General features: G+C 39.6%; 2 protein-coding genes across 2 annotated transcripts; both read right to left on the minus strand.

Annotated features, from left to right (window-relative positions):
• Positions 1-11,059: 11,059 nt before the first annotated feature.
• Positions 11,060-40,177, minus strand: PAPOLG (poly(A) polymerase gamma). Its single transcript, XM_068987595.1, has 22 exons — positions 40,093-40,177; positions 37,986-38,147; positions 36,474-36,540; positions 30,185-30,266; positions 29,848-29,957; positions 27,676-27,729; positions 25,724-25,835; positions 23,477-23,566; positions 22,724-22,862; positions 22,113-22,185; positions 21,284-21,404; positions 20,861-20,945; positions 20,414-20,467; positions 18,534-18,653; positions 17,846-17,955; positions 16,032-16,153; positions 15,615-15,790; positions 15,117-15,205; positions 14,818-15,035; positions 14,189-14,254; positions 13,959-14,015; positions 11,060-12,328 (listed from the first exon to the last, which is right to left on the minus strand). The coding sequence occupies exons 1-22, from the start codon at positions 40,107-40,109 to the stop codon at positions 12,230-12,232; spliced, it is 2,223 nt and encodes a 740-aa protein (XP_068843696.1). The 5' UTR covers positions 40,110-40,177; the 3' UTR covers positions 11,060-12,229.
• Positions 33,279-33,434, minus strand: LOC138090654 (large ribosomal subunit protein eL39-like). The gene has a single exon (XM_068986348.1). The coding sequence runs from the start codon at positions 33,432-33,434 to the stop codon at positions 33,279-33,281; it is 156 nt and encodes a 51-aa protein (XP_068842449.1).
• Positions 40,178-72,089: the final 31,912 nt, after the last annotated feature.

Consider the following 72,089-nt stretch of genomic DNA (forward strand, 5'->3'; position numbering starts at 1 on the left):
AGCATATCTTGCCTTGCTGATTGCACTTTTTCAGCTCCCTCTTTTGTTGTGGGTGCTCAGTCATGATTCTTCGCGACCCCCTGGACTGTAGCCCTCCAGGCTCCTCTGTCCATGTGATTTTCCAGACAGGAATACTGGAACGGGTTGCCATTTCATTCTCCAGGGGGTCTTCCCGACCCAGGGATTGAACCCACATCTCTTGTCTCTCCTCCCTTGGCAAGCGGATTCTTTACCACCATGCCACCTGGGAAGCCCTTCTTTCTTCCCTTACTCCAACCTCTGAGATTGTCCAGGCTTTTGCCCACACTCCTTGGTTTTACTCCCTCTGAATCCCGTGTTCAGTACTCCCAGCACCTCTGTGTTCTGATAACTGTGGTCAGACCTGTGAATCTTAGTCTTCCAACTCTGAGGTGAAGTAATTAACACACTTCTTGACTTTGTTTAAATCAACTTCAGTCTCACAGAGAGTCCCCATTCTACTGTGTTGGCAGGAAATTAAGTCTCCGTAAATGTCCCCCCTTCCATCCAGGAGTATGTCAGTGTTGGCTCCTCCTGGAGGGGCCCCTCTAGGCAAAGCCATTCATTGGTCTTTGGTTCTGGCTGATAATTGTTGAGATGTTCCCTGGTCTGGGCCTGTGGTTCCTCAAAGCCAGTGACCTGGCTGCTTGGAGCAAGGGAGTGCTGCTGGGCCTGGGGTCCAGCCTTTTCAACTACACTGATTAACTGCCTTCACTGAGGACTTGTCACCTCTCTGGCAAGTTGACTCAGAGCAGCATCCAGACCCCAGTCCTGCGGACCTGCTGACGTTTCCCTCTCTTCCCAGTCAGTCAGTTCAGTTGCTCAGTCATGTCTGACTCTTTGTGACCCCGTGGACTGCAGCACGCCAGGCTTCCCTGTCCATCGCCAACTCCAAGAGCTTGCTCAAACTCATGTGCATCAAGTCAATGATGCCAGTCCAGTGTCCAATCTCCTCTCTTCCCTTATAGCTCTTCAAGTCCAGGCTGCAGTCTGAGGGGTCCTTCTGTGCATTGGTATGCACAGGTTACCAATGATTGCTCTCTCACCCTGCAAAAACATCTCAGGAAAGGAAACCCTAACAGGTCTGACCACCTGCTTGAAATGCAGAGGAGAGAAAAGTACAACAAACAGAACATGCACTAGTCCTGTTGAAAGTTTGGAAGTGGTTTCAAAAAATAATACCCTTTCCCTCATGAGTTTGTAGGAGAGAGATGGAGATCAAAGACATTCACTTATTACTGATAACGCTGATGGAGACCATTGCTCTGGGTCTGCCCCAAGTGGCCTGCTCTACAAACCACCCCACTGCAGTCCCCAGAGAACCAATCAGTACGCATGGGGTAGATCTAGAGTGTGGAGCCCCCAGGGCTGCACTGGCTTTGTTCCTTTCCCAACTGACCAATCAGAGAAGTTGTCCTCTCCCCGTGTCCCTACTAGAATCCCTGAGGCTAGTTCCCCACTAACAAAATGTCTGTAGAGTTAACCCTACCAGCTGTGCTGTCTGAACCTGCAGGCAAGGCCTCTCTCCTGGGCTCCAGACCAGGATGGGAACACCTGGGAGATTTGGGGGTGTCTGTTCCAGACCACTGCAATAAAGTAAGTCCAAACAAGTTTTTTTTTTTTTTTTTTAAATTTCCCCATGCATATAAAAGGCATGTTTATACTCTAGCCTGTTAAATGTGCAATAGTATTATGTCTTAAAAAAAGGACATACTTCAATTAAAAAATACTTTACTGCTAAAAACTGCTGACCATCATCTGCACCTTCAATGAGTTGTAATTTTTATGCCGGTGGAGGGTTTGAAATATTGTGAAAATGACCAAACTATAACAGAGACAGGATGTGAGCAAATGCTGTTGGAAAAATGGTGCTGATGAACTTGCTCAAAGCAGCGTTGCCACAAACCTTCAATTTGTTTTGTTCATTTTTTTAAAATAGTATCTGCAAAGTATGATAAAATGAGCTATGTCTGTATTTCCCACTGTCTACTGCACATCTCCATGGGGACGGGCTTGAGGCAGTGTGGATTCGACACTGCCAGGTCTGAATTCATGACCCTCTCACCATTCTCAGAACTGATTAATGACAGAACAATATCTTCCAACCCAAGGGGAAGTAGAAACTATCCTCTACTCTGTCCCTGATCTGGTTTGTCAGCAGAGCCCATCCATTCTACCCCAAAACCCTCTTGAAACCTGCCCCCTCTCTGTGGCTGTGGGTTCCTGCTCTCCCCATTTCTTAGCTAGACCAACAGCAAGAACCTCGCCATCTGCCTGCCCACCCCGCCACCCCACTCTCATCTACAGGTAGTAGGACTGCCAACCTTTCTGACCTCTTCTCACACCTTTCCCCAAATTCCTCTAGCACTCCTCCCCCACAGCCCTACTCCATCATCTAATGTCCAGAGCCTCCATCCTTCACACATGTGGTTTCTTCCTCTGCCTTGCTTTTCACCCTCCCAACTCCCCCAGCTGTTTGTCTGCCTGAAAAGCTTCAACTTGTCCTACAACTTTAACCCTAAGGTTATTCTTCCTAGCACCATCCCTGACCAAGGCAGAAGGAAGGGGTCCCTCTGTTGTGTTCCCACACGGCAGTGGAACCAAGATATCAGACAACCTCCTGCCAGTCTGAGGGGTCCTTCTGTGCAGACACGTTTCATCTTTGTTTGTGACCCGGGTGCCTAAGTTAGTGCTGGGGGGAATGTTGGGGGCTCCATAAACTTTCGTGGAATGAATGTCTTGTGGCTCTTGTCTCCCACTGAGACCATCAACTTAGCCTGACAAGCTGACCCCATCCTTTCTTCCCTCCTTCCCCACCCCTTCACCTGGTGACCTTGGTGCAGCTAATGGGCTCCAGCACACAGGGAATTTAATGGTGCTTTCCCTCTGGGGTTCTCAGCTGGAGGCAGGAAAAGCAGGCGTGCCTGCAGGCGGTGAGTGGGCCCTGCTAGAGGAGTGGCTGCTTTGTACATCCTCAGGGCCTCCTGCGGATCAGGCTCAATCGCCTTCACTTCCTGTGCTCAGGGAGATTAGATACTGCCTAATCAACGCCGATGTTTTCTTTTCTTAATATTTGAAACTACAGAACACCAGTTGCCATCCTAGTGGGTGGCTTTCAGAAATCCCCTCCTTTCTGGTGTTTGACTTCTTGTGAGTTTCAAGAAACCAATCTATTTGGAAAGAACCTGCACTTAGCACTTCTTTGAATTGCCCTGAAGCCTAGGCAGGAAGTGACTTGGGATCTGGGTTAGAAAGTCTTGTCTCAGTCCTGGGAGAGGCAGGTGTAAAGCGGTATGTCTGGGGGTGGCTGTGGCCTTGGATCGTTCCCGTGGCCACCTCTCCATGCGTGGCAGGTTTCTCAGCTGTAGTCTTACCTGAAATCAGAGGATGCTTGTTTAAGCTGGAGCATGTCTACTGCACATTGGTGGTGTAGCTGCCCTGCTAGGTGCTCCATGAGTCCTGGAGGGCAGAGACCTCTGTTTCCCCAGCAAGACCGAAGGAGTAGGTTGCTACCTCCCCTGCAGTGATGGAGAGATAAGTGGTCTCCTTGCCCTGCCACCAAGCCCCTCGAAACATACTTTCTGGGAGAGTTATTTGGAGAAGGTAACTGGGGCTTCCCTGGTGGCTCAGACAGTATAAAGAATCTGCCTGCAACGTGAAAGACCCAGGTTGGATCCCTGGGTCAGGAGGATCCCAATAGGGATCAATAGACATTCTCCTCTTAGCCTAACCTTTTGCAACCTTTAAGCAGACCGAAGAACAAGCCAGTGAAATGCTTTAAGAATTAGTCTTATATGAAAGTGTTAGTCACTCAGTTGTGTCCAACTCTGCAGCCCCATGAACTCTAGCCTGTCAGGCTCCTCCGTTCATGGGGATTCTTCAGGCAAGAATACTGGAGTGGGCTGCCATTCCCTTCTCCAGGGGATCCTCCCGACCCAGGGATCCAACCTGGGTCTTTCATGTTGCAGGCAGATTCTTTATACTGTCTGAGCCACCAAGGAAACCCCAAACAGTTACTTTCTCCAAATAACTCTCCCAGAAAGTATGTTTCGAGGGGCTTGGTGGCAGGGCAAGGACCACTTATCTTTCCATCACTGCAGGGGAGGTAGCAGCCTACTCCTTCAGTCTTGCTGGGGAGACAGAGGTGGCTTCTTCCCTGATTCTTCGGATGTGGTTTAGGAGAAGCCGATGCCCATTCAGGGGGAAGCACCATGCACAGTGCATGATGCGCTCTCGTGTGTAACCTTTTCACGCCTCTGTTACTTCTTGAACCTTGCTATGTCCCAGGAGCTTCTGGATCTTTTAATCCTCTGAGCAGCTCCTTGAGGTAGGTACTGTTATCATAACCATCATTTTCAGAAGAGAAAACTGAGGCACAGGGAAATAATTTCCACAACTTCTGCTGGTTAAGTGGAGCTGCAGTCTGAGTCTAGGTAGTCCAACTGCAGAGTCCCTAAACCAGTGGTCCCAACCCCTGGGTCTGCTGCCTGTTAGGACCTGGGCCGCACAGCAAGAGGTGAGTGGCGGGTGAGTGAAGCTTCACCTGAGGATCCCCATCGTTCCCCATCACTCGCATTACCACCTGGACCACCACCCCTCGCCTGTGCTGTGGAAAAATGGTCTTCCACGAAACTGGTCCCTGATGCATAAGAGGTTGGGGATTGCTGCTCTAAGTCATTTTTTGATGCTGCTCTGGTGACACAGGTATTGACAGTCTCACTTTACACATTAGGACCTGGAACCCAAGGTCCCACAGGTAGTAGAGGTGGAACACACAGCTCTCTGTCCCAAAGTCTAGCACATTTTCTGACTGCGTACTCTCCAGGTAGTGGATACACTAGTTTAAAAGGCAACACATTCTACAAGTCTTAAAAAACAACAAAACATCACTTCCTTTCCTATTCTTCAGGCTTGATTTCTGCTCCCTAGAGCCATTTGTCTTTTAAGACTTTTCTCCTATTATTTATTCCTAGTTACTATTTATGTTTCTGTTATTTCTAAGTAACATGCTTACCCTATTCTGGACTTTATGGTTTTAGGTATTTTCTACTTACTACCACTGAAGATTTCATTCTCTTACACCCTTATCCTCCCCCCTCCCTCCTCCACCCCTTCTCATATAGTTACAACTTGTGGCTTGTTCAATGTTCTCTACTTATTACGACTGTCAATATTTATAGCTCATCCATGTGACAGATTGTAGATACATTTCCTGTTTGATTGCTCTGAAATTATGTCATTAAAAAAATTATTTGTTCTCAAACCCTGAGAGAAGTGTTAATATCCTCTACGATAAAATGTATCAAGCAAAACTTCATTTTCACTTTTCTTTGCTAAATTCCTCCTGGATCCGTTTTCTTCCTGCTCTTAGACTGATGGCTAAGGAATCCTAGAACTCTTATTCTGGGAGATTAATGGTCTGTGTGTCCATCCTATTTGTTGAACCTGCCAATCTTTGGGAATAGTTTCATATCACAGTTTCCCAATGAGGTTTGAAAGGCAAGTGTTTCAAGTGGGAGAAAACAAAGCACAAGGGGGTCGAGTGTCTGTGGAAGGTACACAGATATAAATGGCTGAGCCTGGGCAGAGATGGGTTTTCCTGAGTCTTAGCCCCAGGCTCCCCGGAGGAGGCCACAGTGTCCCCTGCAGCCTGGCACAAATCACTGCTGTTGACCAGGCATCCCTCAAAAGTTCCAGACTCCACAGGAGAATGCTGTGTGGCAGGAATTTGATCCATACCTTCATCTAAGTTCTCTCATAAATGGAAGATACAATTGAGTGCTAGTCTGCCGGGTAACAGTTACGCAATTAGGAGCTGATCACATAAACCCTCTAAGCCTCAATTTCCTCATTTCTAAAATAAGGACAACAGAGCTGCCTCATTAAGATCACTGTAAAGATTAAGCGCCATAATGTTTTACAAGGCACATCCCAAGTGCTTAGGAAACGTTAAACATCTAAAATTATGTTCTAGAATTTCACAGATGGGAATGTTGACACTTTCACTGTTGGAAGCCAACTATGTTGGGATGTTGTATGAAAGCTCTGTGTGTACAACAGAATTTTCTCAATGAGTAATTGATACATCTCACCAGAGTGACTTTTGGTTAGCAAGATATACCTGTCATTCCTTAGTTTATCCCCTAGTCCACCATCCAGGGGTTGATGACACCCCTTGGCCAGCTAAAGTCAACTGACCAATACTAAAATAAAGATCATTTGAATGTTCCAATTTTTGCCCTTTGCTGATTTTTCGGCTTTCATATTTTCCCCCCTTTAGCTATCAGTTGATGCAAATATGTTTTTGGTTAACCTTTTTCCTTAGGAGAAAGGCATAGCTATATTTCACCTACTTCTCTTTCACAGTTTATACTATTGGTCTTTCTGGTACTATTTCCTTTAATAGTCTGCATTCTAGAACAGACTGTATGAAGATGATCCAAATTTGACATGAACTTTGGGGAAGAAAACTTCCAATGTAGTGTATTCCAAATTGTATTAACAGGTCACAACTCAGGAGAGGTAGTGAAAGCACCTTAGTCAAATCATAGCTAGTGCTTAAAATAGCCACCTGCATCTTGTCACAGTAAGGAAAGCATTTTGTGAAACTTGCTTCAATTACGTATGTGTATATACATATATAAATTATACATATTCATATATGTATACATGTGCTGGCTTACAATATAAAATGTTTAAAACCAAGCATTACAGTTGAAAGAGCTTGAAAAATGTATCTTAACGATCTTCACAGTAAAAAAAAAGTTGAGAAACATACTTTAATGATTTTCACAAAGTTTTGTTTCTTAGTTTCTTCATCAGGCCTCTCTATTCTAGATAAGCCTCTTCAATTTAAGAAGAAAATTATCAAAAACCAACCAACTGAACAGGACTAACTCAGTTTCTTCTTCAGGAATTTTCTGGGCACTCACTACACAAAGATTCTTGGATAGAGGCCCCTACTCCCAACTTGCAACCTCTCAGGGGAAAGCAAGTAGGTAAACAGAAAAATTATGTAAGTTAAATAACTGAAATGTTGAAAAGTAACACGATACAGAGGTAGGATGATAGACTGTGGTCAGGTTATCATGGAAGGTTTTATGTGGCCATTAGGCTCAAACTGTTAGTAATCAGAGATTGGAAAGGAAGGGTTTTTAAGGACTAATAAGTAGTAGTTTGGCTGGCTCATATGGTTTGAAAGATAGTTTTTAGGACATGTGCTTTTAAAAGCATCAGATTCTATCTTGCCCATAATAGCTTAATGCATGCAGTCAGATCCACAAAGAACCTGTTATAATGTTAATGTAACACATGAAGCATAGTATGATAACTGTGTTAGATCCTAGGAGCAATGAGCTGCCCTCATCAGAAACTCCCACTCTGGGTATGGTCAGGTGGCACTCCAATCAGTGTACTTTACAAGCGACTATTAGAAGTCCTTCTGTTATCCATGGCTCAATCCATACAAAAGGCTTTGCTAGTTAGCTTAATAAATGTCAAGTGTGTTTCCACTGGTGCCGTGGCTTGCTAATATCTTGATGCAGACACAGATTCTTATTTGTTCAGTACTAGATTCAAGATAGGTGTGCTGACTACAAACAAGTCACAGTTCATTAACAAGAAGGTGACAAGATCTGTAGCTTGTACTTCTGTGGACAGTACCCAAGATCTGACTGCTAAATGCACTGCTGTTCAGCTATTAGCAGAGAAGTCTGCTTGCCTGATGCTGACCAAAAGGGTGATAGAATTTTGCCCCCAACGTTTGAGGCAGACGCTACTGCTTGCTAATGTTTAATCAGATATTCCGTGTAAGGCAAACTGAGTATGAGCTTTGTTTTTGTATTAAGCAAGTAGTGGATCCCATTATCTGCAAAGAGTCTGAAAGGTAAATGACCAACTAACTGGCTGTCAGTCTGAAATATAAGTAAAGATGTCTGGTACTTTTAACTTACTTCCAAATAATATCAGTCAATCACCAATACCTATTTATCAAAGCAAGTTTATTATATTACTTATTCCAGACAGATAATGAGGCTTGTGTGTACAACTAAGAAATTAAGACAATCCAAATAAAAGGCAGGAAAATTAATATGAATTACACGACAGCTAACTAGAAAGGAGCAGCAGCTGCATTCATTTTACATTAATACTGTGAAGTGATGTAGCACCATTTACCTCAAATATATCCTAAGTACTTTTTAAGGTAATTACTTGGGTCCTTGCTAAAAAATGCAGCAATACATTAAAAAATTAGAGCAAGCCTGATGATAATCTTATGTTCAACTAACTTCAAATATAAAACTCCAGAAAAAAATAGGAAATCTGGGAAGGCTCTGACCTTGTACAATTCTTTTAAAAAAAATCCTAAGGAAATAGTTACCATTTTTGAGACTGGCTTTTTTCTATTGCTTGCACTATATTCATCACTATTATCATGACTTAAATTCCAAACTTTGGAAGGTTTAATAGGTACTTATTTATGCATTCATATAATTTATTAAAAAATTTTTTTACACTAAAGTTCTATTTCTTGGTCTGTTCAGTCTGAACCAATGGAGGAATAAGAAATTTAAGGCTACCAAATCAAAGGATTAGCATCTTTAATTATTATTTTAGGATCTTTAATTATTAATTCTGCTTTTTACCATTTCTAATGATTATTCTAAGCTATTCTACTCTGATCATTCCTACATTGAAATCTGTTGGTTTGACCCTGTTAATGAATTGAAGTTAACGTGAAGACATTTATAAATCCAATCATAAGGCTTTTTCTAAATACTGATAAAGTTTCATCTGAGATATATAAAGAAAACTTGAAAAGAGAAATTCAGTATTTCAGAGTCTTTCATTAGCCCACTTTACTAGTTAAGAGCCACAGTACATTTTCAGAAATATACCACAGAAAAATCTTAAGAAAATTCCAAAGTTTGGGATTATTCAATCCTGTAAAGCTGTGGTCCCTAACTTTTTTTTTCTTGTGTCATGAACCATTTTGAGAACTGATGAAAGTATGAACTTCCCCTCAAAAATATGCATAGGCACAAAAACTTCTTCTATTTATTTGCAAGGGATTCCCTACAGTCCATGATCTTGCCAGTTGGGAGTTCCTATTTTGAAGTGGTGGACACCGTGGAAAATAAGTTTAGCCCATTTTGACACTGTTCGTCTTCACTTCTCTGTGCCTATATAGGACAGTAAGCATTTTAATGTTACCAAATTGCTGTCTTAAGACAAAAACTCTTATTGTAAACACAGTCTTGTAAAATCCTCTTCCCCTAATTTTACAAGGTTTTAAGCCATGTATCCTGTCTCTCAAATTAGTTAAATCCCTAAGGTTTAAACTAGCAGATAATCGTTTCTTTGATATATATTATTCTTTAGAGCCAGTCACTGAAAAGTAAGATTAAAATTTAATACCGTCATGAAAATGAATGTGTTGTCCACATACAGAACAGGTTATTTGACTTTATAAAATATATTTCTAGTTATACTTGAAATAAAACACATCTTAGAATCAAACACATTCACTTAGTGCCTCTGAACACAGCACATAATCACAGACCATTCCTTCCCCACCTCTTAACTTACTTGGAACCCCATCTCCTACCATGATAACAAAATGTACAGTTGACCCTTGCACAATGCAGGAGGTACGGGTGCTGAACCCCTCATCCCAGTTGAAAACACCTGTACTGCTAACTCCGTCTCAAAAACATAGGAACTGATACATGACTCACCCAAGGGCAGGAAGATGAAAGAGTTTGGATAGAATCAGGACTCAAACCCTAGTTCATTTGATTCTACATATTGTGATCTCCACCTACTTAAAGATCTGTAAGATAAAAATACAAGTACTATATTTATTGAAAAAAATATGTATAGGTAACATATAGGACCTGTGTAGTTCATACATATAGGACCTGTGTAGTTCAAATCTGTGTTGTTCAAGGGTCAACTGTACTGATTGTTCTACACACTGTTTGGGATAGAAAACACTTCATTTCTGACCAAACCCACCATCTCAAAAGCATCTCATCAATTCCCCGAACCAGTCAGCAAACAGGTTGAAGAATGCTGTCTCTGAGGAGTTAAACACTCGGCTATGTCTTTAACCCCATGTCGAATGGACCTTAAAACAAGAGATATGACTATACTACAGTACAAAGGTTAGGCCTGTTGCTTTCTTATTAAAGAGAAACTCCACTAGTTACTCCAAAGAATTGGTTACATAGTAGGTGAAACTTGGATGTATGTATGAAGAATTCTTAAAGCCCTTAAAGAAGTTTTTAATGTTTTGAGTCACATGACAATTATTCAGTCTTTTCCTAATCATGTACTTTTGCTCAAACAGAATATTTATAAAACAAAGCTCAAAATACCTGAATAAAGGAAAAGGGTCAGCTAAAAAAAGTTTTGCCAAGGAAGCTACTATTTGGTCATGGGATTTCACTCTTGTCTTTTCCTAAGTAAAAAATAAATAAAGGAACAACCATTGTTTTCTCCTTGCTATTCTTTAACTTTCACAAAGGAAAACTTATAAGTAAACACTAGAATTTCCATTTCAGAGATGTAGGCAGGGGTCAGGAACAGGAGGGGAGAAGGATACTGCTTTCTGACAATCAGAATTCAAGTTATTTCAGCTCAACGGTAAAGGGCTTGCAAGAAAAAATGGACTATGACTCCAATGGCTAAATGGCATCCCGTGTGTCCTGTAAACTATACAACTAAGGGCTTCTCCCTGCACTATTCAAATGTACCATTTTGTTTTTCCTACTAGACCTGCTAAATGGTGAGTGCAAGCTGAGGAAGGTAATATATACCAGCATTCCTGGCTGTGTAATCTATATATTTTCATTTTAATTCAAGCATAATCCATATTTAAAAAATTAGACTAAAGAGAGACAGTAAAGGTTTTAAAGTTTTCTCTTTGAAAAGATGGTATCTTACAGTACATACAAAAATACTCTGAAAATACATACGACTTCATTTACAAAACACTGAATCAACATATTACAAGAATTACATGGTTATGGATTTCAATAAATGGAGCATGCATTCATGAAACTTAAAAAATATTAAGAAAAGGACTGAAAAAAGCAGTGTAAAAAAAGACAACTCATATTTAAATAAAAATTACAAAGGTCCTGAGCCAATTAATGGTTGGTAACAATGTCATCAAAAATGCCTTTAGGTCTCAATAAAATCCACTGCTTATTTCTGCATGCCTAGTCCGTGAAGAAACTGAAGTTGTGGGGGTACGTAATGGTCAGGAATTATCATGCCAAGTTAAATTGTACACGTCAAAAATACAAATTTGCCATACTTAAAGTATCTTTATTGTTGATGCCGGATTGAGTTGCTCCTCAGTAAAAAATACCAGTCAACTAACAAGAATGGCATGAGATAGGTTATGTAACAATTTCACCGTTCATATACTGACTTTCAGTATTCTGGTTATATTTTGATTCTTAATAAAGATGCATTTCAAAGGCCTCCACAGGAGGCAAAATATAGAGAATTTATGGTGCCCAACTCTTATGTAATCACTGGACTAATCCTCCCTGGTAACTATGCAACATTTGGACAGAAAGGCACAAAAAAATAAAATTTAAATATTTCATGTGCCAATCTGAGAAAAAATAATTTAAATCAACAGAACAGACAAAAAGTACATCTACACAAATGAGGAAAGCAGAAAAGATACCTCACATTCATTTATCTCAGGTTTCACAAAGTGTCTTCAATGCTAAAGTAAATGTGTTAACATTTGGAAAATTACAAGACTTTTTTTTTTCTTCAATTTTTTCAGTTCTATACAATGATTACAACATAAGACTTAAAAAAAGGGGGGGGCGGTGGATATTTCAGGACTTGTTTTATGAGTGTCCAAAGAGCCAAGAACTGGTTCCCATAACAGAGAAACAAGCATCGAAAGTTAAGGCAGTAAAACCTCCAACGCAAAGCCATAAGACTGCAGATGACAATTTGATAGCAGGTGATCCTCAGAGAAGTGTATGTAGCAATCAATGAGAGAATGCTACAGCATCTGCAGGTCAAAGTGTGAGAGTTCAAAAAAACACTTCAAGGTCGTTAGGCGGATGACTGTAACTTTCACCTTATCTTATGTGTGACAGCTCACTCTATTTTTAAGAGTGGCTGCATCTATGCCACTAAATGATTGCATATTCACTTTAGTAAGGAGGCACTGCTTTTACCGATTTAGGGTCAGCCGAATGGAATTTTTGATGACACGGATGTTATTTGCTGGAACGGGAGATGATGAATCTGGTAGTTCTTTGCTGGGCAGTCTCTGTTAGAAAGAAATAGAAACAAAGAAGGAAAAACAAATACATATTATAAAGATCCACTGAGTGAACAGTAAGAGAAGTCTGAGTTTTTTGCCAAGAGCTCTAAGTTCCTATACACTTAAGTATGCGCTGAATACTTTTTCCCAATGTTCATAGGTACTTCTTGTTTGGGGGAATTAAAGATAGGTGAAAAGCAAAGGGACAGGGAAAGGGCAGAAGTGGGAGGGCTGTATGAGTAAAAAAGAGGGCTGTGTAAAGTCAATCGACACTTCTACACTGAGAAACGCACAAAGAACAAAATCCTCCTCAGAGTCAATGGTAAAGAGAAACAGGAAGACTACAGTCACTAAACACGAAATTCTCAGGGTGCAAGGTGAGAAATGAGTGTGTGATACAGAGGGAAACTTGATATCGAGTTATATCCCTCAATTAGTTTTTGTACAACATTCATGGAGAATAACCCAACTTGTGAGGTCATTAAGTTTTTAGGAAAACTGACTTTGCAGTCAGGGTAGGTAACTTTAGTGATGGTACAATTCAGCAACATCTCTATGAAGGCTTTTGAAGACACTGAAGATGATTACATAATGAAGGCAAGTCTATGAAACTGAGAAACAAAGATAGAAACCTAAAATACAGATAGTTGTGTGATGGAAACAGTATGTTAGCTTCAAGTCATTACGAGAAGACTGTAAGAAGTAATTCTCCTTTCACGTTACCTTGGCTAAACCACTACATCATACGGGCATCCATTAAAAAAACACAAAAAATTTCAGACATGCATAAAAGAATAAAAAGGATGATGAAGATGCCACAATGAAGACTCAGACATTATTAAAATTCTGCCATAGTTCTTTGGGTTATACCCCTTGCCCTTTATGCTTGAAATCTTTTAAAGTAAAACTCAGACATTTCATTTCACACTTTAATATCCACCTCAAATTTTTTCTTCCATTACCATACATTATATAATTATACACCTCTATTTTCTGTAACTCGCTCTTATGTTAAACTGTACAAATTCTACAACTAATAGAAAGTATGAGGACATTTTCTGTTTTGCTTTAGAACTGTCAATACATCCTGAAGAATCTGGCAGGGTGACAGTTGACTACAATGAGAAACACGAGAACCTACATTATTAGCTAAAATGTTTAAATTAAGATTTAGGGGCTCTTTAGGTCATGTTTCAAAGATACTCACTCTATACACCAGTATATTTGGTTCCTCCAAAATATTAGTAAGTATGGTCTCCAACTATCAAGCCTGATTTTTATCAGTAAGCAATGGAGTTCAACAAAAGACTATCAAGTGTTGGTAGAATTACTGTGCTGAGCACTAAACTGCTTCTTTAAAAATAAAAACAAAAGTTGAACATACCTTGAATAAATCATGAAATGTTGAACAACTCCCTCTTTTCTAGACTTTTGAGATACATACACATTTAGGCTCATATACTCTGCTATTTCCATCCCCAACTTCCAACTACACTGCTGATGTGGAGGACACAGACAAAAATCTTACTAATGCTTTCCTTCACCTAGTGCTAGGCTCTTCTTAATGAGCTTTTTGTACCTGTAGATTACCTATGAACTCGTACTTGTGTATTTTACTTACAAATTAGACTGTTACCTTTTTGCGTGACGTATCAATAGTTGGAATAGGCATACATTCTCCTCCAATGGCATCCTAAAAACAGAATTACATACAAGTGAAGATGTTCCTATATGCAAATATTTATTTCTACATGATATAAGCCATAACTAAAAGTTAAAAGATAAATCTGATCTACTTTTGAATATAGTACTTTTCCTGATACATGGCTCTTTAAGCATTTTTAAGCACAGTATTAATATACTTACCACTGATTTTCTTTTTCTGTCTTCAGCAGCACGTGATTCCTTAAACGTTGATTCAAGTCGAATAAACTAAAATATAAACATTAAAATGAGGTGCTATTATTACCTATTAAATAGGTACTATTTATTTATAGGTGCTATTTATTACCTATAAAACCATATAAGTCTATATAAAATGAGAAACTAACTAGTGACCAGGCTAACGTCAAAACTTTTACAAACAGGTTTGGTGAGCAAATATAATTTAAATCAGATTGAATTTAATTGACACTCTTAATTTCTACAGTTTGATCTACCGAGATGATAATAAAATACTTATACCACCACCTACTGGAGGCAGAGGAGATCACCATTATAACTCAATAAATATTTAGTTACCAATAATGACTTTTACGTAAGCCAAGGAGAAACTCAGACTAATCATTCAAATTTTTAGACACATTATTAATTCGAATTCAGAATAACAATTAGTATTATCCTATTAGGGTTAGGTAAATATTCTTTTTAAATGGTCAAATCCTAATGGAATACTAAGGTAACTATGAAGAACTGTGAGCTTCTTTAGCACTATTTTAAGTTTACTTCGAAAAAAAAAATTCACTACAGAATCACCACTGAGTCTGTAATCCTACCTTTTCTATGTCTTTCAACCTCTTAGAGGACCCATCTACGGATGGGGAGTGGGGTCTTTTAGGCGTAACATTCTTAGTTACATTTGAGATCCCATTTAGATGTGGCTGCCCCTGGACAGGGTTGTGAGGTGTGACCCTAGGAATGACATTTCGTCCTACTACCGTAGGAATGGTACACACAGCTGGGGGTGATACAGCTTTTAATGCAGTGTCGACTTCTGAAAAGGAAAAAAGAAAGGTTTTAGTAATTAAATACAGATGTAATAGAATCGTTAACTAAGAAAAGTGTAGATACCTACTTGCACCAATGACAGGAATAGATAGCCCTTGAGCTGGCGGGACACTCAGTGGCTTTTCCACGATCACAGCAGCAGGCTCAGCATTATTCCTATAAAAAGTGTTAAATTATCATTATTAAATTATTTAAATAGTATGTATTTAAAACCTTAACTAAATGTTTAAATTACTTCTTTCAAGTACTCTTACTTTCACATTTCACCAAAGGAAGAAAAAACAGTGGGGAAAGGAAGAGGACCCAGTGAGAATTAACAGCAAAAATTAAAGAGAAAACCTGGACATTTCTGTTTACTTACCTATTAATATTCCCATATATTCATAAACCTAGACCACTTCCCACAGGATTACCACAAACTGTCAAGTAATTCTAAATAAGAAACTGACTAGTAACTCACAAAATAATTTTTTTTTTTACAGTTAAAGATATTTAGCAAAAGTATACAAGTTTACATTATCCTCAAATAAACTGAAGACTGAAAGGAAAATTTTGAAGTGCAAACCTCTCTGTCTCCCCTGAAGGAGGAATATCAGGCTTGGAAGGCTTGTTTGCAGACACTGGGGAATTAAAAGGTGTTTCATTATCAGTGTCTCTGGAGCTGTCCAAACAATTGCTATCCAGAGATGATCTTTTGGATTGAGGTCCACTTGAACTTCGGGTGACATCAGACAGACTTTGCTGAAACAGGGGAAAAGGTTTTAGGATTTCAAAATGTAAATGAAAAAAAAATGGTTTCAATTCTGAAGTACATATAAAACAAAAGATATTTTGTGATTAATGAAGGTTAAGATTTTAGTCCTAGATTGAATTGCCTGTACTTTCCCAAACCTTCTCAATAGGGTTGGATGCTGTAAAAATGCAGATTTGGGCCCAGGATCATGTGTCTGGGTTCAGACTGGAGAGGTGAGTACAAACTCACCTTTTTCTTCTTCTGAAGAATTTCTGCAGGAAGGTAGTGATGAAGTTGTTTTTTTTTAACATGAGTTGCTTCAATTTTCATTCCCTCCTTTAGCATGTTTATATTGTTTGCCTGTCTGTACACTGTAACAAAAGTCAGTATGTTAAAATGGGAAACTCCTTTCTAAAGAAAAAGTGCTATTTTCTTTTTCTAATATACAAACCTTCAGTAACTCCACATTACTACACAAAAACACATTCTTCTTACAGAACAAATACTTCCAAAACATTTTCACAACATCACAATCCTTTTCAAGTACTGACTAGTTTCCTCATGTCCAACTTCTAAGACTTTCCCATAATCAAATCAAATCTCACTAACAAAATTAATGTATGGAAAAAAGTTTTCCTAAATCTTGTTTTCTGCTATTTTTCCTAAGGGCAATCTCTTCTCATTACTACCTGCCCAAATCTGAGCTAACCCTAATGCCATATATACAAGATGCAATTTAAGCTCTCTCCTCCTCCATGAAGCTTCTTTTACTGTACGAGTCACAGACTGTCAGACATGGGAAACCATCTACAAGTACATCTTTATCATCCAGGTAGATAAACAAGACTCAACAGCCTTGAATGCCCTGCCAATACTAAAATACACATAGCCCCAGATTCCCACTCTAGTGCTTCTCACCCCTTGTAAAAAAGTCAGTTTTATCAACTATTATATAAATTATTTAGTGTATGTTAACTGTGAATACTCATATGATAAGCTAACTGAAGATAGGGGTTTCTTCTGCACAGTATCTACTGTGAAATGCAAATTATATAATCTCTTAGGGCCTCAATATCTCTATCTGAAGAACATTTTATATATCTGTAATAAACAGAGATTCCCAACCCCTTCCTTTTGGAAAAAAATGAGTCCAAATTAGAATGGAAAAATTTATATCTATGTTTTCATTCCAGATTGCTTATAAAACCCTCAGGAGTACATGTTCAATGTGCAGACTTCTGGCTCCACTCCCAGAGCCTATGATTCAGTAGTTGTAAGGTGATGCAGAGAAACCTGCATTTTCATGATAAATATGAGTGCTAGTTCAAAAGAAAAACTCAGATGAGCTAACCAAGAATATTAATAGTATAAATGTAGTTTCCACATTATTAAGACAACCTCACATTTATAACAAATATATTAAGATATTCCACAAAGATAGTCTTAGAAGATGTGAAAGATTCTTTTCACTGATTTTGAAACATATTCAGTAAGCCTGTATTGACTGATACTTATTTCATGTAAAATAAAACTCAAAAAACAAGTAATCTTTATGACTTTGGTTATAAATACTGGCTGTACACACTAAAAATCACCTATAGAGTTTCTTTAGTCTTTTTGTTTTAAAAGTTAATATATTCACATGGTACAAAACTCAAAGGGTTCATGAGTATACAGTGAAGTTGCCTATGTTAGACACACCCAGTTAGTTCCTTGACCTAAAAGCAATTCTACCAGTTTCTTTTATTAAAAACTATATATCCTTCCAGAGATAGTCTATGATTTTTAAGCAAAAATGCATGCATTTCTTTACTGATTTATATAAATGATACTATACCGTACCTACCGGTCTGCACCTCCCACCTCCCATAAGAGGTCAGGTAAATTGTCTCATCATGGCTTTACTTTTTTAAGGGCAGCGCATAGTTTCATAATATAGATGTTTCATGTTCATTTAACCAATTGTGGAACTTTATAAAAATATAGCTAGCCAGATCCGAGACAGAGGATACTGTATTACAGCCAAGGTTGAGTGCCACAGCTCTATGATGACAAAGTCTTACCTGTATCAGTAAATGACTGTATATCGTATGTCAAGTCTATATTAACACTTTCTGCATTTTCTACTCTCCGAAAAATTATTCCAAGGAACCACATTGATACATAATTGTTGCTATAAAATAAAATTTAAGAATTTCCATTAATTTTTAATAATTTTACAGATGCTTTTTGATAATTAAAACTTGGTCTCTATGGAAGCACAAATACAAATTTCAATGGTTTGGCCAAATTCTTTAAAAAAATGTTAAGTTATCCTGTGTTATTATAAAGCAGATTAAATGCTTTGAAAATGACTAACTAAATATGTATTTAAGGATGCTCCAACTACTGACTGTGATGGAGACTTTGTTGAAGTCTGTGGGCTACCAACATAGCATGTACTTGGTTGGGGTTTTTTTTGGCCTCATCATGTGGCTTGTGAGATTTTAGTTCCCTGACCAGGGATTGAACCTGGGCCCTGGGCAGTGAGAGTCAGAGTCCTAACCACTGAGCCACCATGGAATTCCCAACATGTACTTAGTTTTAATGCATGATCACTTATGCTCAAGTATACAATTTATCATCCTCCATCAGTGCCTGTTACATAGCAATAACTGCTATGTAACATGGGAATCTTATAGGTGATCTTAAATATACATATGTCAGGTAACACTATTTAAGAAATAAAATATTAAAAAATAATTAACTTACTCTTTATGATGTTCCTTATTTCCTGGGAATGACTGGGGATTTACATGGGCAAGAGTAATAAATTCATTCCGTTCCAAATTTCCCACAAGTACACGTATTTTAGATTCTACTAAGCCAACCCTAAAATAAAAACACAGACAAGAATTTTCAATGTTAAATGTGGAAGCTATATCCAAGTAAACCAAACAGCATATTAGCTATGATGATTTTGTTGTTCAGTTGCTAAGTAGTGTCTGACTCTGTGATTCCATGGACTGCAGCACACTAGGCTTCCCTGTCCTTTACTATCTACCAGAGTTTGAGCAAACTCATGTCCATTGAGTCAGTATGCCATCTAACCATCTTATCCTCTGCTGTCCCCTTCTCCTCCTGCCTTCAATCTTCCCCATCATCTGTGTCTTTTCCAATGAGTTGGCTCTTCGCATCAGGTGGCCAAAGTATTGGAGTTTCAGCTTCAGTCCTTCCAGTAAATATTCAGGACTGATTTCCTTTGGGACTGACTGCTTGGATCTCCCTGCTATCCAAGGGATTCTCAAGAGTCATCTCCAGCACCACGGTTTGAAACCATCAATTATTTGGTGCTCAGCCTTCTTTATGGTCCAACTTCACATCCGTACACGACCACTGGAAAAACCACAGCCTTGACTATACAGGCCTTTGTCAGCAAAGTGATGTTTCTACTTTTTAATATGCTGTCTAGCTTTTCTTCCAAGGAGCAAGCGTCTTTTGATTTCATGGCTGCAGTCATCATCTGCAGTGATTCTGGAGCCCAAGAAAATACAGTCTATCACTGTTTCCATTGTTTCCCCATCTATTTGCCATGAAGTGATGGGACCGGATGCCATGATCTTCATTTTTTGAATGATGAGTTTTCAGCCAGCTTTTTCACTCTCCTTTTTCACTTTCATCAAGAGGCTCTTTAGTTTCTCTTTGCTTTCTGCCATTAGGGTGGTATCATCTGCGTATCTGAGGTTGTTGATATTTCTCACAGCAATCTTGATTCCAGCTTGTGATTCATCCAGGCAAGCACTTATGGTGTATTCTGCATATAAATTAAATAAGCAGGGTGACAATATACAGCCTTGAATACTCTCTTTCCCAATTTTGAACCAGTCTGTTGTTCCATGTCCAGTACTAACTGTTGCTTCTTGACCTGTATACAGGTTTCTCAGGAGGCAGGTAAAGTGGTCTGGTATTTCCATCTCTTTCAGAATTTTCCAGTTTGTTGTGATCCACACAACAGTCAAAGGCTTTAGCATGGTCAATGAAGCAGAAGTAGATATTCTTGTGGAATTCCCTTGCTTTTTCTATGATCCAAATGATTTTTGGCAACTGGATCACTGGTTCCTCTGCATTTTCTAAATCTAGCTTTACACGTTCATTAAAAAAATTCAGTCCAATGTATTAAGAGACCCCGTTGAGAATACCATTCAAGTAAATGAAAAGTTACTTAGTGAATTCTGTTTCCTCCCCTTTCTTTTTCAAGAAGGACAAATCTATTTAATGCATTCTTGATCTAAAATACTGCCTTTTAGGGCCATAAAATAGTCATGACTGGAGCATGTGTGTATATATATGTGTCTGTATAGACATTATGCTTATATACTAGGTATCAGAATCATTCAAATGCCTCACAATTTTGCTTAAATCTGACTCTGAGAAGTGACAAATAGCAAAAGTCTGTGCATATATCCTTAGGTCATTTTCAATTCTGAAACATTAATTTGATAGCATTTCTTAAACACTGATACTCCATGGTCAAGTACAACAGTCACTATAATATTTAATAATTGAAAAGAAAGAAAGTGTTTTAGAAATGATAAAGCATCATATAAATATGTTATCATTACATAGTAGGCAGAGAACTTGAAATGCCTTACCACTCTAGATGATTTTCTTCTGTTGATGCACTGGCAGTCAATACTATATAATGTCTGTGAAGAATTTTCAGCGACAATTGGGGGGGAAAAGCCAGAAATTACTGTTAGAGTCTGCCTTTCCATCATTACTTTTTCTTTCTCCCTCCCAATGAACAAAAAGGCTAACACAGGCACACATTTATGAAAATTAAAACATGCTCTGATTTTCACAAAATTAATTCTAGACCCTCTAATTAAAAACAATTCACTAAAACCAAAACCCTACAAATACTGGGTTGATACTACTAGAGTATAGACTTTATCACCCAGAGTTTCTGCTAACCTATTCTCTATCTCACTTGAACTATTCAAGTGACAACTGTCACCTATTATGTATTAACTTTGTAAGTTTAATATTCTTTCTTACACACACACACACACACACACAAAATGCAAAATTTCAAATACCTATACTTTTGGAAAAAATTTGGTGGCTCAAGTAGTTTGGACCAATCTGATTTCCCCTGAAGAATTTCATCTGTGACTGCAAGACCTAAATAGAGAAAGAAACACAGATTCTGAAAACTCAGCATCAAAGATCCTGTATTACCCTTCCCTCAAAGCTCTAACCCCACCAAATCACTAAGTTAAAAAAAAAAAGTATAAATTTATTATATTCTTTCTTAGAACACAAAAGTCAATTTCAACCAGACTGGAGTGGCTCCATTTTTGGCCTTTTAATATTATCACATACTCTGCAAAACCAATTACTGAAAAAATACACATTTGAAAGAATTTTTAGAAATAAAAGGCATAACTGCAATAGAATAAAATTGTTGTCAACCAAAACTTGTGGAAATATGTATAGGGCAACAGGGCTAACAGGTTTACCTTGTTTAAATTCTTCTACCATTACTGTTCGAGTTGATGTGGACACATTATACGTAGAATTCTGTTGTGGGTAGGCAGGGGTGATTATGGGCATGAGATGATACCTATCTGATGGATTTACCTGTGAAATTAGAAGCAGAATAACTGATCTAGTCTCCTATTTCAGTTGTCCTCACTTCATTTCCCCACAAGTCTGAAGAATATGAAATATATTTTAATACTACATTTCCTCAATTCTAAGAAAAACATTTCCCCTCCCCAACTACATTAATTTCTGAAGTCAGATGTGTATGATAGTCAACCTTAAATTGATGGTACAATTTATAAACAATGGTCTTTTAGAACCAAGGAAATATAATAGTAAGTGCAAAGAGGATTATCTGGTCCAATGGTCCTCTATCCTCTTTCCACACCTTCCCCTTGGTTACCCAGGAATGAGTACTCTAAAAGCAAATTAAAATGCAAGGGTAGAGTTCTGCTATTGTGAGACCATGAATCTGCTTTAAACTGTACTGCAAAGTACATGTTTTATATATGTCAGTATTTTATTATTAGTAACTAATTACTTGTAAGACAGCTTTAAACAACAGATGATGACATCCTGGTTGATACAACCACTCATCAAGACTTATACGGGTGATTTTTAATGCTGTAACATTTGGATCAGCAATGGAGACACAAATTATCTGCACCAAAAAACACAGCAGAGGGAGGGAAAGGACTATAGTCACATAGAAGGAAGATGAACAGGAACAAGGGGAATTATCCTTAACTAGATTTCACTTTACAGAAGTGTCCTTTTCCTAGAAAGCTTTAATAAGTTACATACCCGAGGATCCCAAACTGGCAAATTCAAATTGCTTTCTTCCGGTTGCTTCAGCAGCACAGGATTTGGCCATTCCCTAACATGAAATAGGAAAATAAACTCATGTAAGACCTCATTTCAGAAACTACATGAAATGTTAAAAGCTGCTTATTTTAAAGCAGTGATCTCTGAAAGGGCAAATACTGCTTTGCCCATTAACTTTAACTAATTTAAACCTGAATTTTTTCTTTCCTTCTCATTTGCTTTCATGGACTTAACTCTGATAATTTAGTAACAGCAACAGCTAACATTTATTGAGAATACTCCTAACAGATACATGGAGCAGCTATGGTTATCATCTCTATTTTACAGAGGAGGAGATTTTAACCTATATAGAGCTAGTAACTGGCAGAGCAAAGACCACTCTCACTAGCTACAGGCCCACATTTACACACCCCCAAGAAGAAAGCACCATCTGGTATCCCATCATTTCCTCAAATTTGATGTTTAAAATTTAACTTTTAAAAAGAAATGTAAGACAACAGAAAAAGTATATGCATAACTCTTAATTTCCAAATGAGTATACACATAGGCAGAAGTTAGTAAGCAGAGAAAATATGTACATGACTACTTACCATTTGGAAAAAACTAAGAAGAACTTATGAACTAAAGTAGAAGCTGCTGCATTTGGATATAATTGGCAAGTTCTTGCAACCAGCATTGCCCAGGAGACACCACCAAGGAATCCGAGCATGTTGGAATAAATACCACGTCCTAGAAAATTAATATAGTTGTTAATTATTGTTAGGACCTACTATCCATGACATTCACATCGAAGGAACAGTTTAAAGTTTAACTGCTCTCCTAAAATTTGCTTGGAACTCTTTTCCATCATAGAAACATTAAAATCAACAAGCAGACTTTCACGACAGGCTCATTCTTGTTAGTAACCCTAAGTCACTCATCTTATCTCCTACTTTGCCCTCCAATACAGAGTGCTGTAAGGTAAAAACAAAATGTTAAAACTATCACTGTAGGTTCTTCCTTTAAAAAATTTACTGCACACCTATTATATACTAGACTGCTGACGATGGCGATAAAGATGATTAAGATGGTTCTGCCTACAGAGAACTTGAAGATAAGTAAGGATTTTACTCTTCAAGTTCTAACTCGTTCTAACTCCCTAGTTGAAACCTAAGATGTAGAGTCAGGGGCTTTTAGTTTTCATCTATGAAAGAAAAGAAGAGTCACATCTGAAAAAGAAACAGCCCCTCCAAAACTTACTGTACCTCAATCCCCCAGAGTAGTTTCCTATGTCTGTCTACCATGAACAACTGAAAATTATAATTTTATAACTCAAGGTAAAATTAAAGACTCTGGATACTTACGTTTTGCCCATAGTTTAACTGCTCTTAGGGTGAGTCTGAAAGTTTCTTTATTTGGCACTAAATGCAAAATTTCATCAGTAACTCTACATCCTGAAAAACATAAAGCATTCATTTTTCATTATGCAACAAATTCCAGTTAATTCAAACAGCCTTTTAACTTCAACTCTCAAATGCTAAAAATATCAAAGATAATAAAATATGAAGTTTAATTTCTCCATGTAAATTTAGCCCTTATATAACAGAAATCACTTTGCTTATAAAGAATCACACAGCACATGGGTAATGCAATCTAATATTAAAATAAGAGATGAATCTGAAATATATTCTTATTTTTTTCCACATCTGGCTTTACTGTTAGTCAAATGCCTCTAAGTTAGAAAACTATTATTGCTTTAATGCAAACCTTGTCCACAAATACTGTAATCTATTGCTGCTCTCTGGAAATATAGCAAAACACAATGATTAAGTTAAGTAGTTCTCAAGGTGTGGTCAGTGGACTCTGGGGACTATTAGGTCAAATCTATTTTTGTAATATTAATGTGTCCTTTGACTGTTTCACCATGTTAAATTTGCACTCATGGTGTGAAACCAGTGTTGGGTAAAACTTCTGGGATCTAAGCAGTGAATCAAAGCTGTGCCAACAAAGTGTACTAGTAGACAATATTATCTTCACCACAAGTTTGCAGTTAGAAAACAGGAGAGGAACTTGTGTGGTGATGTCTGAACGTGTTCAAGGTAAGCTAACTATGTTCTTTTATTCAGGGAACATCAGTTTTAGTAGGAAGAATGATTGACAGACAACTGTGGTTATTCATTTTTGGGTATTTAGCAGACATTTCATAAAAAAACGAACAAAATGAGCCCCTCACTTTTAGAAAAATGAAAAAAATGAGCCCCTCACAAATGATGAAATTTATTGAAATAAAACTTGAGCTTTCAAGTAAAAATCAGAATTTTGGACAACTAGTATTTGCTACTATGAGTGTGACAGCTTTCTAAGACCTAGGCTTTTCTGATGAGTTGGTGGTGATAGTGATGAATGTGATTTTTAAAAAATTATTTTATAGTAAAATGTGTGTTAATATTTAGAAGACTCAAATTAACTTTGTGAGCCAATATTTTCCACATACCTAAGGCATGATAAGACAGAATCATGCATGGGTAAAAGATCCATTCAAAGAATCAGACACACCAATATATTTTAATGTAACAAGCAGACCTTTTATAACAGTACAAAAGTTAACTGGTAACAGTTTCAGGTTCTATATTCTAATCAACACATAAAAAAGATCACTTTTAATTCATCAGAAAAGGGAAAAAATTACTGCTGTATGCTACAAACATGGATAAACCTCAAAAACATTACGCAAAGTAAAAGAAGCCAGACACAAAAGACCACGTATTATATGATCCCATTCATATGAAATATTCAGAAAAGGCAAATCTACAGAGATAGAAGTGGTTGCCGGCAACTGGAGGTTGAAAAGGGGAATAACTGCAAATAGGTAAGAGGGATCATTTGAGAATGATAAGAAATGTTCTAAAATTCTACTGTAGTGTACAACTGTGAATATACTAAGACTACTAAATTATACACCTAAAAAAGATAGATTTTATAGTATATAATTATACGTGAATAAAGCTGTCAAAAAGAAAAAAAACTGTCACTGGTCAAGTTTTGGTGTAGTATTAAATATCCACAATTATGTGAAAGGCTATTAAAATACTCCCTTTTCCAATTACATATCTTTAAGAAGTCAGAATTTCTCCCTATGCTTCAGTCAAAGTAAAATTTTATGATTCTGACGGTAAAAGCAGATATGAGAAAATATTAGTCACAAAAATGCCAAAAGCCTGCCATTCTCACACAAAAATATATCTATATTCACTTATAAATTTATTACAGCTATTTTTAAATGGACTAAGTAAATACCTTAAAAATTTCTCATTTTTTATTTCTAACATGATATATTGATAAATATAATTCACGTAAATGGAAAATCTTGGGGTAGGTCCTCAAAAAATGTTTAGAGTGTAAAGGGGTCCTGACACGAATAAGCCTGAGAACCACTGCTATAAACATTTCAAATCTGTGTTTTATGATGGTTAAATGTGATCAGATTACTTGTATAAAGAAAAGTACATCATTTTAAACTAAGGCTAATTCTTGTAATAGTTTTGCAAAAAGATCTCTATTTGTCCAACTGTTTTCAAGCAGGTTTCTGAAATTTCTTTTTAGAAGCTTACCATTTAGGCTGCGAATACACCTTATATCAAGGCTTCTCAGTCGAGAGTCATCTCTTAGATCTAAATTTTCTGATATGGTCTGTATTGCCAATCTTGCAAAGACTAAATCAATCTTTGGAAAAATGAAAAAGAGAAATATTACTTTTTCTCCTAGTCCATTCTTCCTGTCTTTCCCATCTCAAAAATGTAAAAAGTTCTAATTACTAGTTTGGTAAGTTCTACCAAAATTTCCAAAGGCCTATGCAGGCAACACCACATTGGAAAATCACTGCAACGTTTTGGGAGAACAGTTTTCAAATGAAGGGAAAGCATTTTAATTTTGCCAAGCATTTAAAAAACAAAAAATCAAAACCATATGAGTGAAATTTCTAGATAAAGATGGCAGATTCAACACATTTACTTTCATTCCCTCTTGAAAGCCCACTAAAATACTGGCAAAATTTTGTTTTGTTGTGTTCTAGTGTTATTGTTTTTAAAGGCATAACCTACTAGGTCAAAGAACACAGTAGGAGACAACAGCAAAAACTATGAAAGCTGGAAAACAAATGTTGTTGGACAAATGTAACAGACTGAGCAGATCTAAGAAAGCACAAAAAACGTATCTAGGAAATAAGGACAAGAAGCTGTAAAAAAAACTCATAAATAAAAAGGAACACTAAAAGAATAAAAAAGCATTCTTAGAAAATAAAGTATGATGGCAGAAATGAACAAAAGAAAAGTTTAAAAGATGAGACAAGCCCAAAAAGGAGAACAAAATATGAAGACACAGTTATAAGTAGGAAGGAAGAAGTTTTGTTTTTTTTTTTTTTTTAAAAAAAGGCAATCCTGGGGGTGCAAAAATGTTAGGAGTTCCAGGAGGAAAGAAAACAAAGGCAGGAAACACAACAGAATTCAATACAATTTCCAAGAGCTGAAGGACAGGTATTTCCAAATCAAAGGAACTGAGTGCCTTAGCACATTTGTTTGTAAAGACACATGGCAAAACAAAGTGTATTACCATGAATTTTATAATGATGAAGACCAGGTGGCAAAAAGAAAACCACACAGTGGCCAAAAAGACAGAACAGGTCACATAAAAAGGATGAGGAATCAAATTGGTTTCACATTCCTCAACAGAGTATGGGAACTAGATGACAAGGAAGCAAACAATGCCTTCAAAATCCTAAGTAAAATTATTTCCCACCTAGAACTCTATACTTAGCCAACATATCAATTTGGTGTGAGAATAGAATAAAGACATTTTTAAACATGCAAGATCTCAAAAATATGTGCTCTTTTTAGGGAAGCTGGTGGAAGAGTGCCTCTAAAATGAGAGCAAGTCAAGAGAAAAGAAAACTAGAGAAGCAAAAGGAAATCCCAGGATCAGTGAAGAGAGAAGTCAGAGTGACAGCTGTGTACCACTAATGGAGACCAGTCAGAGTACATCTGAATAGATGAGAACAATCAGTGAGACATTTTCCCAAGATATTAATGACAGAACACCTGAGAAATCCACACCTATTTAATGGAGATTTAGACAACCAGGAGAGACTAAGTTTGAATTAGTAAAAGTATAAAAATCAAGGAAACAAAACACAGAACATTAACTTCCGAGAAAACAAGTCACATAGCAAAGAATGGTAACCTAGTACATTTTGTGCTTGGTTTTGAACAGTAGTATAAGATGATAATAACAAAAACAATCAATACTGCTCTAACTAAAACTATAATAATATAATTATTTTAGGAGATTATCGGAATGAGATGGATGTGTATAAAAATAATGGGGGCAGGGATAGAAGTTGGTTCATCTTCCATGGTGAGGAAGGATTCACCATGACTAGACTATTTGATTCCTTAAAATATGGGCCTATGTAAATCTGATTTTTAAAAAATACAAAACAGTACCAAAAAAACACCCCATACAAGTTAAATAGTTCAACTGTAAAGTCAGAAAAATAGATAACACTTACTTCAATTCCATCAAATTCAAACTTTATAACAGGAACAAAGGCATCTTCTACAGCCTGCAAAAGAAGAAAACAATTACAACAAATAAGGTGTAATCTTTTCTCTGTTCTTTCCAAATGCCAATAATGTGAATACTTTTTCTCCCAATTTCTAACTCAGTAGAAAATATGAAAATTTTCTTGGTTTCTCATTCTAGGTAAGCAAGCACTTCTACATTGTGACTGTGTTATCTAAGATATGCAAGATCTCCATCAGAGTAGTTATCTAAGTCATTATCCTTCTAAAAATACTCATCAGAATCTGGCAGGAAAAAATGCTATCATTTGGGTATTTACTATTTGTTGGAACTTAAATTGAAAACTGATTATTTACCAAGAGCACTAGTGTAAAAAATTAAAGTATCAGATCTCATCACTAATTTAGCAAAAAAATCTATACAGTTTGGATTTAGTAGAAATGTTTCTCTAAGCCTAATTTCTCTAATTCTCTAATTTCTCCACCTAATGAATTCTTAACCTCCTCCTCCATTCCCAGAAACCCAAATAACAAGATCCTCTGAGCTTCACCTTATCCAAGCACTTGAAATTACAGCAAAACTGTTTGTTGGACTTGCCTGGTGGTCCAGTAGTTAAGAATCTGCCTGTCAATGCAAGGGACACACATTCGACCCCTGGCTGGAGAAGATTCCACATGCTTTGGAGCAACAAAGCCTGTGCCCCACAACTACTGGGCCCAGGTGCCTAGAGCCTGTGCTCTGCAACAAGACAAGCCACTGCAGTGAGAAGCCGAGGGCTGCAATGAGTAGCCGCCCCTCAGCTCGCCACAACGGAGAAAGCCCATGAGCAGCAATGAAAACCCAGCACGGCAAAAATAAAAAATAAATAACTAAATAAAATGTTTAGTTCCCCCAATCCCTCCATCCCATAAACTATGTTTTGTTTACTCTTGTATTTGTGGGACTAAGGCCATATTGGATGAATCACTGCTGAAATTTTATTTGCTGAATGAATAGCTAGATATACACACTAAAGAGTTACTAATAGAACCTTACACATAATAGGAGCCACAATTTTATAGGCAACAACCATTTACCAGATATTACAGTAACTGATTTATGTAAATTATCTCATCAATCCTCCAAAAAACTTTATAAGAAAGTTATCACTAGATTGTCATTTTATAGCTATGGAAACAGACTCAGAGAGAATAGGTAACTTGACCAAAATCCACTATTTAATATGTGGTAGATTTTAGACTGGAGAAGGCAATGGCACCCCACTCCAGTGCTCTTGCCTGGAGAATCCCATGGACGGAGGAGCCTGGTAGGCTGCAGTCCATGTGGTCGAGAAGAGTTGGACACGACTGAGCGACTACACTTTCCCTTTTCACTTTTATGTATTGGAGCAGGAAATAGCAACCCACTCCAGTGTTCTTGCCTGGAGAATCCCAGGGACGGGGGAGCCTAGTGGGCTTCCGTCTATGGGGCCGCACAGAGTCGGACATGACTGAAGCGACTTAGCAGCAGCAGCAGCAGATTTTAGACTCAATCAAGATCTATAGAACTAAAAAGCTCATGTTTTTATATATAATGGAATATTAATCTTAAAAAGGAACAAATCTGAGTCAGCTGAACTAAGGTGGATGAACCTAGAGCCCGTTAAGTGAGTGAAGAGTGAAGTCAGCCAGAAAAACAGAAACAAATATCCTATGTTAACTCAAATATGGAACCTAGAAAAACGGTTCTGGTGAACCTATCTGCAGGGCAGACACAGAGAACGGACTTGTGGTGGACAGAGGGTGGGGAAGAGGTGGGGGAGAAACCAAGACAGTAACCCTGGCATATATACACTACACGAGCAAAACAGACAGCTAGTAGGAAGCTGCTGTGTAACACAGGGACTTCACTCTGGCGTTCTATGACAACCCAGAGGAATGGGGTGGGGATGGGGAGGGAGGGAGGTTGAAGAGGGAGAGGATACATATCTATACTTATGGCCAATTCACATTGTATGACAGAGATCAATACAACATTTTAAGCAATTATCCTCCAATTAAAAAAAAAAGCCCATGTTTTAAGATATAGCAATTTCTTAAATATATCAGTCATCACAAGCCCCAGCTTTTGCTGTTATTTGTTAATAGATTCAAAATGTTAAATAACAGAGGATACTTACTCTTAAGTTTCTAATGCCATCTTGATGTTTCAACTTTTCAAAAAAAGACTGAAAAAAATCAGATCTCTCCACATGTCTTGGGGCTACACAAAGTGCATCAATGTCAGCTCCTGCAAATCAAAGTATTATTAAAAACAGTATATTGAGTAGGTGTTACATTTTTATAAACAAAAACATACAGAAGAAACTATGTAAGATGAGTATAGGGAAATGTTAACACTGATGAACTCTGAGTGATGAGATAATGGGAATTTCCCCCCCTGTATTTTCTAATTATAAACAATAAATAAGTTTGTTATTCAAAGTTCTTACCAGTAAAACACAGAAAAGGAATTACCTTTGGTGTGTACTCCAAGTCTATAGGAGCCAAAAGTAAAAATCTTTCCACCAACAGTAGCCACAACAGAAGGTGGAAGATTCTAAAATAAAATAAAAAATATAAAAGGCATTCAATCATTCAAATTATTTAGCATTAAAAGTGCTCTAATAAACACTGGTGAGGATGTGAAGAAAAAGTAATCCTTATAAACTATTTATGGGAATCTATCAATATATTGGCGCAATCACTGTAGAAAATAATTGGAAGGTTCCTTAAAAAAACTAAATTAGAGCAACCATATGATCCAGCAATTACTGGATCATACTCCTGGGAATATATCGGAAGAAAATAAAAACATTAATTCAAAAAGATATATACCCTCATGTTGGGTACATATCTAAATTGTAACATATATAAATTGGGAAAGGAGTATGTCAAGGCTATATATTGTCACCTGCTTATTTAGCTCCTGTGCAGAATATATCATAAGTGTGGGGCTGGATGAATCACAAGCTGGAATCAAGATTGCTGTGAGAAATATCAACAATCTCAGATATGCAGATGATACCACCCTAATGGCAGAAAGCGAAGCGGAACTAAGAGCTTCTTGATGAAAGTGAAAGAGGGGAGTGAAAATGCTGGCCTGAAACTCAACATTCAAAAAATGAAGATCATGGCATCTGGTCCCATCACTTCATGGCAAATTGATGGGGAAACAATGGAAACAGTGATAGACCGTATTTTCTTGGGCTCCAGAATCACTGCAAATGGTGACTGCAGCCATGAAATCAAAAGATGCTTGCTCCTTGGAAGAAAAGCTACGACCAACCTAGACAGCATATTAAAAAGTAGAACCGTCACTTTGCTGACAAAGGTCTGTACAGTCAAGGCTGTGGTTTTTCCAGTGGTCATGTATGGATGTGAGAGTGGGACTATAAAGAATGCTGAGCGCCAAAGAATTGATGCTTTTGAACTGTGGTGATGGAGAAGACTCTTGAGACTCCCTTGGACAGCAAGGAGATCCAACCTGTCCATAGTAAAGGAAATCAGTCCTGAGTATTCATTGGAAAGACTGATGCTGAAACTCCAATACTTCAGCCACCTAATGCGAAGAACTGACTCATTTGAAAAGACGCTGATGCTGGGAAAGACTGAAGGCGGGAGGAGAAGGGGACAGCAGAGGATGAGACGGTTGGATGGCATAACTGACTTGATGGACATGAGTTTGAGCAAGCTGTGGGAGCTGGTGATGAACAGGGAAGCCTGGCGTGCTACAGCCCATAGGGTTGCAGAGTCAAACAAGACTGACTACCCTCATGATCAGAGCAGCATTATTTACAGTAGCCAAGACATGGAAGCAACCTAAATGTCCATCAACAGAAGAATAGATAAAGATGTAATGTGTGTATAATGGAATACTACTCAGCCATAAAAAAATAAAATTTTGCCATTTGCAACAACATGGATGGATTTCAAGGGTACTATGCTTATGTAAGTCAGACAGAGAAAGACAAATATTTTATGTTATTCCTTACATGTGAATGTAAAAAACAAGTGAATATAACAGCAAGAAACAGACTTGTAGATACAGAGAACTAAGAGTGGTTACCAGTGGGGAGAGGGGCACAACAGGGGTAGAGGACTAAGAGGTACAAACTACTGTGTATAAAATAAAGTACAGGGACATACTGTACAGCACAGGGAACACAGCCATATTGCAAAACAATTTTAAGTGGAGTATACCTTTAAAAATTGCAAACCACTATGTTGTACACCTAACATTTATATATTGTAAATAAACTATACCTCAATTTTTTTTTAAAACTGCCTAAATGCTACTGATACAAACTACATCTGTCAAATTTAGTGAGCTGAGATTTATAGTTTTTTGATTGTAGCTTGAAGTAGTGAAGGTATGCTCAGAGGACAGACAAAACAGATTTGTCTCTAGTATACATGCATACATGGGCTTCTTTGGTGGCACAGTGGTAAAGAATCTGCCTGCCAATGCAGGAGATACAAGATCCCTGGGTCAAGAAGATCCCCTGGAGGAGGAAGTGGTAACCCATCGCAGTATTCTTGCTGGGTAAATCCCATGTACAGAAGAGTCTGACATGCTACAGTCCATGGAGTCACAGAGTCAGACACAACTGAGGGGACACACACAGATGCATATATCACACACACACAGATGTATATATCCCTATCTTAAGAAAAATGTTTTCTATCATTTGACCTTACTTGTCCCCTTCAACTGTCTGTCTTTGACTCCTTGGTGACTCTCAACAGTAGAACCCTCAACTACTAAATTAATGCACTTTCAGCTCTCTAGTTACCATAGTTGATTAATTCCATCTTCCCTTTAGTTTTTGTGACAGATATGATTAGCTCCATAATATTTCTGTAAGAAAGTGGGGTCATTCTTAAAATGATCTCCTCATGAGAGGTAATCTAACAACTTTACATATTTTGGGGTATGTCAGAATTACAATGCTACTTCTCATCTCTCTGTAGAGCCAATTCTAACTGCCCATCAGATATTTTCACTCACACTTTCTGATTCACTTCAGTAACCATGACTGATACCTAACAAAAAACATCCTATGATAAACCAGGTATCCCTCCTTCTGAGTTCACTTTTGCTGTTCCTCATTTTCCTTACTGACCATACCTATAAGCCATTATTGTTTTTCCTGGATTACTAAGTCTTAAATTATATCCCTTACATGTCACTTCCTCCCCACCCACCTCCATTCTGTGCTATTTAATAGTATCATACGTTACTCTCTTGCCATTAGTCTTTATTTCTAAATCCCATTTTGTAAAAAATTCATTGGCTGATAGTTTTAACTCTATCATATAACTCTTTTGCTCAAAACTTGCCAATGCATTCTTTTCTGGATACTGATCCTTGGATCCTAAGGACTTCGATGGTATGCTCTTAAGAATCTTTCATTTTTTTCCCACTATTTCATATTTATTACTGAGTCTCAGACTGATAGTGAGGAAATAAGAAACATCAGGAGCCAAGCATTACAGTAGTGATGTTCTCACTGATTTGGCTGCTTAAAAAAGTGGTCTTAACATGTGTGCCACACGTTAAGACCATTTCTTACAGACCCAGCTTGGTTCTTCTCCAATGTCTTCTCTTGGAGTTGTACCTGATTTTATTGCCAGTTTTCATTCGAATCCACTGAGGAATGGGACAATTCTGCTTTTGTTTCTTGGCCAGGAATTGCTTGATCCTGAAAGTCTTGTGAGAAGACATGGTGAGGAGAGAACTCAACTGCACATAGGATGGCGGAGAAGAGAAAAGTAGGATCTTTCTTGCCTTGTTTCTTGATCTTCCCTTCTGAAGCTCCAACTGCCAACATGTTACATAACCTAGTCTCCTTCCCATTGCATTTGCCATTTTCCTTGCCTCAAATGGGCCAACCGTTTGGTGGCTCAGCTGGTAAAGAATTTGCCTGTAATGTAGGAGACCCGGGTTTGATCCCTGGGTTGGGATAATCCCCTGGAGAAGGGAATGGCAACCCACTCCAGTATTCTTGCCTGGAAAATCCTATGGACAGAGGAACCTGGTGGGCTACATACAGTCCACGGGGTTGCAAAGAGTCAGACATGATTGAGTGACTAACACTTTCACTTTTGCCTCAAATGATTGCTCTCCTTTCTGCTATCTCAATTCCACCTATTTTTCAAAGTTCACTTCAAGTCCCACGTTCCTCATGAAGCATTCTTTGATTATCCACCTCTTTGTAAGAAGCTCTTTTCCCATGTGCTCTTTCATACTACATTTACTTTTCTTCTTCCCTGTATGTTAGTTCCATCACTTCAACTATATTTACATTCCTTGAAGGTGAGAACTATATCTACTATTTCTAGGCATTTCCCCAAAATGCCTAGTCCAAGTTCCAAAGAGTAGTTAGTATACGCTAATTAGTTTGATTAAAAATATCTGTATAACAGGATATTATGTTTGTTACTTTCTCTGTTTAACAGGTATGTTTCAAGAGTACCACAAATTTTATAGCTAGAAAGGAGTTAATAAAATTATTAATGACTAACATGAAACAAAAGGTTAGAGAAGCCCTGTTGAGTTTACATTCCCACTTTGAAAAGCATGATTCTTTCATGATTTATGAGAAAGTGATAAACAGAGCAAAACATTTTCACCACAAACCGCAGTATTTAACTAAAATGATTTGGAGTTCTAGATTGTTTAAATATTGCAACTATGCACAGAATATTAAAATATTTGATCTAACTCAAATCCTTTGGATATTTCCCATATAAAATAGGTATAAATGACAGAGAATTATGATATTGAAAATGACTAATCACTGTGTCTATGCAAAGGAAGATGCTAAAACCAATTAAATTTTTTAAAAAACTGTTTTATTTGCTTAAAAAAAAAGATCAAATAGTGGTAATGCCTCAAATTTTTAACAATGGTTTTATGCCTAGGAATTAAATGGAAACCAGCTAGTGAAATTTGTAAATTAAAGTACTGATGTAAATAAAATGAGGGGAAAGCAATTTTTAAAAATTTTAAAAAAACCTTTGACCTTGAAACAGATTCTACTAATTTTTCTTTTAGGTGCAAAAAATCCACCCAGTAAGAAAATTAGTTAGGTGCACCTCTGAATAAAGTATCTAGCCCTTTTTTGTGAATAGTTAACACTTGACTTCCCTTGATGTATCCTGGAATATGTATGAGAGCAAAGACCTCAGTATAACCACATTACATGACATAAAGACAACACAAGAAGTCAAAAAGCTTGTTACTCTGATTTTAAATCAGTTCTAGCAAGTTGTGTATCTGGTGTGCATACCCACAGCAATTATGGGCTGATTATAGACAGAGACAACAGGTTCCCCAACATTCATTCAATGCCTGAGCTCTGTCCTGAGGTTGTGCAAGTGAATAAGACAAGATTATTAAAGAGTTGATCAGCTAGTAGCAGAGAAACAAGCATGATTTTTTTTTTTTTAATTACTCATGACTAGCATTTCACCTGCTCAGAATTCAACCTAACAGAAAACTTCAACTATTGATAACCTTGCTGTGAGCTCAAACATGAGCCAGATAGTCATTTGGCAGAAAAAGTCAATAGTGTAAAGACCATTTATATAAACTCAATGACTGTAGACTTAGCACAGTCCCTCATAACCTTATTCAGAGCCCACTGCTTGAAAGAACCAATTTTATACACATATCAAAGGTTACAAAAGGAAATAAAAGTTGTAAAAGAATTCTAACAGGTGTGTAATTTCTAAACTGATGAAAATTAATGGGCAGAAAGGGATTTTACAGAGACACTACTGCTGCGAGCCATTAACTTTCAGCTGATAGCTGTTAAGAGATGGGAAAACTATTAAAAAAAACACACACAACTAAAACTAAAAATTTAAAATACAACAGTTTGAGCCACTTAGTAAAGGAACAAACAGTATTATCCAGCTGAACATGCCCTATCTCATTTTACTACAGCCAATGAAGATTCCCAAACAAATGAATTCAAAAGATTCTAAGAAAGCAAAGAGATATGTAATTGATTCTAGAAGGAAAAAAGTTAAGCTACTAGAGGGGAAGAAAGCAGTATAATTATAAATTAGGGTTTGCAAACTCCAACGTCTCACAGGCCAGGCAGGTAGGCAAATGAGGAAAGTATACACATAAGAAACACAGAAACTAATAATTGACAGTTGCTATGTCTGAGAGAGCAGGGAGTAACGGGGACCATGAGGCACCAGAGGGGAGTAGCCCAATTCCATTCAAGCCTCTTCTGGCCTTGCCCGAAGAAAGGCCCAGTGCTGCCACACCTGTTATTTCACCAGATTTCTGAAATCTGGCTTTTAAAATTTCAGTATTTAAAGTTTGGTTTACTACATGTGAGTCAAGGAAGACATTTATGTGGAAATGTAGTCAGACACTGGCTACCTCTGGGGTAAATCCTCATTTATTTAGGACTCAACTGTCTAGAGGGCTTCCCCGATGGCTCAGCTAGTAAAGAATCCACGTGCAATGCAGGAGACCTGGGTTCGATCTCTGGGTTGGGAAGATCCCCTGGAGAAGGTAACGGCTACCCACTCCAGTATTCTGGCCTGGAGAATTCCATGGACTATACAGTACACGGGGTGAAAAAGAGCTGGACATGACTGAGTGACTTTCTCTTCACTTCAACTGTCTAGAACAATGCATCTCCAAGTATACTAAAAACGTTTAATCTATTTTTGATTATTCTCAACTCTGCATTTTGTTACCAGGACACAATGAAACTATGAATTCAATTTAGAGTCTTACCTTACTCTCACTGACCTCAGAAATCCATTCTTTTACTAGATTGTTCAGTTTACCAAGAACAACCAGCCTATAACAAAACATAAAATGCTTTAGATGAAAACAAACAAAAAACCCCCACCAAAAACAAACAGTATATTTAAAAGTAATTAAACTTATAGGCAGTACCTTTATGTTGGTGCTAGAGTAAAAGCATATTATACACGTGCTAATGCTATCACATCTGTTGACACAAGGCACATCTCTTTGGCATTCTTAGGTTCCTAAGAGTTCCAAAGAGACGATAAATGTGACGATAGTATTTTGGTTTTTGAGCTATTTTTTCAAAATTCAAAAAGCCTAGTTAAAAAAAAATCAAAATTACCTTCAATAAGGCTGCAGAGGCCAACTGAACTGTCAACTTTCTTGGCCTTACTATGGAATAAAATCAATTCAGTGTGGTAACAGTAGAAGTCAGCACTCTCATTGACAGTTACAAGTTTTTGGATAATAAAAACAGGCAAATTATTTATTGGCTAATTTTTTTTATAAAATTTAACTTAATAAAAGCAATTTGATATTAAAACAAACTTGCAACCAACGTAATATCCAAATCCAAATTAAAAAAAAAAGTTTAGGCATCTCAAAGATAACACATGAGAAACTGAATTCCCGATCCGTCCAAACTTGCTTCTCCCTCAGCCTTTCTCAAGTAATGGAACCCCATCCTTCCAGATGCTGAGACCAAAAATCTTGGCATCATCCTTGATGCCCCCCACCAACCCCCATTCCAGTTATTAAACAAGACATCCAGAATTCTACTATCTCTTATCACCTCCACTGCCGTCCCCCTAGTTCCGGTCACCATTTCTTCCTTGGGTTATTAGAACAGTCTCCTAACTAGTTTCCCTGTTTCTGACTTTGACCCCTCTGCAGACTACTCTCAGTAAAGCAGCCAGAGTGACTGTGTTAAACATGAATCAATCATGTCAATCTGCTGCTCAAAACCCTAACAGCTTTCCATCTCAGAGTAAAAGCCAAAACCTTTATAATGGTTTTCAGGTCCTAAATGACCTTTCCCTCCAAGCTCCTTCCTATCTCATTTTCTTTAAGCCCACATTCCCCTTCTTATTCACTCTGTGTCATATACCTAGGTTATCTTGCTATCTTTTTTAAATATACCAGGTACAGTCCTGACGCAAGCCTCTGCCTAGACTGCTCTTCCATCAAATCCACATAGCTCTTTCCTCACTTTCAAAATTTCCCTCAAATGTCAATGAAGACTTTCTTGACAAACCTCCACTCCCAGCTTCATTTTTCTCAGCCGGCAACTGTCATATGTAACACTGTGTTTATTTTACTTACTTGGCTAATTGTTAAGTTTCCTCCTCTAAGCTCTAGGAAGGCCAAGTTTTCTCTTCATTTTGTCATTTTTATATCCCTACACAGGGACATCACTGGTACATGAATATATGTTTATAGAAGTAATGATTAAAGAATGTACTGTAAAATACTTTGCATTTTTAAATGACATACCTATGGTTCAATTCTTCCTCATCTTCAAACACTCCAAATGGTTTCATGGCATCAATTAATTTCTGTGTGTAAATATGATCAATTTCTTTAGGACATGCCAAGCTAATTGGAGAGGTGATTCCATAATGCTTTTGTTGACGCTGGCTGTCCAGCACAGTGTTTCTGTTCAAGAAAAATGAAAGAGCAGAAAAAATTTAACGTTTCATTTACTGATACATTAAATCTCTCAATCCACTCATTAATTTAGCTACTTTAAAAGTTTACTCAGTACTATTGGTTGCCCCCCACCCCTTTTTTAAGGAAAAAAAGGATATTTTGTGCTTATGGAGATTCATTCTACTTTAAGCTTTCATGGTTAGGATGCGTTTTCAAGTCAAAAGCAGCCTGTGTTGGCATCAGGACAACTGTGCCAACACCACTCAGCTCAAATGCAAAGAGCCTGAATGGGAGCTGGGCCAGGGCCACCTTGACTACACCCTGCAGACTTAAGTCAAGTACCACCTTTGAAAAGCAGTCAGCCACTTGAAAGAAAGCTCTACGTAAAAAACAATGCCCCCAACCTCATTAAAAAACAAATTATTTCATTAGAAGGTCCTTATGAAATACTCTAGCTTTTAAAAAGAAATCACTAGATGTGTCCCAGAGAAACCTATTAACATCCGTTGTTTCCATCAGAGTTTATAGTTCTAACATTCTGTGACTCTAGTTAATTGTTCTCTTCACTGACTAAGTGAAGTCTATGATACCAACTATGATCTTGAGTCCCACTTTCTTATCTCTGTGCTGAAAATGCTGGCTATCAAGGTCCCTACTAGCATTAAAATTCCAAATCCACGGTTCTGAACCTCTCTCATCTAGACAGGAAAACAAAAGCAAGTGACACAATCCCTGGAGAAGTAAACACTCTGGAAAAATTCTAGGATAAGTGCACAAGGAGACATGTACAAAAATGTTCACTACCACATTGTGACATTAAAAAAAAAAAGAAAACTTAGAAAAAAACCTAAAACACTCACTAACAGGAAATGGACTAAATCAGAATGTATCTCTACAAAAGAAAACAATACAGTGTTAGTGTGAATTAATTAGAGCTGAAAAATACTATCATGGACAAATCTCAAAAGACATGTTGTGCTAAAGAAGTTGTTGAATAACAAGTGTGGTACTAGTCATATAAAGTTTAAAAACAAGTAAAACAATGCCGATTATGGACATATACATATGCAGTAATAGCATTAAAAAAAAAATATGCCGCATAAGCATCAAATTCAGAACTGTGGGGAACTCCAGGCAGGGAGGTGAATGGGCCTAGAGGAGGAGATAACAGAATTCCTTCAGATGTATTCAGTATGTTCGGTTTCTTTTAACTAAAGATATGTGTACACACACACACACACACACACACGGAACGTTATGCTTTGGGAGATGGGTGATGGCTACGTAAATGATGCTGTTATGTTATTTTCGGCATTTTTCTGTATGTTTAAATTATTTCCTAATAAACCAAAATGTAAGAAGTTACAACAAAATCTTGCCAAGCACCGACACTGTTTCTGACTTATCAAAGTATGACCAGGAGGTGTAGACTGGCAGATGTACTGTGGATAGGTGGGGAGATGAGGGAAGGGTGAAAAAACCAAAGCTTGACTAAAAAGAGAAACCCATGGGCTGGGATAGGGGTGAATGCACTCCAGAAGACCTGGAGACAGCCGGTCAGGAAGGGAGGCGGGGGAGGTAGGGGGATGGTATTTGCGCCAATGCAGACAGGAGCTGAGACCGGCTCAGACAGCGCTGGGGGCAGGAGAGTGACCGACAATTTTTCCCCACAGACACACGGGCCTTTCTCACGCCGCAACCTAGTCTGGGGGCGTCCTCGGAGACACAGCAGCCAGGGAACAGATGGGGACTTCTAGAGTCCCCGAGTCTGGCCAGGTGAGCCGCCGGGTGTAGGGGAGGTGCCCTTGCCGACCGGTCGGGAGGGAGAAAGGAGACTACACGAGAGCTCTAGGCAGGACGCGAGAGGCAGGGAACGGAAACGGGGTCCGTGCAGGCCACCGCAGCCCACCCAGTTCTGCCTCACCCCCAACCGCCGCCCCCCACCACTTACGCAGACATCTCTTTCATCGCTTCCTGCGTCTCCCTCACCGGCGAGTTGTCTTTCGCTCTGGAGTCCTGTTCTTGCTCTTCCCTTCTCCTCCTGTCCAGTTTCCTCCGCTTGCTTGTAACTCGCTTGCACGCTCACTCTCTCACTTACTACAGCCGAGGCATCCAACCGAGTAGTGAAAACACCACAAAACCGGCCCTATTTATGACAATACAGCGCGGCCGACGCCAATATGGCGCCGCTTCCCAGCCTGCCCCTCGGCCGCTGCGGCCCCGCCCATGGGGGGGGCCTGGGCCCGCCCTCGACCCCGCCCCCTCCTGCTTTAGGTCCCGGTAAGAGGCAATGGCATCCCACTCCAGTACTCTAGCCTAGAGAATCCCGTGGACGGAGGAGCCTGGTAGGCTGCAGTCCATGGGGTCGCTAAGAGTCGGACACGACTGAGCGACTTCACTTTCACTTTTCATTTTCATGCATTGGAGAAGGAAATGGCAACCCACTCCAGTGTTCTTGCCTGGAGAATCCCAGGGACGGAGGAGCCTGTTGGGCTGCCGTCTATGGGGTCGCACAGAGTCGGACACGACTGAGGCGACTTAGCAGCTGCAGCAGGCTCAGTGGCCCCGCCCACAGAGGCGCAGGCTTGGGCTGCAAACGCCGGTCTGGAATAGTGCTTGGTTCCCTTCATTGTCCGTGGGACTATCTATCCAGGCTAACTGCTATCCAGGCTAACTGCTTGGAAGGTAACTTGGAACATGTATTCCTTGTTTATCTTGTGAAAGCCTATGTCATATATTTTAAAAAACTACACAACCTTGCCTAGCAAATATTATTTTAACTCTTCCATTATACCACACCTTTATTTTAATCACTTATATGTAATCAATCTATTCCTTGAGGCGATTATGCTGTGAGAAGGTCACACCTAGGAAAGTGTGACTTTATAATTACCTGGGAGTGAAGCGAGCTTGTAATTGGAGACTAACTGTTCACCTCGAAGTACCTCCCCCTGATTTATGACCTTCTAGCAATCAGGTAGGGCTTCCCTGGTGGCTCAGATGGTAAAGAATCCTTCTGCAATGAGGGAGACCTGGGTTCAATCTTTGGGTTGGGAAGATTCTGTAGAGGAGGGCATGGCAACCTGCTCCAGTATTCTTGCCTGGAGAATCCCATGAACAGAGGAGCCTGGTGGGCTACAGTCTGTGGGGTCACAAAGAGGTACGGCTGAGCGACTAAACACAGCACAGCACAGCAGTCAAGTATGGGGAATTGGTAGGCTGGTAGCCTGCAATATAGGGATAAATACACGGCTGAATCAAAATCACATGTGTTCAAACAGTGGAGATCATGTTTCATGCAAATGAGGATGAAAATGGGAAAATGATGACAAATTTTAAAAAGTTAATTTAAAACACTAAATTGGTTACAAGGAAAAGAATGTTAAGAAGCTGCTTTTTCTTGGAATGTAACAATACATAGAGAAGATAGACTCATTTATTAAAAAATATTTATTGAAAACCTAATCCGTGCCACCCCAAGTTAGATAGGTCATGGTGGAGAGTTCTGACAAAACATGGTCCACTGGAGAAGGGAATGGCAAACCACTTCAGTATTCTTGCCTTGAACAGTATGAAAAGGCAAAAAGATAGGACACTGAAAGATGAACTCCCCAGGTTGGTAGGTGCCTAATATACTACTGGAGATCAGTGGAGAAATCACTCCAGAAAGAATGAAGAGACAGAGCCAAAACAAAAACACCAGTTGTGGATGTGACTGGTGATAGAAGTAAAGTCCGATGCTGTAAAGAACAATATTACATAGGAAGCTAGAATGTTAGGGCCATGAATCAAGCCAAATTGGAAGTGATCAGACAGGGGATGGCAAGAGTGAACATCAACATTGTAGGAATCAGTGAACTAAAATGGACTGGAATGGGTGAATTTAACTCACATAACCATTATCTCTACTACTGTGGGGAAGAATCCCTCAGAAGAAATGAGTAGCCCTCATAGTCAACAAAAGAGTCCAAAATGCACTACTTGGATGCAATCTCAAAAATGACAGAATGATCTCAGTCAAACCATTCAATATCAGAGTAATCCAAGTCTGTCACCCAACCAGTAATGCTGGAGAAGCTGAAGTTGAATGGTTCTATGAAGACCCATAAGACCTTCTAGAACTAACACCCCAAAAAGATGTCGTTTTCATTATAAGGGACTGGAATGCAAAAGTAGGAGTCAAGAAATACCTGGAGTAACAGGCACATTTGGCCTTGGAGTACAAAATGAAGCAGGGCAAAGGCTAATAGAGTTTCACCAAGAGAATGCACTGGTCATAGCAAACATCCTCTTCCAACAACACAAGAGAAGACACTATACATGGACATCACCAGATGGTCAACACCGAAATCGGATTGATTATATTCTTTGCACCCAAAGATGGAGAAACTCTATACAATCAGCAAAAACAAGTCCAGGAGCTGACTGTGGCTCAGATCATGAACTCCTTATTGCCAAATTCAGACTGAAATTGAGGAAAGTAGGGAAAACCACTAGACCATTCAGGTATGACCTAAATCAAATCCCTTACAATTATACAGTGAAAGTGACAAATAGATTCAAAGGATCTGATAGACAGAGTGCCTGAAGAACTATGGACGGAGGTTTGTGACATTGTACAGGAGGCAGTGATCAAGACCATCCCCAAGAGAAAGAAATGCAAAAGGCAAAACGGTTGTCTGAGGAGGCCTTACAAATAGCTGTGAAAAGAAAAGAAGTGAAAGGCAAAGGAGAAAAGGAAAGATATACCCATTTGAATGCAGAGTTCCAAAGAATATCAAGGAGAGAGAAGAAAGCCTTCCTCTATGATCAATGCAAAGAAATAAAAGAAAACAATAGAATGGGAAAGACTAGAGATCTCTTCAAGAAAATTAGAGATACCAAGGGAACATTTCATGCAAAAATGGGCACAAAAAAGGACAGAAATGGTATGGACCTAACAGAAGCAGAAGATATTAAGAAGAGGTGGCAAGAATACACAGAAGAACTATACAAAAAAATTTTCATGACCCAGATAACCACGATGGTGTGATCACTTACCTAGAGCTAGACATCCTGGAATGCAGAGTCAAGTGGGCCTTAGGAAGCATCACTGTGAACAAAGCCAGTGGAGGTGATGGAATTCCAGTTGAGCTATTTCAAATCCTAAAAGATGATGCTGTGAAAGTGTTTCACTCAATATGCCAGCAAATTTGGAAAACTCAGCAGTGGCCACAGGACTAGAGAAGGTCAGTTTTCATCCCAATCCCAAAGAAAGGTAATGCCAAAGAATGCTCAAACTACTGCACAATTGCACTCATCTCACACGCTAGTAAAGTAATGCTCAAAATTCTCCAAGCCAGGCTTCAACAGTATGTGAACCTCCAGATGTTCAAGCTGGATTTAGAAAAGGCAGAGGAACCAGAGATCAAACTGCCAACATTTGCTGGATCATCGAAAAAGCAAGAGAGTTTGAGAAAAACATCTACATCTGATTTATTGACTATGCCAAGCCTTTGACTGTGTGGATCACCACAAACTGTTGAAAATTCTTCAAGAGATGGGAATAGCAGACCACCTGACCTGCCTCCTGGGAAATCTGTATGCAGGTCAGGAAGCAACAGAACTGGACATGGAACAACAGACTGGTTCCAAAGAGGTAAAGGAGTATGTCAAGCCTGTATATTGTCATCCTTCTTATTTAACTTATATGCAGAGTACATCATGAGAAATGCTGGACTGACAGAGTGGTCATCGTCCCTTTTTCTTTGAGACTGGGTTCTCAAATGTCTGAGAAGGTAAATAGGTAGATAGTTAGACATGAGCAGGGTATCAACAGGGGCCAAAGAGTTGGCCCTAAAAATAAAGAGAGGACAGAATGTGGTGACCCAAGGACAAAAGAGCAGATGAAACCAAGGAGGGTCTTGGAATGCAGGAACAGATAAACCAGACTCTCACTGTCCTTCTCTCCCCCATGTTCTAACTATTAACGGATTTCAGGTCTTCCTGAGCAGTATAACCTGTCTCCCGTCCTACCTCATAGGGAGAAGGTGCTTTACTCTTCCCTCCACCTGGTATACATGCCTCATCCAATCAGCAAATGACCCACAAGACCCCTATCCCACTCCTTGTACCCTGAGTATAAAAGTGAACTAAGGACCCCTATTCGAGGTTGGTTCTCCCTTGAGCTGGGCCAATGTTCTAACAGCATCTCCACTCTAATAAACTTTATTTCCCTCTTGTAAAAAAAGGAAATGCTGGTCTGGATGAAGCACAGCTAGAATCAAGATTGCCAGGGGAAATATCAATAACCTCAGATATGCAGATGACACCACCCTTATGGCAGAAAGTGAAGAAGAACTAAAGAGCGTCTTGATGAAAATGAAAGAGGAGAGTGAAAATGCTGGCTTAAAGCTCAACATTCAGAAAACTAAGATCATGGCATCTAGTCTCATCACTTCATGGCAAATAGATGGGGAAACAATGGAAACAGTGACAGACTTTATTTTGGGGGGCTCCAAAATCACTGCAGATGGTGACTGCAGCCATGAGATTAAAAGATGCTTACTCCTTGGAAGAAAAGTTATGGCCAGCCCAGACAGTATATTAAAAAACAGAGACATTACTTTGTCAACAAAGGTCCGTCTAGTCAAAGCTATTGTTTTTCCAGTAGTGACGTATGGATGTGAGAGTTGGACTATAAAGAAAGCTGAGCACTGAAGAATCTATGTTTTTGAACTGTGGTGTTGGAGAAGACTCTTGAGAGTCCCTTGGACAGTGAGGAGATCCAACCTGTCCATCGTAAAGGAAATCAGTCCTGAATATTCATTGGAATGACTGATGCTGAAACTCCAATGCTTCAGCCACCTAATGCAAAGAACTGACACATTTGAAAAGACCCTGATGCTGGGAAAGATTGAAGGTGGGAGGTGAAGGGGACAACAGAGGATGAGATGGTTGGATGGCATCACCAACTCAATGGACATGAGTTTGAGCAGGCTCCGGGAGTTGGTGATGAACAGGGAAGCCTGGCGTACTGCAGTCCATGGGGTCGCAAAGAGTTGGACATAGCTGATGAACTGAACTGAACTGACTCTGTGCCAAACTCTGTGTCAGACTCCAGTGATTTAATCATGCATAAAACCAGATGTATTCTTTAATTTTATGAATTTCAAAGTTTAGTGAGGAAACAATCAAAAAGAAGTGATATTCTCGTGTTATAGAACTAAAGAGTCTACTATGTGTCAGGCACAGGAACTATTTCATTCCTCTCTGGAGAGTTCACAGTCTCCTGAAGGAGAACACACTTACACAAGATCAAATGTGGTATGGTCTGTGATAAGATGGGGTCAGGGGATTTAGGGAGGCCTACAGCAGGCTGCCTAAACTTGAGGGCAGGAATGCTCAAAAGTGACTTCTTGGAATAGAGTATGCCCTTAATTAAATGAGCAAGATTTGGAAGTAGGCATTGGGTGCAGGTGGGAGAGAGAAGGCAAAACCTATCCAAAGCAGCATACAGTAATAGCGAGCATTGGTTTCAGTGTGAGGGAAACCCAAATTTGAATTCTAGTTTTGCTACTTACTAGTTTTGTGACCAGAGAGAAATTAACCTTAAAAAGTCCTTTCCTCTGTAAAATGAAGTTAATAGAATTGTAAGAGAATTAAATGAGAAGAGCATGTATAGCCAGTATGAATCTCTGTCCAAAAGTTCAGATATGCAAGAAATGTCACTTTATTTTCTAAGACAGAATTTCTGACCCTGAGCCCTTCATTCCTCTGAGCTGGCAGGTAAAGTCAATCTTGGGCATCCTGAGTCTCTCTCTTTCCACTTCTTGAGACTTAAGGATTCAGGGAGTTATGGCAGACTGTGTACATCTGGCCCTGGGCTGTGGTAAATACACCTTCCTGTCCTTTTGGCACCTGTGCCTCATGGGTTTCTCCTACCTCCCGTTCTCATCTCAGGCTCATTGGACGGGCTGGTGGTCTCATCCCAGAAGCACCACGGAGCTCATTCTTCCTACCTCTTCCTACATCTTCCCAACAGTTTAGGGAATCTTGCCAGGCTGGGATACAGAAAATCTCCTTTCCTCAAGTTTTCTAACCAAGATATTTGTTGCTGGCTGCATAGAATTCTCTTCAAGGCTCAGCTTTGTTTCAAATAAAAAAGCCAGAAAAGAATTGCAGGCAGATTCTGTCATCTTTACAGGGCAAAGTCCTTAGCTCAGAGCCAGGCGCATAGGAGTCAATAAATTTAACTCTTATTCACATCGATTACCAAAACTCTTATCTCTTAATTTTCCTCTTTGTTTATGTATTTAATTTTCAAGTACTTATTTTCCTTCTTTCCTTTTTTTTTTTCCGCTTATAGAATGCTTTGTTTGCTCTTAGCTACTGCAGTACTTTGGAAGAAAGGAAAACTCTGCTTTTAATTCTACTAGTTCAATGAAATCCTACAGTGTTTCAAACACAGCTTTAAACCTTTATGTAATTATCAAAGTCAATATCAGAAAAATACTTTTCAATTCTTTTATGTTGTTATTTTAAATTCACCTCAGTTTTAGTTGTTTTTCTTCCCATTTTCCTGTCTTTTTCAATCTACCTTGGATTGAATGCCAGTCCCCAACCCTCATTTCAATAAGGACACTTTCTTTCAAGGAAGCATATGTTTTCCTTTGATCAGGGGTCTACCCTGTATCTCTATTTTTTAAACTCAAATTTTCCAATTACAAATGTAACCCATGTTTGTAAAAAAAGAAAAAGAGAGAGAGAGTGAAAATCTGTCCCTCCTGCCCATTCCTAACTCAAGTTTTATTCCCCAGGGACCATTTTTAACAGCTGGGTATCCATCTTGCCAGAATATTTGCAATGTACCCCAAACTGCATATAAGCATGTACCAGAGGTTTGTTTTTAGTGTTTAAGTTTGAAAAAAGGGGGATTGTCTGCATGTGCTGTTCTGCTCAAATTTTTTTTAACCTAAAAAATCATGAACATCTTTCTATGTTACTAATGTTATGGACTGAATTGTGTCCCCCAGATTTTATATGTTGAAGTTCTAGTTTCCAGCACCTAAGAATGTGGCTGTGTTGGGAGATAAGCTGTTTTTGTTTGTTTGTTTGTTTTTATTTTTGGTTGCGCTGGGTCTTTGTTGCTGTGCGCGGCTTTTCTCTAGTTGCGGCGAATGGGGCTTCTCTTGCTTGTGGTGCCCGGGCTTCTCATTGCAATGGCTTTTTTTGGCTGTGGGGCACAGGCTCGAGTTGCATGGGTAGCATATGGACTCAGCAGCTGCAGCTCGCAGGTCCTAAAGAGCAGGCTCAGTAGTTGTGGCACGTGGACTTAGTTGCCCCATAGCATGTGGAATCTTCCTAGACCAGGAATTGAACCCTTGTTTCTTGGATTGGCAGGCAAATTCTTATCCACTGTACCACCAGAAAAGTCCAGGAAATAGAGTTTAAAGACAAAGTTAAGTGTAAATAAGGTTGTTAGTGTGGTCCCTACTCCAATATGACTGATGTCCTTATAAGAAGAGAAAATTTGGACACAGATGATACAGAGGAAAGACCACATGAAGGCACATGAAAAGACAGCCATTTATAAGCCAAGGAGAGAGGCCTTGTTGACACACTGTTTCAGGTTTCTAGCCTCCAGAACTGCAAGAAAATAAACCTCTATTCTTTAAGCCTCCCACCTAATCTGTTTACTTTTTTAAGGCAGCCCTAGCAAACCAATATAGTAAATATGCACCTACTTTGTTCTTTTTAACAGTAATATGGCATTCTTTGTCATAAATAATATGTAATATTTGTCAGAATATATTTAACCACTTCACTGTTGTCACAAATATGTTTATATTATAAATAATGCTTATAATAAATATCCTTACACCTATATCCTCTATACTTGTATCACTAGTTATTAATAAATTCTTAAAAATGGGATTACTATGTCAAAAGGTATGTATATTTAAAAGTAAAATTTATCAGATAAAGACAAATATAATATCACTTATGTGTGGAATCTAAAAAAAATTATACAAATGAACTTGTTTACAAAACTGAAGTAGACTCACAGACATTGAAAACACACTTATGGTTACCAAAGAGGAAAGGGGGAAGAGATAAATTAGGAGTTTGGGATTAGCAGATACAAATTACTATAGATGAAATAGATAGCCAACAATAACCTATTGTATAACACAGGGAACTATACTCAATATCTTCTAATAATCTATAATGGAAAAAAATCTAGAAAAATAATCTAATCTATACATATATGTATAACTGAATCACTTTGCTGTACACATGAAAGTAATACAACACTGTTAGAACTAACACCCAAAAAGATGGCCTGAATATAGGGGACGGGAATGCAAATGTAGGAAGTCAAGAAACACTTGGAGTAACAGGCAAATTTGGCCTTGGAGTACGGAATGAAGCAGGGCAAAGGCTAGCAGAGTTTTGCTAAGAGAACGCACTGGTCATAGCAAACACCCTCTTCCAACAACACAGGAGAAGACTCTACACATGAACATCACCAGATGGTCAACACCGAAATCAGATGGATTATATTCTTTGCAGCCAAAGATGGAGAAGCTCTATACAGTCAACAAAAACAAGACCAGGAGCTGACTGTGGCTCAGATCATGAACTACTTATTGCCAAATTCAGACTGAAATTGAAGAAAGTAGGGGAAAACGCCTAGATCATTCAGGTATGACCTAAAGCAAATCCTTTATGATTATACAGTGGAAGTGAGAAATAGATTTAAGGGACTAGATCTGATAAACTGAGTGCCTGAAGAACTATGGACGGAGGTTCATGACATTGTACAGGAGACAGGGATCAAGACCATCCCCGTGGAAAAGAAATGCAAAAAAGCAAAATGGCTGTCTGAGAAGGCCTTACAAATAGCTGTGAAAGAAGAGAAGCAAAAAGCAAAGGAGAAAGAAAAGATATAAGCATCTGAATGCAGAGTTCCAAAGAAGAGCAAGGAGAGAGAAGAAAATCTTCCTCAGTGATCAATGCAAAGAAATAGAGGAAAAGAACAGAATGGGAAAGACTAGAGATCTCTTCAAGAAAATTAGAGATACCAAGGGAACATTTCATGTGAAAATGGGCTCAATAAAGGACAGAAATGGTATGGACCTAACAGAAGCCAAAGATATTAAGAAGAGGTGGCAAGAATACACAGAAGAACTACACAAAAAGATCTTCATGACCCAGGTAATCACAATGGTGTGATCACTCACCTAGAGCCAGACATCCTGGAATGTGAAGTCAAGTGGGCCTTAGGAAGCATCACTATGAACAAAGCTAGTAGAGGTGATGGAATTCCAGTTGAGCTATTTCAAATCCTGAAAGATGATGCTGTGAAAGTGCTGCACTCAGTATGCTAGCAAATTTGGAAAACTCAGCAGTGGCCACAGGACTGGAAAAAGTCAGTTTTCATTCCAATCCCAAAGAAAGGCAATGCCAAAGAATGCTCAAACTACCACACAATTGCACTCATCTCACATGCTAGTAAAGTAATGCTCAAAATTCTCCAAGCCAGGCTTCGGCAATACGTGAACCGCGAACTTCCTGATGTTCAAGCTGGTTTTAGAAAAGGCAGAGGAACCAGAGATCAAATTGCCAACATCCGCTGGATCATGGAAAAAGCAAGAGAGTTCCAGAAAAACATCTATTTCTGCTTTATTGACTATGCCAAAGCCTTTGACTGTGTGGATCACAATAAACTGTGGAAAATTCTTCAAGAGATGGGAATACCAGACCACCTGACCTGCCTGTTGAGAAAGCTATATGCAGGTCAGGAAGCAACAGTTAGAACTGGAGATGGAGCAACAGACTGGTTCCAAATAGGAAAAGGAGTACATCAAGGCTGTATATTGTCACCCTGCTTATTAAACTTCTATGCAGAGTACATCATGAGAAACACTGGGCTGGAAGAAGCACAAGCTGGAATCAAGGTTGCCGGGAGAAATATCAATAACCTCAGATATGTATATGACACCACCCTTATGGCAGAAAGTGAAGAGGAACTAAAAATCCTCTTGATGAAGATGAAAGAGGAGAGTGAAAAAGTTGGCTTAAAGCTCAATACGCAGAAAACGAAGATCATGGGATCTGGTCCCATCACTTCATGGGAAATAGATGGGGAAACAGTGGAAACAGTGTCAGACTTTATATTTTTGGGCTCCAAAATCACTGCAGATGGTGATTGCAGCCATGAAATTAAAAGACATTTACTCCTTGGAAGAAAAGTTGTGACCAACCTAGACAGCATATTCAAAAGCAAAGACATTACTTTGCCAACTAAGGTCCATCTAGTCAAGGCTATGGGTTTTCCAGTAGTCATGTATGGATATGAGAGTTGGACTATGAAGAAAGCTGAGCGCCGAAGAATTGATGCTTTTGAATTGTGGTGTTGGAGAAGACTCTTGAGAGTCCCTTGGACTGCAAGAAGATCCAACCAGTCCATTCTGAAGGAGATCAGTCCTGGGTGTTCTTTGGAAGGAATGATGCTAAAGCTGAAACTCCAATACTTTGCCCACCTCATGCGAAGAGGTGACTCATTGGAAAAGACTCTGATGCTGGCAGGGATTGGGGGCAGGAGGAGAAGGGGACGATAGAGGATGAGATGGCTGGATGTCATCACTGACTCGATGGACGTGAGTCTGCGTGAACTCTGGGAGTTGGTGATGGACAGGGGTGCCTGGCGTGCTGCAATTCATGGGGTCGCAAAGAGTCGGACATGACTGAGCGACTGAACTCAACTGAGCGACTGAACTGAAAGCATCTATACTTCAGTAACACTAAATAAATTTATGTGTTCCAAGTTGTCCCCTAAGAATGTTATACCAGTTTACACTCTAACCAATAATGTGTATGCTGCTGCTGCTGCTAAGTCACTTCAGCCGTGTCTGACTCTGTGCAACCCCATAGATGGCAACCCACCAGGCTCCCCCGTCCCTGGGATTCTCCAGGCAAGAACACTAGCGTGGGTTGCCATTGCCTTCTCCAAATAATGTGTATGGGATGGTCTATTTCATTAAACTCTCACAAATGCTAGATATTAAAAATACCTTTTATCCTTATTATGAAAATTATAAATGTGCAGGAAGGTAGAGAGAATAGTGTAACAGATGCCATAAACTTATCACTTAGATTTAATAATTATTTTAACATTTGTCATGTTTCACTTTTAAGTAGAAGTTTTTTAAAATAAATATAGACTCCTAAATATCTCACTCCTATTATTTTTTCTTCCAGTTTTGTTGAAATACAATTGATAAATAGCACTGTAAGTTTAAGATGTACAGCATGATTTAATTTACATACATTATAAAGTGATTATTAGAATAAGTTTATTAACCATCTATTATCTCAGATTTACACAAATTTTAAAATATAGAAAATAAACTTTCGGTGAGAACTCAGGATTTACTTTCTTAACAACTTTCATATATAACATGTAGCAGTATTAATTGTAGTTATCATGTTGTACATTACTTCTCTAGTACTTTGTTATCTTGTAACTGGAAGTTTGTAACTTTTGACTGCCTTCCTGCAATTCCCTCCCCCTCATCCCCACCTCACTCCTAAATATTTCCATATCAGTTCAGTTCAGTTGCTCAGTTGTGTCCGACTCTTTGCGACCCCATGAATCGCAGCACACCAGGCCTCCCTGTTCATCACCATCTCCCGGAGTTCACTCAGACTCACGTCCATCGAGTCTGTGATGCCATCCAGCCATCCCATCCTCTATCGTCCCCTTCTCCTCCTGCCCCCAATCCCTCCCAGCATCAGAGTCTTTTCCAATGAGTCACCTCTTCGCATGAGGTGGCCAAAGTACTGGAGCTTCAGCTCTAGCATCATTCCTTCCAAAGAAATCCCAGGGCTGATCTCCTTCAGAATGGACTGGTTGGATCTCCTTGTAGTCCAAGGGACTCTCAAGAGTCTTCTCCAACACCACAATTCAAAAGCATCAATTCTTTGGCGCTCAGCCTTCTTCATAGTCCAACTCTCACATCCATACATGACCACAGGAAAAACCATAGCCTTGACTAGACGGACCTTAGTCGGCAAAGTAATGTCTCTGCTTTTGAATATGCTATCTAGGTTGGTCATAACTTTTCTTCCAAGGAGTAAGCGTCTTTTAATTTCATGGCTGCAATCACCATCTGCAGTGATTTTGGAGCCCAAAAATATAAAGTCTGACACTGTTTCCACTGTTTCCCCATCTATTTCCCATGAAGTGATGGGACCGGATGCCATGATCTTCATTTTCTGCATATTGAGCTTTAAGCCAACTTTTTCGCTCTCCTTTTTCGTTTTCATCAAGAGGCTTTTTAGCTCCTATTCACTTTCTGTCATAAGGGTGGTGTCATCTGCATATCTGATGTTATTGATGTTTCTCCCGGCAATCTTGATTCCAGCTTGTGTTTCCTCCAGTCCAGCGTTTCTCATGATGTACTCTGCATAGAAGTTAAGTAAGCTCGGTGACAATATACAGCCTTGACGCACTCCTTTTCCTATTTGGAACCAGTCTGTTGCTCCATGTCCAGTTCTAACTGCTGCTTCCTGACCTGCATATAGCTTTCTCAACAGGCAGGTCAGGTGGTCTGGTATTCCCATCTCTTGAAGAATTTTCCACAGTTTATTGTGATCCACACAGTCAAAGGCTTTGGCATAGTCAATAAAGCAGAAATAGATGTTTTTCTGGAACTCTCTTGCTTTTTCCACAATCCAGCGGATGTTGGCAATTTGATCTCTGGTTCCTCTGCCTTTTCTAAAACCAGCTTGAACATCAGGGAGTTCACGGTTCACGTATTGCTGAAGCCTGGCTTGGAGAATTTTGAGCATTACTTTACTAGCATGTGAGATGAGTGCAATTGTGTGGTAGTTTGAGCATTCTTTGGCATTGCCTTTCTTTGGAATTGGAATGAAAACTGACTTTTTCCAGTCCTGTGGCCACTGCTGAGTTTTCCAAACTTGCTGGCATATTGAGTGCAGCACTTTCACAGCATCATCTTTCAGGATTTGAAATAGCTCAACTGGAATTCCATCACCTCCACTAGCTTTGTTCGTAGTGATGCTTTCTAAGGCCCACTTGACTTAACTTTCCAAGATGTCTGGCTCTAGATTAGTGATCACATCATCATGATTATCTGGGTCGTGAATATCTTTTTTTTTTAGATATGTGTATCTAAATAAGAATTCTTCCCTACAGAACCACAGTTAATATCAACACACCTAAGTTTCCCAAACTTGGCCCCAAAATGTCTTTGCAGCAACTTTGTTCATATTAGAATCCAATCAGGAACTCTGATTGCATTTGGTTGTTGGGCTTCTGAAGTGTACTTTAATCTAAAACAGACACTCCTTTTCCTGTCCCTCTATCTTTCTCATACCTCCAATTAAAACACACACACACACACACACATTCATTTGACTGTGTCAGGCATGTGGGATCTTGGTTGCCTGTCCAGGGATTGAACCCACTTCCTCTGCATTAGCACATGAACTCTTAACCACTAGACCACTAGGAAGTCTCCCCTCCAGCTTTTTATTTTCCTATGACACCACTTGGAAAGACCAGGTCAGTTGCTCCCTGCTGCCACTGATGCTAAATCACTTCAGTTGTGTCCAGTTCTGTGCGACCCCAAAAGACGGCAGCCCACCAGGCTCCCCTGTCCCTGGGATCCTCCGGGCAAGAATACTGGAGTGGGTTGCCATTTCCTTCTCCAATGCATGAAAGTGAAAAGTGAAAGTGAAGTCACTCAGTCGTGTCTGACTCTTAGCGACCCCATGGATGGCTGGAGTGTGTTGTCTTTGCCTTCTCCGCAGTTGTTCCCTCAGTTCAGTTCAGTCGCTCAGTCGTGTCCAACTCTTTGCGACCCCATGAATTGCAGCACACCAGGCCTCCCTGTCCAACACCAACTCCCAGAGTTCACTCAAATTCATGTCCCTCGAGTCGGTGATGCCATCCAGCCATCTCATCCTCTGTCGTCCCCTTCTCCTCCTGCCCCCAATCCCTCCCAGCATCAGAGTCTTTTCCAATGAGTCAACTCTTCTCATGAGGTGGCCGAAGTATTGGAGTTTCAGCTTTAGCATCATTCCTTCCAAAGAAATCCCAGGGCTGATCTCCTTCAGAATGGACTGGTTGGATCTCCTTGCAGTCCAAGGGACTCTCAAGAGTCTTCTCCAACACCACAGTTCAAAACCATCAATTCTTTGGTGCTCAGCTTTCTTCACAGTCCAACTCTCACATCCATACATGACTACTGGAAAAATCATAGCCTTGACTAGACGGACCTTTGTTGGCAAAGTAATGTCTCTGCTTTTGAATATGCTATCTATGTTGGTCATAACTTTCCTTCCAAGGAGTAAGCGTGTTTTAATTTCATGGCAGCAATCACCATCTGCAGTGATTTTGGAGCCCCCCAAAATAAAGTCTGACACTGTTTCCACTGTTTCCCCGTCTATTTCCCATGAAGTGATGGGACCAGCTGCCATGATCTTCATTTTCTGAATGTAGAGTTTTAAGCCAACTTTTTCACTCTCCTCTTTCACTTTCATCAAGAGGCTTTTTAGTTCCTCTTCATTTTCTGCCATAAGGGTGGTGTCATCTGCATATCTGAGGTGATTGATATTTCTCCTGGCAATCTTGATTCCAGATTGTGCTTCTTCCCTAGAATGTCCTAATTTCTGGATTTTTCTTATTATCATTTAAAAATAACCCTGATAATTTTCTGTTATTGGAAGTTGAATCTAAAGGCTTAGTTAAATTCAGGTTGAACACTGTATCACATAATGATGTAACTAGGAGTCACATAATGAAGCTCTGGGGTTGTTCCATTGTTCGTGATGTTGAGATTGATCACAAGGTGTTTGTAGTGACTATCACCTTGGAACCAGCTAATGATCTGTGAGGTGATAATTTTGCCACCAGGTGACTATCCCACCTTTTACCTGGTGTTTTTAGCATCTGTTGGTAATTCTTGGGCTTAATTGTGTCCTTGAAGTGAAGTGAAGTTGCTCAGTCGTGTCCAACTCTTTGCGACCCCAGGGACTGTAGCCTACCAGGCTCCATCCATGGGATTTTCCAGGCAAGAATACTGGAGTGGGTTGCCATCTCCTTCTCCAGAGGATCTTCCTGACCCAGGGATTGAATCTGGGTCTCCCGTATTGCAGGCAGACGCTTTACTATCTGAGCCACCAAGGGACTGTAAATTGTGATTTTCCAACATTTTTCTTGAAAGTGCTTTTCCTCATCAACTAGGAATAGTAGGTACACTGAGATGTAATTACTGTTGCAAAGGAAAAATGTTCCTGTCCCTTTCAGAGAAAGAACTTGGTGTAATGGTTACCTGCAAAATTTATTTTCTTTGCTTGCTTGCTTGTTTCATTCCCTTACTTTATTTTTCTTGAGTATCATATGAACTCAAGGTCTTGTATAGTCAGTGTTTTTCAGTTAATTACATTCATTGTTCTTTTGATACTAAAACTGTCCCAACTTTGGCCAGTAGTTTCCTCTGTCAAGCTGGTTCTTCTGTCAGTATTTAAAAAGTGTCCTTTTAAGTTAATATAATAGGTTGGATAGTGGTATTTCTTTTTATTAAATTAGAAAATTTTAAAGTATAATTGATTTACAATGTTGTGCCAATCTCTGCTGTACAGCAAAGTGACTTGGTTATATACATATATACATTCTGTTTTTATTTATTTTTTCCATTATGGTTTATATATGGTTAATATAATTTTCTGTGCTATACATTAGGACCTTGTTGTTTATCCATGGAAAGTGGTATTTCTTTGTGGTTTTAACTTTCATCTCTCTGATCAGTGGTGAAGGTGATCATCTTTCATATTTTACCAGCCATTTGTATTTCTTTGGGGCTTGTTTATTCATATTTTTGTCTATTTTTTCCTGGTATAAATGTATTTACACCAATTACCAAGTTTCATCTCTACAAATGATATGTTTTCAGTACTTATTGCCAGTCTCTTCCAACTGCAACTTCTTTATGTTTGAATTTTTTTCTTTTGATCATCTCTTGCTCTAGAATGTGTCTTGAAATAGCTTATTCATAGAGCGGCTACATTTCATTAGTTCTGGCATATTTGAAAAATGCCCTTCTATTAAATAATAACATGTCCTTAAAAGCTTGGTGAATGTTGCTTTATTGTTACCTGAAGAGTCTTGGATACTTCTAAGATTCTTATTTTTAAATCTTAAAAATTTTCCCCAAATAGGCTTTTCTATGAAAATCTAAAACCCAACATTCAAAAAACTAGGAACATGGCGTCTAGTCCCATTACTTCATGGCAAATAGATGAGGGGAAAAGTGGCAGATTTTATTTTCCTGGACTGCACTGTAACTGTGGACAGTGACTGCAGCCATGAAATTTAAAAGACACTTACTCCTTGGAAGAAAAGCTATGACCAACCTAGATAGCATATTAAAAAGCAGAGACGTCACTTTGCTGACAGAAGTCCATATAGTCAAAGCTATGGATTTTCCAGTAGTCATGTATGGATGTGAGAATTGGACTATCAAGAAGGCTGAGCCCCCCAAGAGCTGATGCTTTTGAACTGTGGTAATGGAGAAGATTCTTGAGAGTCACTTGGACTGCAAGGAGATCAAACCAGTCCACCCTAAAGGAAATCAACCCTGGTTATTCATTGGAAAGACTGATGCTGAAGCTGAAGCTCCAACACTTTGGCCACCTGATGTGAAGAAATGACTCACTGGAAAAGACCCTGATATTGGGAAAGATTTAGGGCAGGAGGAGATGACATTGACAGAGGATAAGATGGTTGAATGGCATCACTGACTCCATGGACATGAGTTTGAGCAAATTCTGGAAGATAGTGAAGGAAAGCCTGGTGTGCTTCTGTCCATGGAGTTGCAAAGAATTAGACACAACTTAGTGACTGAACAACAACAAGGCAGTCTCTTCTTAAAATAAGTTTAGCACAAAATAAACATTCAAAAAATTTCTGAATCATTTTTAAAGATTATATAAAATTTATTTTTACTTTAAAATTTATTATTGCTTCTGTTTGTCCCTCAGTTTTTTTTTTTTTTTTCAGTTCATTCACATAAATAGGATTTCACATTGAGAGAGTTTTGTTAGTACAAGTATTTCAGGAAAAAAAACTTTAAAAATTAATATTTTGGCTTTTTAAGATTGTACTGGGCTGTTTACTCATCTATGGGATTCCCTGATGACTCAGATGGTAAAAGAGTCTGCCTGCAATGCAGGAGACCCAGGTTCGTCCCCTGGGTCAGAAAGATCCTCTCGGGAAGGAAATGGTAGCCCACTCCAATATTCTTGCCTAGAAAATCCCATGGATGGAAGAACCTGGCAGGCTACATTCCATGGGGTCATAAAGAGTCAGACATGACTGAGCGACTTCATTTCATTTCACTTCACTTTACTTGTCTGTAGGACAAGTATGGACTATATCTGCCTTATTCTTCAGCTTATCCTCAGAACTTAGCACAGGTGTTCAATAAATATTCGTTGAATTAATTTATTTCAAGTATTATTTAGCATATCTTCCTTTTTCTTATTATATCTTCATCTTTTTGCCCTAACTGATAGACTTCCATTTTGCCTTCTTTCTTTTTTTTTTCAAACTTAAAACTTTTTATTTTGTATTAGGGTATAGCTGGTTAGTGCTTCCCTGGTGGCTCAAATGGTCAAGAATCTGCTTGGGGTTGCAAAGAGTTATACACAACTGAGCAGAATGCCTGCAATGAAGGAGACCCAGTTTGATCCCTGGATCAGGACGATCCCCTGGAGAAGGGAATGGCTACCCACTCCAGTATTCTTGCCTGGAGAATTCCATACGTAGAGGACCTGTCAAGGTACAGTCTATGGGGGCACAAAGAGTCAGACACAACTGAGAGACTGACATTTTCACTGTTCACTGAGCTACTGACCTTTTCCCTGTTCACCGAGCGACCAACATTAACACTTAGCCGATTAACAATGTTGTGTTTGCCGATTAACAATGTTGTGTTTGTTTCAGGTGAACATTGAAGAGACTCAGCCATAAATACGCATGTATCCACTCTCCCCCCAAAACCCTTCCCATCCAGGCTGGCACATCACATTGAGTAGAGTTCCATGTGCTATACAATAGGTCCTGCTGGTTATTCATTTTCAAAATTGCCTTCTTTCTGTAACTTAATATTCTGAGGTGTCTGAATGTAATACAGGTATGCCACTGAAACTTTTCCACCTCTGAGCAGTCTTCCATTAACTCTAAACATTTTCTTTACCTAGAAGATTGTTGTAGCACAGTATTGTTCACACTGGCCATTAGCAGGTTATGACTAGTACTTCTTGAAAAATGAATAGATGAGTATGGTGCCTCAAGTAGGAGCATCCTAAAATGTCTGTGAGAGTTAGCCCTGATGCCTTGTGTGTCATGCCTGGAGGGACGAGAGTCTCCCCTTCTGCCAGCAGGATGGGCTGTGCCCAAACTTAGCTTCCCAGGATAATTTTCTACCCCTAACAAAAGGGGTTGCAACTTCCTAAGGACCCCTGAAATCCCCAGGTATTGGGCAGCTGGCACCTAAACAGTCACACTGGCTCCAGTCTCTGTTTCCACATTTGGACAAGGCTGATTTCTCACAATTTTACTCCAAGAAAGTATCATCTCAGGGTACATGCCCCTCTACTGAAATGCAACAGCACCTAGCCACAGCATCTCTCTCTCTCTAGGATAATGGGAAGACCTGAGGCCATGCCATCTTCTCTTCCTAACCCTCAGCTTGTGTGTTTCCCCGTTAAAGTGAAAGTGAAGTCGCTCAGTCGTGTCCGACTCTTTGCGACCCCATGGACTGTAGCCTACCAGGCTCCTCCCTCCATGGGATTCTCCAGGCAAGAGTACTGGAGTGGGTTGCCATCTCCTTCTCCAGGGGATCTTCCCAACCCAGGGATCGAACCCTAGATTCCTGCATTCCAGGCAGACACTTTAACCTCTGAGCCACCAGAGTGGTCCTTAACTCAAGGTGCATGACCATGTGGAATTCACCTCGAGGCCTGTACCATGATAGGTGAATCATGCACAGACTCCCTCCCTACTTTGAACAACAACAACAACAAAATACATGGTTAAATTTGTTTTCCATGCATTCATGTCATCTCACTCAGCTAATTTTGAAAAAATAGGTGTTGGATGCTGTTGGAAATTGATATGGGTTCTGATTGTTTGTGCCTCTTACTCCTTGTGGAGTAAGAAATGACAACCACTCCAGGATCCTTCCCTGGAAAATTCCATGGGCAGAGAAGCCTGGCAGGCTAGAGTCCATTGGTTGCAGAGTTGGACACACTCTTCAATTCATATGTTAAAACTTTAATCCCCATTGTAATGCTATCTGGAAATGGAACTTTTAGGAGGTAACTGGATCATATGGGTGGAGCCCTCATGATGGGATTAGTATCCTTAGAAGAAACAGGAAAAAGCTTCTCTCTTTGCTCTCTGCTTTATGAGGATACAATGAGAATATTGACATCTGCAAACTAGTAAGAGAGCTTTTACTGTTGTAGGAAAGGGGATCCCTTCTAGGGCTCTAGAGTGGGCTAACACTCAGAAATGAGTTGTTAGAGGAGACACATGTGCTGACAAAGAGATTACTGGGGAAAGGACACCCCCCACCCCCAGGGAGGGGTGAAGCAGAAAGCAGGAGGGTAAGGGAACCCAGGGGTCTCTGGGTCCTGGTGCACACAAGGTTTTGTTTGAGCCCTCCTAGCCTCTCTGGTGGGTGTGGGGTTTAATTCTAAACATGATTCTGTCCCTTCTACCGTCTTGCTGGGGCTTTGCCCTTGGACATGGGGTATCTTTTTTTTTGGTGGGATCCAACATTCTCCTGTCGATGGTTGTTTAGCAGTGAGTTGCAGTTTTGGAGTTCTTATAGAAGATGAACGCATGTCCTTCTACTCCACCATCTTAGAGCTTTGCTATGTTATGCATGGAGAGTCATGTATGGATGTGAGAGTTGGACCTTAAAGAAAGCTGAGCAGTGAAGAATTTATGTTTTTGAACTGTGGTGTTGGAGAAGACTTTTGAGAGTCCCTTGGACTGCAAGGAGATCAAACCAGTCCATCCTAGAGGAAATCAGTCCTGAATATTCACTGGAAGGACTGATGCTGAAGCTGAAACTCCAATATTTTGGCCACCTCATGCAAAGAACTGACTCATTGGAAAAGACCTTGATGCTGGGAAAGATTGAAGTCAGGAAAAGAAGGGGACAACAGAGGATGAGATGGTTGGATGGCATCACTGACTTGATGGACATGAGTTTGAGTAAGGTCTGGGAGATGGTGATGGGACAGGGAAGCCTGGTGTGCTACAGTCCATGGGGTCACAAAGAGTTGGACACGACTGAGTGACTGAACCAAACTGAACTGAAGGGAACCCAGGAGGGCTACTCTGCCAGGTGGCTTGCAGATTTTAGGTAATAGGATTAGTTTCTGAGTTGTCATTGGCCAATCATTCTGATTCAGGGTCCTTCCTGGTGGCACACGCATCACTCAGCCAAGATGGATTTCAGCAAGCAGGATTCTGGGATGTTGGTAGGACATATAGGTTAGTGTTTCCTTTTGACCTTTCTGGAATTCTGGTTGGTGATGGCTTGTTAGTTCCATGTTCCTTACCAGGACCTCCTGTCATAAAATAACTCTTGCAAATGGGACTGGTCAGGGTGGACGGTTTCAGTGTTTCTCCTAACATCAGTTCAGTTCAGTTCAGTAGCTCAGTTGTGTCCGACTCTGCGACCCCATGAATCACAGCACGCCAGGCCTCCCTGTCCATCACCAACTCCCGGAGTTCACTCAGACTCACGTCCATCGAGTCAGTGATGCCATCCAGCCATCTCATCCTCTGTCGTCCCCTCTCCTCCTGCCCCCAGTCCCTACTAGCATCAGAGTCTTTTCCAATGAGTGAACTCTTCGCATGAGGTGGCCAAAGTACTGGAGTTTCAGCTTCAGCATCATTCCCTGCAAAGAAGACATCACGTCTGCTGGCACCCTGAACTTATACTTCTCAGCTTTCAGGACTATGATAAAAATTTCTGTGGTTTAAGACAGCAAGTTTATGGTGTCTTGTTGTAACAGACTGAATCAAGCAGATCCCCAAACAAAATTTTAATAGTAGGGCATCAGATCCAAATGAAATTAAAAGGAAAAAAAGCTGGCAACAATGACATTTCAGAAGTGTAGCACTATTTTATTACTGAATTGCGGGGGAAGAGAGAGTAGAATAGGGGAGGCGGTCACAGTGAAGCTACGTTTCTATCCATATGTGTAGTGTCTCTGGGAAAAGGACCCTACTCTTCAAGTTTTTATGCTTGGCTGACTAGTTTGTGTCTCAGTGGGACCTCAGCCTATTGCTACAGAGGCCATGTTGAAGGAGGGGCATCCATGTATTACAGTTCCTAGCAGGCCTCTCAACTGGCTTTTCTTCAGTTCTCTGTGACAGAGCAGTCTCTACTGCCCCATGTTAGGGGTGTCAGAGGGCACTGTTCAGTATCTTTTGCTTACATCCTAATTTGTTGTCTCAAAGAAGAAGGATTGCTTCTGTGCACTGGTTTTATTTTGCTACCCAGTTTATTCTGCAATGAATTTTACTGTGAAATTTCTGTGTTTTCACTGTGAAATTTCTATTGTTGATGCAGATATTTTGTTTGCACAATTTATTGCATTAAAAAAAGAGAATTTGGTGCAAAGGAGGGGCAAGGCAGGTGCCTATTCATTTTTCTCTATCTAGAATAGTATATAAAGTCCTGGACAGGCTTTAGGCAATTCAAGAACCCATTGGTTTGATATTTGCCCTGATAGCAACTCTAATTCCAAGTACCTGAATTTCCTGGTTTCTGTTTGTGGGGTGAGGCCCCCTGCATCTTCAAGTATTTTCACGCATTAAAACCCTGAGAGCTTCATTGGAAAGCCTTGGCTCTGTGTGCTTAGATGCATCAAACCAAGGATGGTAGCAATCAACAGCTTTCCTGGAAAATGTCTTAACTGTTTGAAGTTAGGGATCTCAGCAACCCACCCCAACTGTTTCTTCTCTCTACACTTTCGGAAGGGCAGAAGAAGTCTTTACACCAATTTAAAAACTTTTCCCCAGAGCTGGGGGGATTAATATATAAACTCAGTGGACAGGGCAGGTAGGTTCCCCGCTTCCCTCCAAATTGAAGCCAAGATTAATTACGGTATTCACCTGTTCCTGCAACAGGCCCGGTAATGGATCCCAGCTGTGTGCTCCCCCAAGCAGCATTCATCCTGCAGTTCTCTGTGGACGCACTGGCTTTGATCAGTTCATTCCCTCTCAGCAGGCCAACACGGTAGCCACAGGATGCAAGTGCTTAGTTTACAATCATGTTAATTTTGCTTTTTGTTTGTCTTTAGCAGTTGGAGATTAATGAGTGAAAGGGTGTTTCAATTTTCAACCAGCCTTCTTCTAATCACTTGGCTGCATTGTTGCTGGCAGTTTTATTACTTTGATTTCCTGAATCATTCAGATATACAGTTTCCTTGTCCAATATAGGTTATGGTGCAGGAAAAGACAGTCCTACCAGGAACTTCTGCTGCCACTCTGGATTCCACAAAAGGTAATGGGGAAAACAGAACCTTTGTAATGACTTTTCATAGGATTTTCTTGCTGAATGTATCCCTGGCATTTTTAACAGACCCAAGTATTTTTAAAAGGATGTTGCTATGCCTATTTTTCATAGCTAGCGAATCAAATTAGCCTTTATCTGTTGGGATGGTGAAAACTCTGGATTGGGAGTAAATTCTTTAGCAGATTGGGAGTTCCCTGGTGATCTAGCGGTTAGGATTCCAGGCTTTCACTGCTGTGGCCAAGAGTCAATCCTTGGTTGGGGAACTGAGATCCTGAAAGCCACATGGCAAGGCAAAAAAAAGGAAAAGTAGTTGCTATTATAATTCTGAATTCTGTCTTCTGAACTGAGGAAAACAAACTCCATTCCACTGTAGGTTTTCTTCAATGTGTGCTTCTGGGTGGGTGTAAAAACAAGCAAGGCCTGGAAGATGCTCTCTTAAAAGAGGCTTCATATCAAAGAAATCTCCCTCCAGCCCAATACAGTGTAATGGAGATTTGTAAGCACGGTGCCACTGAGTATGCATTGTTCTTGACAGTAAGGAAAATGGATAGATTTACTTTAATATAGAGATAATGCTGGAGAAGGCAATGGCAACCCACTCCAGTACTCTTGCCTGGAAAATCCCATGGACGGAGGAGCCAGGTAGGCTGCAGTCCATGGGGTCACGAAGAGTCGGACACTGAGTGACTTCACTTGCACTTTTCACTTTCATGCATTGGAGAAGGAAATGGCAACCCACTCCACTATTCTTGCCTAGAGAATCCCAGGGATGGCAGAGCCTGGTGGGCTGCCATCTATGGGGTTGCACAGAGTCAGACACGACTGAAGCAACTTAGCAGCAGCAGTACCAACAACAGAGATAGTGCCCATCTTTGCATGAAAAGTTCCCATAGTATCTCTAATTTTCTTGAAGAGATCTCTAGTCCTTCCCATTCTATTGTTTCCCTTTATTTCTTTGCACTGATCACTGAGGAAGACTTTCTTATCTCTCCTTGCTAATGCTGTGGAACTCTGCATTCAAGTAGGTATATCTTTCCTTTTCTCCTTTGACTTTTGCTTCTCTTTTTTTCATAGCTATTTGTAAGGCCTCCTCAGACAACCATTTTGTCTTTTTGCATTTCTTTCTCTTGGGGATGATCTTGATCACTGCCTCCTATACAATGTCAGGAACCTCCGTCCATAGTTTTTCAGGTACTCAGTCTATCAGATCTAATCCCTTGAATCTATTTCTCACTTCCATTGTATAATTGCAAGGGATTTGATTTAGGTCATACCTGAATGGTCTAGTGGTTTTCCCTACTTTCTTCAATTTAAGTCTGAATTTGGCAATAAGGAGTTCATGATCTGAGCCACAGTCAGCTCCTGGACTTGTTTTTGCTGACTGTATAGAGCTTCTCCATCTTTGGCTGCAAAGAATATAATCAATCTGATTTCAGTGTTGACCATCTGGTGATGTCCATGTGTAGAGTCTTCTCTTGTGTTGTTGGAAGAGGGTATTTGCTATGACCAGTGCATTCTCCTGTCAAAACTCTATTAGCCTTTGCCCTGCTTCATTCCATACTCCAAGGCCAAATTTGCCTGTTATTCCAGGTATTTCTTGACTTCCTACTTTTGTAATCCAGTCCCCTATAATGAAAAGGACATCTTTTTTGGGTGTTAGTTCTAGAAGATCTTGTAGGTCTTCACAGAACCATTCAACTTCAGCTTCTTCAGCATTACTGGGCAGGGCATAGACTTGGATTACTGTGATATTGAATAGTTTGACATGGAAACAAATAGAGATCATTCTGTCATTTTTGAGATTGCATCCAAGTACTGCACTTTGGACTTTTTTGTTGATTGTGAGGGCTACTCCATTTCTTCTAAGGGATTCTTGCCCACAGTAGTAGCTATAATGGTCACGTGAGTTAAATTCACCCATTCCAGTTCATTTTAGTTAGCTGATTCCTAAAATGTCAGTGTTCACTCTTGCCATCTCCTGTTTGACCACTTTCAATAAAGGACAGAAATGGTATGGACCTAACAGAAGTAGATGATATTAAGAAGAGGTGGCAAGAATACACAGAAGAGCTACACAAAAAAGATTTTCACAACCCAGATAATCACGATGGTGTGATCACTCACCTAGAGCCAGACATCCTGGAATGCGAAGTCAAGTGGGCCTTAGGAAGCATCACTACAAACAAAGCTAGTGGAGGTGATGGAATTCCAGTTGAGCTATTTCAAATCCTAAAAGATGATACTGTGAAAGTGCTGCACTGAATATGCCAGCAAATTGGAAAATTCAGCAGTGGCCACAGGACTGGAAAAGGTCAGTTTTCATCCCAAACTCAAAGAAAGGCAAATCCAAAGAATGTTCAAACTACCGCACAATTGCACTCATCTCAGTTCAGTTCAGTCGCTCAGTCGTGTCATAGTAGCAAAATAATGTTCAAACTTCTCCAAGCCAGGCTTCAATAGTATGTGAACATTGAACTTCCAGATGTTCAAGCTGAATTTATAAAAGGCAGAGCAACCAGAGATAATTGCCAACATCTGCTGAATCATCAATAAAGCAAGAGAGTTCCAGAAAAACATCTACTTCTGCTTCATTGACTATTCCAAAGCCTTTGATTGTGCAGATCACAATAAACTGTGGAAAATTCTTCAAGAGATGGAAATACCAGACCGCCTGACCTGCCTCCTGAGAAATCTGTATGCAGGTCAAGAGGCAACAGTTAGAACTAGACATGGAACACATACTGGTTCCAGATCGGAAAAGGAGCATGTCAAAGCTGTATATTGTCACCCTGCTTATTTAACTTATATGCAGAATGCATCATGAGAAACGCTCGACTGGATGAAGAACAAGTTGGAATCAAGATTGCTGGGGGAAATATAAATAACCTCAGATATGCAGATGACACCACACTTATGGCAGAAAGTGAAGAACTAAAAAGCCTCTTGATGAAAGGGAAGAGGAGAGTGAAAAAGTTGGCTTAAAGCTTAACATTCAGAAAACTAAGATCATGGCATCTGGTCCCATCACTTCATGGCAGATAGATGGGGAAACAGTGGAAACAGTGACAGACTTTATTTTTTGGGGCTCCAGAATCACTGCAGATGGTGATTTCAGCCATGAAATTAAAAGACTCTTGCTCTTTGGAAGAAAGGTTATGACCAACCTATACAGCATATTACAAAGCACAAACATTACTTTGTCAACAAAGGTCCATCTAGTCAAAGCTATGTTTTCTCCAGTAGTCATGTATGGATGTGAGAATTGAGTATAAAAAAAGCTGAGCACCAAAGAATTGATGCTTTTGAACTGTGGTGTTGGAGAAGACTCTTGAGAGTCCCTTGGACTGCAAGGAGATCCAACCAGTCCATTCTGAAGGAAATCAGTCCTGAATATTCTTTGGAAGGACTGAGGCTAAAGCTGAACTCCAATACTTTGGCCACCTGATGTGAAGACCCTGATGCTAGGAAAGATTGAAGGCGGGAGGAGAAAGACACGACCATGAGATGGTTGGTTGACATCACCGACTCAACGGACATTAATTTGCGTATACTTTGGGAGATGGTGATGGACAGGGAGGCCTGGCATGCTGCAGTCCACGGTGTCGCAAAGAGTTGGACACAACTAAGCGATTGAGCTGAGCGATAGTGCAAACCTGATCATGATACTTCTTGGCCTACCATCCTTTAGTTTCCTCTTGATCCAGATGGCCTCTGGATCCTGTCTGACAAGTTTACAGACACATCTCTCTGTCATGCATTCCCTCTTCCTATAACATTGGCTACCAGCTCCTAACATAATCCTAGTTGGGAGGAGGCTCTCACTGAGGAAATGGATGCCTGGGGCAGTGAGGAAAGAATTTCACCTTAGGACACTGAAACAAAGATGCATTCAGGGTCTGCCCTGTTGTTCCAAGGGCAGAATGGCATTTCTCAAGACCTCTAGCCCGGGTGATGTGTGATACCCATTTTGTAAGCCCACTGGGGCTCTTCCTTCCCCTCCAAAACTCTGGGGAGGGCATCTGAGAGATGGGCCTTAGGAGCCAGCCTGGGGAACTCCACCATGCAGCTGTGCATGGAGGACAGTGGAGTGAAGACAGTCACTGTGCTATTGGGGGTGTGGTCCTGATGGAGACAGGCTGAAGTGGATGGAAAGGCAGAGATGCTAAGCTGGCTGTGGACCTGTGGGAAGCTGCTCTGTCAGATTATGTTTTCTAAAGATGGCCTCACTGATGTACATCACGTGTTTTCCTTACAGTGAGACTTGACACTCCTCCAGTGAGAGATGGGGGCCTATGTTTCCAACCCTTGGACCTGAGCAGGCTTTTGTAGCCAGTAGTTTAGGTGCAATGATGCTGTATGACTAAGGCTGGGTCATAAAAGGCAGTATGGCTTCCCTCTGCCTCTCTCTTGGGAAACATTCCTTGGGACCCATTCCTTGGGACCCCTGAGCTGCTGTATAAGAAGTGCTACCATACAGAAGCTGCTGTGTTGGAGGTACTACACAGAGTTAGAGGAAGGAGTTAGTTTAAGGAGCCCCAAGTGTTCCGTGGGGCTTCCCTGGTGGCTCAGATAGTAAAGAATCTGCCTGCAGTGTGGGAGACTGGGTCTGATCCCTGGGTCAGAAAGATTCCTTGGAGATGGGAATGACAACCCACTCCAGTATTCTTGCCTGAATAATTCCACGGATCGAGGAGCCTGGTGAGCTACAGTTCATGGGTTTGCAAAGACTTGGACATGACTGAACAACTAATACACATAAGTGTTCCAGAAACCAGTTGTTGGGCTCTCCCCAGCCTAGGCACCAGGGATTTGAGTGAAGAAGCTTTTGAGGTAACTTAATCCCAAACAATCAGAATTAAACCTTATGAGTGACCTTGAGTAAACTCAACTGCTCAAGATCCAGAGCTGAGCAGCTCGAATTCTCCACACAGACACTGTGAAAGAGAGAATGGTTACTATTGTTCTAAGCCAGTTAAGTTTTGGTGGTTTGTTTCATAGCATAGCATCTGGAAAAGTGAGCCTGAAACATTTACCAAGATTGAATATAACCTGGACATAAATTAACCCAAATAATATTTGGAATTTTTTAACTATTAGGGGTAACTGCAATTTAGTTTTAAAAATAAGAACCTGGCAAATATCATAACAATTGTGTATAACTAGGTTGAATTTATTCCAGAAATGCAAGGTTCGTTTAACATTAAAATGTTAATCAGTGTAATTAACTATGTTTTTCAGAATAAGAGCAAAATATTATTAACTTAATAGAGGAAAAAAGGCATTTGGTAAAATTCTACATATATTCATGACTTAAGAAAAAGCGAAGTCCAGTGCCTATGGATGGAAAAAAATCTTCCCTAATCTAATAAGTGATTCTCCAAATATCTATAGCAAATACTGTACTGAAGAATAAAATATCAAAACCTTTCCCCCTGAAGTTGGGAACAAGAGAAGGGTGTTCACTATCACCATTTCTATTTAATATTGTCCTAGCCAGTAAAAAAGGCAAGAAGCAAAATAAAAGGTATAAGTCTTTGTAACAGAAGGGCTTTCCAGGTGGTGCTACAGGTAAAGAACCTACCTACCTAGATAGCATATTCAAAAGCAGAGACATTACTTTGCCGACTAAGGTCCATCTAGTCAAGGCTATGGTTTTTCCTGTGGTCATGTATGGATGTGAGAGTTGGACTGTGAAGAAGGCTGAGCGCTGAAGAATTGATGCGTTTGAACTGTGGTGTTGGAGAAGACTCTTGAGAGTCCCTTGGACTGCAAGGAGATCCAACCAGTCCATTCTGAAGGAGATCAGCCCTGGGATTTCTCTGGAAGGACTGATGCTAAAGCTGAAACTCCAGTACTTTGGCTACCTCATGCGAAGAGTTGACTCATTGGAAAAGACTCTGATGCTGGGAGGGATTGGGGGCAGGAGGAGAAGGGGATGACAGAGGATGAGATGGCTGGATGGCATCACTGACTCGATGGATGTGAGTCTGAGTGAACTGCGGGAGTTGGTGATGGACAGGGAGGCCTGGCGTGCTACGATTCATAGGGTCGCAAAGAGTCAGACACGACTGAGCGACTGAACTGAACCGAACCAATGCAGAAGACTTAAGAGACATTGATTCCCTGGAAAAGGAAATGGCAATGCACTCCAGTATTCTTGCTTGAGAATTCCACAGACAGAGGAGATTTTCAGGCTACAGTCCATGGGGTTGCAAAGAGGTGGACACTACTGAAGTGACTCAGCATGAACAGAAGGAAAAAACTGTCCTTATATATGACTGGGGGCTTTCCACATAGCTCAAATGGTAAAGAATCTGCCTGTGATGTGGGAGATCTGGGTTTGATCCCTGGATTGAGAAGATTCCCTGGAGAAGCCATGGCAAAACACTCCAGTAGTCTTGCCTGGAGAATTCCACAGACAGAGGAGCCTGGCCGGCTACAGTCCACAAAATTGCAAAGAGTCGGATATGAATGAGAGACTAGTACACACACACATACACATTATTGACATACTTGTAAGTGTGAAAAAATCAAAATAATCTACTGATAAATTATTAGAATGAAAAGAATTTAAAAAGTTAAAATATTACAAATTATAGAAAAGTTCTTCCCAGGTGGCGCTAGTAGTAAAGAATCCACCTGCCAATGCAGGAGATGCAAGAGATGTAGGTTTGATCCCTGGGTGGGGAAGATCTCCTGGAGGGGAAATGGAGGAGGAAACCCACTCCAGTATTCTTGCCTAGACAATTCCATGGACAGAGTAGCCTGGTGGGCTATAGTCTGTGGGGTTGCAAAGAGTCAAACACAGTTGAGCACAGCACAGTTCAAAAGAGTCTACTGAGGTTGATGAATACAAGGTTAATCAACCATAACCAACTGAGTTTCTATATAACATCAACAATTGGAGAGTTTAAAAATAACATTAAAATAGCATCAAAAAACCCAAAGCACATGAAATAGGGAAAATAGGTAAACTTACAGTTGAGAAGACTGGCAGTTCATCCAAGTGGACAAAATTACCAGCAAAGGGATAATTTGACATTATGTATTAATACATGCTGACATGGTGCACAAAGAGAGACATAAAGTTAATTTTATCACTTTTCCTTTCCTAAAAGCAAAAACCCACGTCTAACCATGAGGAAATACCAGATGAAACCAAATCAGGGATATTCTAAAAAAAACCCAAAAAACTGGCCTTAAATGCGTTCTTAAACATTTCAAAACAAAGACAGACTCAGGAACTGTTCTAGCTTAAGGGAGACCACAGAGACATAATGAATAAATGCACTATATGATTCAAAAAACAAAAATGCCACAGCACTTATTTTCTCTTTTGTTGTGGGGGACATTAGTAATGGTACAAAGGAAATTTAAATGATGCACAGAGATTAGAAAATAGTATTACATCAATGTTTATTTCCTGATTTTGATACATGTATCATGATTATGTAAGAGAATGTCATTGCTTTTACAAAATACAGATAGATTTAGAGGTAAAATGAAATAATGTCTACAATTAACTCTCAAATGTATAAATGAAGAAAAACACCATGTTCATGGACTAGAATATAATTCTCCTTAAATTAATCCAAATATTCATGCAGCCTCAGTAAAAATCTTAGCAAGCTTTCTGGTTTCTTGTTTTGACAAGCTGATTTTGAAATTTATGTGGAAATGCAAGAACCAAAAATAGTTAAGACAACTTTTTAAAAAGAAGAACAAAGTAGAAGGACTTGCTACTGAGTAAAACTTATTATAAATCTATCATTATTAAGATAGCTTAGTATCATGCAGGCCTTCCCTGGTGGCTCAGCTGGTAAAGAATCTGCCTGCAATATGGGAGACTTTGATTCGACCCCTGGGTTTGATCCCCTGGAGGAGGGAAAGGCTTCTTGCTCCAGTATTCTGGCCTGGAGAATTCCATAGACTGTATAGTCTATGGGGTTGCAATGAGTCGGACACGACTGAGCCACTTTCTCTTTCACTAGTATCATTTGAGGACAGATAGTAGAAAATTAGACAGAATACTGTGGCCAGCAATAGATACAGACACAAACATTTGATTTATAGCAAAAGTGACACTTCAGAGTGGTGAAGAAAGATGATTTTTTTCAGTAAATAGTACTGTTACAACTGGATATCCATATGGAAAAAAAGAAGAAACCTGACCACTGCATCGTATATAGAAAATTAACCTCCAGGAAATTGCAAATTCAGTTGTATGAAGCTTCTAAAAACAATATAGAAAACAATCTTCATAATCATGATGGAAAGAATTTCTTAACCACCAGGACACAAAAAGTGCACTAACCATGAAAGAAAAGATTGATGATTGGACAAAACCAACATTAATAACATCTGTTCACCAAAAGACACTGTTAAGAAAGTGAAAAGGCTAGCCATTAAGATTTATATCCAGAATATATAAAGGATATTTTCTAATCAGTAAGACAAAATACAGACAACATATTTCAAAAAATGGGCAAAAGATCTGAACAGACTTCACGAAATGACTACTAATATATGAAAAAGTATTCAAAAATCAATGAAATTAAAATGAAAACAACAGGGGCTTCCCTGGTGGTCCAGTGGTTAAGACTCAGTGCTCCCAATGCAGGGGGCCTGGGTTTGATCTCTGATCGGGGAACTAGATTCCACATGCTGCAGTTAACCTTGATGCAGCCAAATAAATAATAAACAAATATTTTTTAAAATGAAAACAACAATACAATGTACTGGACACTTCTATCAGAATGGCTAAGATTACAAAGACTGACACTTAGCAATTATGGGTGAGGATGTAGAGCTAGTGGTCACTCTCATACATTGATGGCAGGCAAATTGGAATGACCATGTGGCAAAAATTTGGCAGTATATCCAATTGAATGCACACACACCCTAATCCCAACAGTTTCTCTTCTAGATATTTGTCCTGCATGATGTATAGAAATAGTATTCGCATTAGGCTCAAATTGGATACAGGTCAAAAGTAGAATGGATAGGGACTTCCCTGGCAGTCTAGTGGTTAAGATTCTGCACTGCTTGATGCAGAGGGCACGGAATCAATCCCTGGTCAGGGGACTAAGATAAGATTCCACATGTGGCGTGGCCAAAAACAACAAAAAAAAGCAAAATGAATAAATAAACTGTGGCATACATATACCATTTAGTACTGTTGGCCATAAGAATGAATGAACCACAACATATTCAACCATGGGGATGAATTTCCTGGACATAATACTGAATAAGATACAAAAGAACACCTGTGGTATGGTTTTATTTACATGAAATTCAAAACTGGGCAGAACCAATCTTAATTGTATTTTTT

This window comes from Capricornis sumatraensis, chromosome 1, assembly GCF_032405125.1.
Source record: "Capricornis sumatraensis isolate serow.1 chromosome 1, serow.2, whole genome shotgun sequence".
NCBI classification, from domain to species: Eukaryota; Metazoa; Chordata; class Mammalia; order Artiodactyla; family Bovidae; genus Capricornis; species Capricornis sumatraensis.

Coding starts and splice junctions, on each gene's coding strand:
- LOC138090654 (XM_068986348.1), bottom strand. CDS start 33,434: ATGTCTTCTCACAAGACTTTCAGGATCAAGCAATTCCTGGCCAAGAAA.
- PAPOLG (XM_068987595.1), bottom strand. Junction 36,541..37,985: donor GAGGAAGAATTGAACCATAG/GTATGTCATTTA, acceptor GTTTTGTTATAG/GCTGGTTGTTCTTGGTAAAC. Junction 20,468..20,860: donor AATTTTTTCCAAAAGTATAG/GTATTTGAAATT, acceptor AATTCTTCACAG/ACATTATATAGTATTGACTG.